Here is a 57,489-nt window from a genome sequence, read left to right on the forward strand (position 1 = left end):
GCCATGATTGACTATATTTTTGGCCCTTGGCTGATTCAGCCTCCAGCCCCTGCCTTGGGTGGGGGTCCACAAGTCTCTCATTAACATGACAAAACACCCATTTCACCTTTAGACTCTGCAGGGTTTTCAGAAACTGTAGATGAAGACCAAATACACCTGGGAAGTATATATTTAGTCATAGGAATGACTAAATATGTATTTCTTATGACTCATTATGCCACAGGTTTGCATCACAGTAGAGGAACCCTGAAAGGAGTCTCACAGGCTGTCCATTGAGATTCTCATGAATCAAATCTCCTTCTAGAAATAGAGGGAAGACATCACTAGGTTTATTCCCCTGGAATGTAAGAAATGTCTTCAGGATGGGGAAGGAAAGGGCTTTAACTCCCCAAATCTCTCTGGAGGTTTTTTCCTTTAGGGAAACACTATCTCCAGTTTCCTTTGCTAGTCAAGTATGCCCTTTGCACAGAAAACCTGGACCATGCAAAACTACAAAACAGTAATGGAGAATTGTCCACCAAACCTTAGGGGTGCAGCAGCCACCTTGCATGTGAGGAGAAAAGCCACAAACGCAGGAGGAGCAGAAACATAGAAGGGGCTGGGGACCTTGGTGGCTTGCTTGAGCAGCTGAACCAGCCCTGGACTCATTTGTTTAAACCTTGGTTTCTCAGGGTTTCTCTTGCTAGGAGTCAGACAATATTCAAACCCCTCCTGTCTTCCATCAGAAACTAACAGACAGAATAAAAGAGAAGCAAAAAAGGGATGGAGGATGGGCAAGGGAGACAAAAAACCACCAAGGTGCAGTACGGAACATTTCATCTTCAATGCAACATGGCCCACACACGCTCTTCATCCTCCTCAACTCTTCCTCCCTAAGTAAATGGCACCACTGTCGGCTCAGTTGTTCATGCTCCTTGGTAGGCATTCTTAATTTTTCCTTTCTCCTCATCCCCCAAACCCAATCCATCAGTGACCCCAGGGGTTGTACCCATAAAATGTATCTCCCTGGTCTGCTTCCCATCATCTCTGCCTCCTACCCACTACCTCCCTGTGGCCTCTACCCTTCCACCCCACCATGCATTCTCCCAGCAGCAGAACTGGTCCCAGCACACCCATCATTAAATCCTTACTAGTACTTGTCACCACTGGAATTCAGTTCTGAGCCTGTGTGACCCTGAGAGATTTCTCCAACCTCACCTTGATAAACTCTTACCCTCCCCCACTGTCATGATCGAGCAGCACTTGACTTTCTTCCTTTCTAGAACAAGCCAAGCCTTTTCATATCTCTGGGCCTTGCTGTTCCTTCTGACAAAATGCTGTTCCCCCCCCTCTTCCATGGCTGGCCTTTTCTCACAACTGAGGTTTCAGTACTAACGTCGCCTTCTCAGAGAACCCTCCCAGACCATTCCCCTTTCCCTGTTTCTATCAAATTACCTTTCTTATTTTCTTTATGACACTTACCAGATTCTCAGATTCTCTTGCTTATTTTGTTGTTGTTGTTCCGTTGTCCACCCACCCCTTAGAACATCAGCCGCTTGAGAGCAGGACCTTGTCCCCTCACCACTGTGCCTACAGCCCCTGGGCACAGGACCACCCATTTAAGCTCCAACTAAGTGTTGGTTTGGGTAGGTGTGGCAGCCACTTCTTCTTGGGAGAGACAGTAGATATCATTTGTCACTCCAGAACGGACTTTGAGCCCACTAAGAATGCACCCTTCCCAGTCACTATCCTCACGCCTTGTTTTATTGTATTGATGGCAGCATTGCTGTCAGGCATGGGCTTGCTGGCTTGTTGGCTGCTTCTCTCCCTGTCTGTTCAAATGAAAACTCTAGGAGAATACAAACCTCATGTGTTATATCCACCACTCTTTCCCCAGCACCTAGAATACAATGCTTATTAAATGAATGAATAAAATGCATAGGATATAATATCAACCAGCTTAAATTGTCACCCCCTGACTGTCATTGGTAACTTGTGAAGCAAAAGCCAGCCTTCAAAATATGAAATTCCTCAACTGGTGGCCACAATAAACATCCCTGGAACATGATGGTCAGCAAGGAAGCTTCAAGCTGCAGGATGAGAACACGCTTTTCCAGTTGAACACATTGAGGACTAGAAAATGTGCATAGACTGAAGGGGTCTCAAATGCAGAAAAGGAACCTTCAGGCTATGGAACTTTCTTTTCCTCTGGGTAAGCCAAGCAACCATTGCCCATGGCCCAGATCCCAGTGCAGACCCAATTCTCGTAAACGTACTCTCACCTTTGGATGGTGTTCAATTAGTGGCTCTCACACTCCAGGTGTACAAAACTTTTCTGGGCGTATGCATCTCAAACTTTAATGTGCAAAAGCTGCCCTTCATAATTTTGTTAGACATGGATTCTAATTCAGTAGATCTGGGGTAGGACCTGCTATTCTGCATTTTTAACAGCTTCCCAGCTAAGACCAATGGTGCTGGTCTGAGGGCCACAATTTGAGTAGCAAGTACCTGGTCTAAAATAACAGACTCCTGGGTTCAATCTCCAAGACTGATTCAGAAAGTCAATGGGAAGGGCCCCTGGTGGTTCTGATTCAAGTAGTCTGTTGATATAGTTAGAGAAATTGTGCTTTTGACCATTATAATGGTCAAATCAAGAACAGTACGCTAACAAGCTGCCTTGAATCAAGGAAGCATATGACAGCAGAGAAATGCAAAAGGGCTCGTGGTGTTAGGGTCCAGGAACACAGGGTTTTCCCAAGAGAACAAAGCACACAGGCATGGAGATGTAAGTACAGGCAAAGTCTTTATTCAGCCAGCAAGCTGGGGTCGACAGCACCTCCCCTGACAAGCAGGCCGAGTCCAAGCTGCCGACCCCCAGGCAACTTTAGGTATTGCTTATATAGGATTTTCACAGCCGTTACACCGAAGCCTGCGCATTTCTACAACCAATAATTTTAAAACACATTCTATATTGTAACCTTTTAGGGAACACTCCAGTTGCCTGACCGCTTCAATTGTTATCTCTTGCTTACCCAAGCATGTATATGTGACTTACCAGGGATCACGCCCCCAGGCTGTTGCCCACTTCTAGTTATCTAACTTAAAGCAGGCGCATTTCTAAGCTTAGCCTCGGGTTGTTTATTCAAAACTGGGTGGCCCATGCTTTAGGCAGTTAGGTTAAATGTTATTAGTCCTTTTTCCTGACTCTTGATGCCCTCTGCCCTCCTTTACATTTCCCCCCTTTTCTTGATCAGACTAAGGAATCTTCCGCAGCGGTGTCTAGGGCCTGATACTTTTGGCGAAGGACCAGGAGTTGGACGGTGTCAAACTTCTCTTGCACAAACTTAAGCAGCCTGTTTATTATACACGGGCCGATGGTAAGCAAAAGCAGCAGGATGACCAGTGGCCCTGCAACAGCCGAGAGGAGGGTAGCAAACCATGGCTTGTGCTTAAACCAAGATTCAAACCAGCCTTCGTTGCTGCTGTTTTCATATTCTTTACACTACCTGTCAAGATCTTTTTTTAGTTTGGCTAAGGAATCTCTAACTGCACCTGTCTTATCTACATAGAAACAGCATTCTTTTTTTAGGGCTGCGCATAGCCCACCTTCTTTTAAGAACAAGAGGTCCAGGCCTCTTCAGTTCTGTAGGACCACCTCTGCCAAGGAGGTGAGGGATTGCTCCAGGTTTGATACTGACTGTCAGAGCTGTTCTAGGTCCCTGTCGACTGCCAGCCTCAGGGTTGTGAGCCCTTTTTCCCGTGTCACGAGGGCTGCGACCCCAGTGCCTGCCCCTGCTATCCCTAGGGAGACAAGGATCCCAATGGTCAGGGCAGTAACAGCCTCCCTCTTGCTCCGGTGGGGATTCGGCCTTTCTTCCCAATAAGAAAGGAGAGAGTCATGAGAACAATATATTAGGCGAGGAAGAATGGCCACCAGCACACAAAACTCATTATTAGTATTGAACACAGAGGTGGATAGGGCCAGGGTGAGGCCTATCTTTGAACAGAGCCACCAACCCGAGGAGGGTATAATCCACTTTCCTTGCTCCCACGGGGTGCTATTATAGGAGGAGCATAACTGGCTCTGGGCCTTCGGGACTGTGCCTACACATGTACCAGCGATAAAGACTTGAGCGATTGTAAGTCTCCACGGTCTCCCGTCCCAGTAAGTGGGATGGGAGTTGTTGATAGTGTAGGAGCCATTTATCCCGATTGCCTCATAGAAGGGGGGTGAACCTGGGTAGCATAGCCAACAGGGATCAGTGAGGGAGGAAGTGGTGTGGTTAAGAGTCTCTACTACTGCCTGCACCATTTCCCACATGGGATTATCTAACCCGGAGGGAGTGTGCTGGGCCCATAACCCAGAGGTCGATGGACCCGGTCCTCTCGTGGGTTCTGGAGCAAGCGTCCTGGTCGGCATTTTCTCATCCTTTTTGCTCAGGCCCTTATCTTGGCTTGAAGGTTTCTGGGGATTTATAACTGGGTTGGGACCTACGGCGGTGGTGGGAGCTAACACGGTTAATTTAGTGGTGAGGGTTGAGCCTTCTTCCTCATGTCCCCAAGATTTATAGTACTTTATCCCCCATGTTAGCCCTCTTATCCAACGTGATACCTCAGTCTTTTTGCCCATCTCAGTGAATTGAATTCGTACCCAATCCCGGTCCCGGTCACAAGCCCTGTCCCTTTGCACGTGACGTGGGAGGCCCTGGTTGACATAAGAAAATTTGACAGCATCCCCTTTTGTAACCGGCCATTTCTGACCCCCATCGTTCGAGGTTACACAGGTCAATTTGGCACACCAGAAGGGCCCCCACCCACATGACTCTCCTTTACCTGCTTTTGGGCAGGCATAAAATCCCTGGGCCTGGGTGCCAGCCGAAGGGGCAATCTCCCAAAGGGTCCAGTAACCTTGGTTGATCCGTCGAAGGCAGAAAAACAGGTCAGGCCACCAGGTTCGGAGTGGCGCACTGTGTTCTGTGGTACTGATGACTTCCCCAGTTGCGCCGTTGACCAGCATCCAGGTCAGGCCCCATGGCTGGGGGGGAGGGGCTGGTCACAGATGTGGTTCCCTTTAAGGTCCATACTAAGGCACTTATCAGCAGGATCCCCTTCATCTTCGGCTTAGGTGTAGTTTCAGGGGATTCGCAGGATGCTGCTGCACCTTCCGCTCCTCCTTGCGGGCCCCTGGATCCTGATGAGGCAGGATCTTCCGAACGTGGGTGTGGTGCACCCAAGGAGCGATACCGTCAACCTTGAGAGCAGTGGGGGTGGTAAACAATACAACGTAAGGTCCTTTCCACCTGGGCTAGAGAGTCTTCACTTGGTGTCTTTTGACCCACACCATATCCCCTGGGACTATGCCATGTTCCGGGCTCGGAATTTTCCCGCCCTTGTAATACGCTCTGATCAGGGGCCAGATTTCCTGCTGCACTTTAGCAAGAGCTTGCAACACCTTCAGATAGTCAGGGGATGGGTCCTCTACACCGGGAAGTTGCACTCGCTGGATTATAGGTGGACGAGCCCCGTACATTATCTCAAATGGAGTTAAACTATGTACATAGGGGGAGTTCTGAGCACGGAAGATAGCTAAGGGAAGGAGGGTCACCCAGTCCCCGCCAGTCTCCAATACCAATTTAGAAAGGGTCTCCTTCAGGGTCCGATTCATTCTTTCTACCTGCCCAGAGCTTTGTGGGTTATAAGCACAGTGTAACTTCCAATCTACTCCCAAAGCTAGGGCTAGTCCTTGCAGGACTTTGCTAACGAAAGCCGGGCTGTTATCGGGACCTATTGCTTCAGGGACCCCATATCTGGGGATGATTTCCTCAATTAATCTTTTTGCTACTACCTGGCTAGTCTCATGCTTGGTTGGAAAGGCCTCCACCCACCCAGAGAAAGTATCTACCATAACCAGCAAATACTTGTATCCATACTTCCCTGGTTTTATTTCGGTGAAGTCTATTTCCCAATTCCTCCCTGGAGCCCTCCCCCTTTCCCGGGTACCTGCCGGGTGAAACCCTCTTGGGGCTGGTCTTAGCCTTGCACAGCTACTGCATTCATTCGTGATCTGACAAGCTGCCTCATTCTGGTGGGGAAACACCAACTGCACAGACTGGAAAAGGCTGAGCAGCTTTTTCCAGCCTAGATGGGTAGACTTGTGCAGATTAGCAAGCATGTACTGCCCCAATGCTTCAGGCAGGATCAACCTACCTTCTTGGTCCCTACTCCAATTTCCCTCCCTAAACACTTTCCCCAAGACTTGTTTCTTAATCCACTCAAGATCCTGGGGGGAATACTCAGGTTTGGGTGGCAAGGCGGGCAGTTCAGGTATGGGTATTTCGAGGGCTGCAAGTACAAGGGAGTCCGAGAGGGCTGCCCTTTTAGCTTCCGCATCAGCATGGCTGTTGCCGACGGCCTCAGGTGTCTTCTTTGATTGGTGGCCTGGTACATGTATAACTGCTACTGCTTTGGGTTTTTCGACAGCAGCTAGTAGTCTTTGGACTTCTTGCAGATTCCTCAGTCCCTTCCCTTCTGCGGAACGGAATCCTCTTTCTCGGTAGATGGCACCGTGGACATGGACAGTGCCAAAGGCATATCTGCTATCTGTGTATATGTTGGCCCTCTTGCCTTCTGCTCTTTCCAGGGCCTCAGCAAGAGCAATAAGTTCCGCCTTCTGTGCTGAGGTGCCAGGGGGCAGAGCTGCGCTCCAGACAACTTCCCCTTCGTGGGTTACTACAGCTGCCCCTGCTCTCCTGACCCCCTCCTGCACAAAACTGCTCCCATCCATATACCAATTCAGCTCACAGCTTGGTAACGGTGTGTCTTTCAGGTCTGCTCGCACCTGGATAATTTCGGAAAGGATGTCTCCACAGTCATGGATGGGGGTCGTCGGATCTGGGTCCGGCAGAAGGGTGGCAGGATTTAGGGTTACCGGGTCAGAGAAGGCGATTCGTGGAGAGTCTAGTAGGAGCCCTTGGTAGTGGGTGAGTCTTGCGTTCGTCATCCATTTTCCTGGAGGATGCCTGAGGATCCCCTCTACGGTATGTGGGGCTGTTATTCTTAGGTTCTGGCCAAAAGTCAGCTTGTCTGCCTCCTTTACCAGTAGAGCGATGGCTGCTAGGATACGCAGACAAGGTGGCCACCCGGAGGCCACTGGGTCTAGCCGCTTGGACAAATAGGCCACAGGTCTCTTCCATGGGCCCAGCTGCTGAGCCAGGACTCCTTTGGCCACTCCCTTCTTTTCATCTATAAACAGGATAAAGGGTTTTTCTGGGTCTGGCAGAGATAGGGCGGGGGCCCGGAGGAGAGCTTCTTTTAGTCTGTCAAAAGCCTCTTGTCGTTCCTGAGTCCATTGCCAGCCCGGCCCTTCTTTGGTCGCTTCATATAGCGGTCAGGCTATTTCTGCGTACCCTGGAATCCAAAGCCTGCAAAACCCCAATGAGCCAAGAAATTCTCTCACTCCCCGGGGTGAGGAGGGGACGGGGATAGGCAGGATAGTTTGTTTCATAGCCTGCGTTAGCCACCTAGCCCCATTAGATGTTTCGTACCCCAAGTAGACTACTGACCTCTGACAGATGTGGGCTTTCTTGGCGCTGGCTCGATATCCCAGTTCGCCTAGTTCAGCCAGCAAGTTCCCTGTGGCTTCTTCACACTCCTCACGGGTTTCTGCAGCCAGCAACAAGTCATCCACATACGGCAGCAGTGTCACGCGGGGGTGGCTCCTGTGAAAGGGCTCTAGGTCCTGGCTTAGGGCTTCATTGAATAAGGTGGGAGAGTTCTTGAAGCCCTGTGGCAGTCTAGTCCAGGTAAGCTGCCCTTTTCTTCCTCCCCCTGGTTCTTGCCACTCAAAGGCAAACAAAGGCTGACTAACTTCAGAGAGTGGGATACTGAAGAAGGCGTCTTTCAGGTCCAGAGTAGTATACCACACATGTGCGGGTGGCAGGTAACTGAGTAGGGTGTAAGGGTTGGGCACTGTAGGATGGATGTCTTCTACCCTCTCATTGACCTTTCACAAGTCCTGCACCGGTCTGTAATCTCCACTGCCAGGCTTCCTTACTGGAAGCAGGGGCGTATTCCATGCAGATTGGCAGGTTTTAAGGATTCCTGTCTCCAATAGTCTATGGATATGGGGTGCTATTCCTTTCCTAGCCTCTTCCGGCATTGGATATTGCCGGACCCGGATGGGTAGAGCCGCGGCTTTGAGTTGAACAACGACTGGGGATAGGTGTTTAGCGAGACCAATTCCTCCGGTCTCGGCCCATGTGGAAGGGAACCTCTGTAACCAAGAGTCCATTTCTCCCCAGCCCCCCTTTTCTTGATCCGCCTGAAACAGACGATGTTCGTCGGCCAAGGACAGAGTTAACACATGCGCCGGTTGTAGGGGCTGCCCTTCTTTGTCCATGATTTTTATCCCTTCTGGTTCAAAATGAATGCGCGCCCCAACCTTGGTTAGTAAGTCTCTACCTAACAGTGGTGCGGAGTTCTCAGGTACAACCAGAAATGAGTGAGAGACCTGATGCCTTCCTAGGTCCACTTTTCTGCTAGTGGTCCAGGCACATTTCTTGGACCCTGTCGCTCCCTGGACTATACTTGTGCGTCCTGGGTTCAGGGGACCGTGGGCCTGGTTGAGAACTGAATATTGTGCCCCAGTGTCTACCATGAACCCAATGGGAGTCCCCTCCACGCACAGGGTTACCCAGGACTCGGGGAGGGGTGCCGAGCCCCGTCCCCATCAATCCTCCTCTCCTAGGTGCAGGGTTTTAACAGGGTTCCCTCCTCCTTGTTCCCTCCTTTGGGGCCACTCCCTCTTCCAATGTCCATATCTCTTGCACAGGGCACATTGATCTTGTCCTAGTCGGGATTGGCGGGGTACTGTTCCTCGAGGTGGCCTAGGGCCCTCCTTCACCCCGGCCAGGAATATCCTGGCCATCTCCTCCCTCTGCTTCTTGTTTTCCCTCTTCTGAAATTCTCTGTCTTCCTTCCTATTTTTCTCCTGTATTACCCATTTCTCTTTCCTCAGCCTTTCTTCTCTATCTTCCGGAGTTTCCCTAGCATTGAAGACCTTCTCCACCTGCTGCAACATTTCCCTAATAGAGATCTCCCCCAGGTCCTCCCGCTTGTGGAGTTTTCTCCAGATATCGGGGGCTGCCTGGTTGATGAATGAGAGGACTACAGCTGATCTGTGTTCCTCTGCTTCTGGGTTTATGGGGGTGTACTGCCTGTAAGCGTCAAACAGCCTTTCCAGATACGCGGCTGGGCTTTCTATTTCCCCCTGAACAATAGTTTTTACCTTAGCCAGGTTAGTGGGCCGTCTGGTGGCCGCCTGGAGACCGGTCATCAGAGTCTGGCGGTAGACCCGGAGACGCTCCCTACCTTCTGCAGTCCCGAAGTCCCAATCCGGGCGCGTAAGTGGGAATGCCTCGTCGATGATGGGCTGGAGGATAGTGGGTCTTCCATTCTCTCCGAGGACATTTTTCCTGGCCTCATTGAGGATACACTCTTGCTCTTCCGTCGTGAAGAGAGTGCGGAGCAATTGCTGGCAGTCGTCCCATGTGGGACAATGGGTAAATATAATGGACTCCACTAAACCTATAAGACACTTGGGGTCCTCTGAGAAAGGAGGGTTCTGAGTCCTCCAATTATAGAGGTCACTAGATGAAAAGGGCCAGTATTGATATTGTTGAGCGATGCCTGTACCGATGGCGCGCACAGGCAGAACCGGCACTGCTCCTTCTGAGGTGGAGGAGGGAGCCTCCCCTTCTTATTCCCTGGTCCCCCGAGGCCTTAATTGCATTCCTCCTGTTCTCCCTGGCGCCCAGCGTGGGGCCAGAGCTGGGGAGTGTGGGGAAGCTCTTTCCGGCCTCCTGCCTCCCTCTGCTGAAGAGTCTGGGGAAGCTGTGGCCGCCTGGTTCCCACTGGGTTCCCCAGCCTCGTTTTCTATCCTCCCAGCAGCTTCACCCCCCCTCCTCCACATATGGGGGTGGCTGCTCAATCAGCAGAAGGGGGTAGAGAGGAGAGCTGTCGGGGAGGACAGGCGGCGCACTCGGGCGCACAGGATTTCTGGCCCTGCAATCAGAGGGCTCTAATTTTTCCTGAGCAACTAGGACGGAGGTCTTTAGGGGGTCAGTATGAGGTTTCCCCACCAAAAAGGGCCTCAGCCAGGATGGAGGATTCTTGGCTAGATTTTCCCAGACCAAGATATAGGGGAGTTGGTCAGGGTGGCTCTCAGGGCCTGGTCGGGAGATAATGGTTTTGACTTTGCCGATAAGGTCCAGGGAAAGAGATCCCTGGGTCGGCCAGCTTACTCCAAAGGAAGGCCACTCGACTGAGCAAAAGGTGTCAAGCTTACCCTTCTTGATGCCAAGGCTCATATTTAAGGCCTGTTTCTTGACCTCCGGGAAATGGGAAAGGATCAGACTCTTAGGAGTAGCCTGAGCCTGACCCATAGTGAAAAAGAAGAAGAAAAAGGATATGAGGGAGACAAAGGCGAAGGATGAAGATGCCACTTCAAACAAGATGACTGTTATATGTGCTTGTGAACCGGTGCCTGTCGTTGCACAGTTTTTCTTCTGCAGGGGACGTGAATTTATCTGGGATTCGCAGCTGTGACCCCCTTATCCTGTCACGGGAGTCTTCTAGCGGTGGGCGCCCTAATGGCTCTTAATTGCCCGACCCGTGCCCGTGGGGAATGATGTAGTGGCAGAAAGGAGGAACGGAGAGAGCAGGAGAGCCTTAGAACAAGGAAACTTAAAATAAGAAGCGCATAAAAAAATATAAACCGAAACCAAAACACAGTAAAATAAACACCAAGCACACACACCACATCTGATCACACTCGTTCGGACCGGTCCTTCTCTCACTCTGGTGCGCACCACACTCACCACTTTCAGGATCCTCAAAAACTCTCGTTATTCTCCCAAAAGGCGTCCACTCGGACTGCCGCAGGGTGACGAGCTCGATCTTTTCCTCCTCGGGGGCCAGTTTTCTGCCGATCGGACTTGCCTTCCTAAGGCCGAGTCACTCGGACCTTAGGGCCAGGATTGGTTACCTGGGCTTCACCCAGGGTCGCTAACCTGGGGGCCGGGACTACCAACCCTGACTCTCTCACTCGGGGTCACTAACCTGAGACCATACACGGGATGGCGACTCCTGCTTTATAATGGATTTATGCAGACACGAGGGGGCGACCCTCGAATTGCACTGCCCCGTCCGGACAATTAGACCTTGCCTCCAGCCGTCCTTTGTTCTAAGGGCAGCCGCACGGATCCCGGACGAGCCCCCAAATGTTAGGGTCCAGGAACTCAGGGTTTTCCCGAGAGAACAAAGCACACAGGCATGGAGATGTAAGTACAGGCAAAGTCTTTATTCAGCCAGCAAGCTGGGGTCGACAGCACCTCCCCTGACACGCAGGCTGAGTCCAAGCTGCCGACCCCCAGGCAACTTTAGGTATTGCTTATATAGGATTTTCACAGCTGTTACACCGAAGCCCGCGCATTTCTACAACCAATAATTTTAAAACACATTCTATATTGTAACCTTTTAGGGAACACTCCAGTTGCCTGACCACTTCAATTGTTATCTCTTGCTTACCCAAGCATGTATATGTGACTTACCACGGATCACGCCCCCAGGTTGTTGCCCACTTTTAGTTATCTAACTTAAAGCAGGCGCATTTCTAAGCTTAGCCTCGGGTTGTTTATTCAAAACTGGGTGGCCCATGCTTTAGGCAGTTAGGTTAAATGTTATTAGTCCTTTTTCCTGACTCTTGATGCCCTCTGCCCTCCTTTACAGTGGAATGGCAGAGAGGGAGCTCTTTTTGGAGACTCTCGCATGAGTGGTGCTGAAGATTGACACAATAAGAGGTTCCAGTACCATATTTACAAATAGCCTTTGCTCAGACGCCTAAAAACGTCCAACACAGGAGCTCACGAATAGGCCAGTGAAATCACAAGTTCTTCAAATGGAGCATGGCATCTTTCCTGACAATGGGCCTGTATTCATATTGTAGGAAGTAGTAGGAACAACAGCTCCTTTTCACAGGCAGTTAGAAATCAGGTGGTGCAGATGGAACTCCCTCCAGGACATGTCCGCCTGGGCTCCCTCTGAGCCTAAGGGCTTCCCCACAGAGCAAGCGGCATCCCTCTGCCTGCGATACTCTTCCCAGAGAAGTCTTCCCTCCTGATGCAGTCAGGTTTCTGCTCCAAATCTGCTCATAATTCAAAAGGGCTTCCCAACCATTGGGTCTAAGACAATGGTGATTATCCCTCTACCCCACTTTATTTTTCTGTATGAACTTCTCACCACCAGACGTTGTGAAGGGTTATTGATTTCTCCCCACCATAATGGAAGCTCCCAGGAGAGCAGGGAATAGTTGTGTCCCATCCTCTGATTTACCCCCAGAGCTTGAATAGGGCGTGGCAAATAACAGAGGGTCGATAAAATATTTGCTTAAGGAGGAAGGAAGACAGGACCGCAGTTGAAAATGCTGGCCCTTCTCCGTACCTGATGCCTTTCCTCCTCCTGGTGCCTCCTGGCCCCAGGGTCCACCACCCTGACCAGGGGTAAGAACAATCACTTAACTCCCTTTAATGACAGCAAAGTACAGGCTTTTATTTAGAGATAAAGTGAGAGGACAGAGCTCCTGGCTCACGCCAGGAGGGAACAAGAGAGTCCGTGGTTGGCTCATTGTCTAGGGGTTTTATGCACAGTTGAGGATTTTCAGGAATGAGGGTAAAGGGTTAGAGGTGCAGACTTGTTGAGTGGTCCCAGAATGCTCATTCTTGATGAGTAACAGAAGAAATTTTCTGCTCTGATTCTTTCTCAAGATAGCGTTTCCCTCTGGGAGCATGTCAGTTAAGACTGCCTACCCTGCCCCCAAGGTGGGCTGGGTTGTTGCCTGTTTGCTGAAGTAAGTTAAGAATCTTACTTCTTAACTTCTTGGGCTGTTTATAGTTGGGCTTGCTTACTAAATTAGTCTTTTTCCTAGGTTGCAGATTACTTGGTTAGGATCAGAGAAGAAAATATAGCACATAGGTATGGTTAAAATAAGCTGGGCCTTCCAGAAGATGACTGGTTAGCCAGAGACGGGTAAGATTCCTCAAGGGAGGAACAACCTAAGACAGGCACAGTCGCAGGGAGGCCATCAGGTGAGAATTTGGGGATCAACAGAGGTGAGGCTCAGAACCTCACCCCGCCCTGCTTTGAGAGAAATCTTCTGCATCCGTGGATGTCTTGCTGCCCTTGTCTAGCCTGGATTAATGCTTAGTCCATAGGCACACACCTGATCATCTGATCATCTACATTTGCCCTCTTACAGCACTAAACTATGTTTTCTACCTTTATCTTGCATCTACCTACCACTTCAGCATTTTATTAAAAATAAAAAAAATAATAATAATAGGAGAAATGTGGGATCAACATATAAATCAAGTACAAAAATCAAACGAATATTCATATTTGACCTGATTGTTTATAGGTCATAATGCATGATCAAAACCGAAAGTTTCTGTGATGAATGCCCTTGTACTGTTCACCATGTAAGAATTTATACACTATGTAAGAATTCGTTCACCATGTAAGAACTTGTTCGTTATGCTTCAGAAGATTGGAGACTGATGAGAATTAGGCTTGAGATGGATTAATGATTGTACATTGAGCGTTGACCCCCCTATACTGAATTTTATTGTTGTTAACAACCATTTGATCAATAAATATGAGAGATGCCCTCTCAAAAAAAAAAAAAATAAGCTGGGCCTTTTAGCAGGCTAAGGTAAATTTTACAGTGTCATGATTTAAATTGATATAGTGAAGTCACGGGTTATGCTGAGACACTTTTCTTTAACTGAAGAACACTCAAACATTCCAGGCCAAGTTGCTGCTGGCCTTTTGAGTTTTAACTGATCTCACTGAGATGTCTGTATTCCTAGTCTGGTATCTTTACCCTAGAGAATTACTGTGACTCTGACTTTGCGTAATGCCAAGAGTCTCAACAGGAACTTCTTTGCACATTGCTACTGAAAGGGCAAGCTCCCAGATTCTATTTTAGCCAATTGGGAACCGGATCCTACCTCAGCCAATCAGGACCTGGATCCTATTTCACCCAATCGGAGCTTGGTCTCTCCTCTCCAGTCAGCAAAGAGCTCACCCACCACTCTTAGACCCTGCCAATTGACCAGAGCCACTACCTATCACCCCACCAACTACCCCTAGATCCAGCCAATCAGCCAGAGCCACGACCATCACCTCACTAACTGCCCTAGAACCCCATAAAACATTTGTGGTATTGAAACTTGCTCTTTCTCTGGCATCTTGCCACTGCGTTGGTGTAGATGAGAGATTGAGCTCCAGCTAGCTCGAATAAAGGCTCTTTGCTTTTGCATCGGTGTTGGCTCCTTGGTGGTCTTCTGGGATTCGCGACTTTGGGCACAACAGCTACATTGTTCTGACTGTAATTATCTTGCTCTGCTTTTTCTCCAGAGGCCCTCACCTTACTCTGCCTAATCCCACGGTCCCTGTCTCATTTGTATGTGATCTTCGACAAATTTGAGAGACATAAAAGAGAGTAAGGTCAGCATAGAATTTATTACTTCAGATGACTATAAACTATAGGTGAGCTCCAAGCTGACACAGATATTGTACTGACCATAAGGATGACACGGGTCTGGGTCACAGAGGACAACCTGAGACAATATGGGACCAGGAATCACGGGAGCTGGGAGCTGATTCTGACAGTCTAAAACAGGGGTCAGAAAACTATGGCCCATGGGCCAAATCTGGCCCGCTGCCTGTTTTTGTGGAAAAAGCCTTACTAGAACCCAACTGGGCCCATTCATCTGACTACTGCCTATGGCTGCTCAGGCACTACAATAGCTGAATGAAGTGGTTGCAACACAGGCCATCTTAGCTGCAAAGCAAAAAATGTTTACTATCTGACTCTTTACAGAAAGTTTGCCCACCCTAGTCTAGAAGTTTCTTCATAAGAAGAATTATGATTAGGGAGGTGGAGGTAGGCAGTATTTGTCTGAACATTTCTAGGGGAGACTCAGAACTTTGAGTATCACTCACAATGGGACTTCATAAGCAGAGTCAGGAAAACACCTGCCAGAGGAGAGGGAGATGCCCCAGGACTTGGAGACAATGCAAGTCCAATGGGACGCAGAGGCAAGGGAAATAGTTAAAAATGCAGGCTGTATTTAAATAAGTCATGCTTCTCAGCTGAGCTTGCCTGAAGGCGTAGGAGAAGGAGCAAGGGCACTCAGGTGTATCTGGAGCTGAGCAGGGGAGGGTGGGACGGGAGAGAGGCATGTTTTCCCTAGCACAGAAATGAAGCAAGTTACCCAGGGCCCTGGGAGGGAGACAGAGGAAGACACACCAAGCCCCTGGGAGCAGACCCAGAATCTTCAGAAACTGGGTGTGATTCTGTAAATGTGGGCCTTTAACTCCCAGGTTGGTCAGTCATCGCTGTGCCTGCCCTGGAAGTAGGCGTGACCTTGGACCAGCCTGATACAATCCCCAAAGAAGGCTATGAGTGAAAGGCCTCCCAGCAGTTGCCAGGAGCTGGAAAAAAAGCTCTTTCCTCCAGAGGAGAGTGTGGGCAGAGTACCATAGCGCTCACTGCATTTAGAAAATGATTTAAGAGAAGCAGGCATCACATTCTTGTAGAACTGACATTACTAATGTGATGGACATTTACTCTGCCATTCACTCATTTTTATTCCATAAATTATATGCAATTATATATATATATGTATAATATATATATGATGCATATATAGTTAAATGTATTCCATATATACTGCACACCTAAAAAGTACCAGGGCTAGCCCAGGCTCTGGATATGAAACAAGACCTCTGCACCTCAAGATCCTATAATCTGCGGAGCAGAGGGAGAGGGACAGACAGAAAGACATACCCGGCCCACCTGAGACATGCTCTAAGGAAGTATGCACAGGCCTGGCTCAGCACAAGAGCTGGGGCTCAGAACACACAACCAAGGCTTCAGGGAGGAGGTGGCTCAGGTCCAACCTGGATGACTCAAGTTTGCAGCTATAGATGGTACAGAAGAGGGCTTCTGCTTTCCCACTCAAGGCAGGTAGAAAGTTAATTGATTCAGGGTGTTTGGCTCTCTTCTCTCCTACATGGTACTGCCACCCTGAATCCATCTCTCTGGTTCCTGGTTCTGACATAAACGAAGGTGTTTGCACTTACTGCCACTAGATGGCACTATTCTGTCAAAAGTGCGTCCAACAGAGGCTTTATTGCAAAGTCAGCCCCAGTTCCGGTTTTGGTTTGGGAAGGGGAGCAGGGAGGGAGTAGCAATAGGATTTCCAATTTTTTTTCTTACTTTAATTCATCAAACTGCATATGGCATATATATATTCATGTGCCCAAAAGGATTTTAAAAATCAGGCAAATACTACAGTATTACTCTCCATAGTAGACTGAAAATCACTAATCAGTGTTTTCCTAGAAAATTGGTGGAACTGGAATTTTGCCATGGGAATTGTCTTTTCATACTGTGTCCCTCTACCTCCTGGCCAGGTACCAGGGGTATATATTGGTGATGTTATAGATTGGTGCCAATTATACTTCATTGGCACCCTCTTCCCTCACTTTTGCTTGGGAAGTGATTGACTCCTTAACAGTTTCCCAGCAACTGTGTTAAGTAGATGATGACTGGAAAGCAATAACTGTCTAAATGTTTATGTTAGAATTAAAATATAGGCTGGACAATCCACCTAATTTACAGATACAAAAAACAGCTGGTGTCACTTGGCTCCTCTGCCAGTAATCTTTTGATGTTAAAATCTTCATTTCCTATTAATCAAGTCAGTACTATCTCTCTTTTTCATAACTTCAGGGAAGCTATACTTTAAAGAATACCTGTGGATCTTTTGTAAGGTAAAGTTATTCATTCAACAAACATGTGTCAAACATTGGCTAGGTGCAAAGCACTGTATCAGTGTGGAGAGTCCAAGCTGGATATGGTGGTCTCAGCCTTGTGGACACAGGCAAGTGGGGGACACAGAGGATATTACACACAAAGTGCTATAATAGAGGAATAAGATTTTTAAAAATTGAACACAAATGAAAGAACAACAAATGAAAAATTATGTTGATACAGAGTGAAAAAGAAAAGGCAAAGGACTGAAGAAAACATGGGTGCAGGAAAGGAGTAGCAGAGAGGCAGCAGGTTGGCATTACAAGTCAAGAAAATGCAAAAATCCCCTCTCTTACCCACACGTTCCTGTTCAGGTCTATGAGGGATTCTTAGGTTTCTTGTAGGCTCAGAGCAGCTGTGGAAAGCAGTTGGTAACATGGTCAATGGACCAGCTCTCCAGTGCCCTCTAAGTAAGGAGAGGTTAGATTTTCTGTGGCAGGTGAAATGGGGTACATCAGTTGTGCCTGGGGACAGAGATATCAGAGGTGTGCCCCCCTGGGCACCTTAAAACCACCAAAAAATCTTATGATCCTAATCCTCCATAATAATAAATCAGTTGATAATATATAAAGCTAAAAAAGAAATGAAAGGAAGAAAAAAGAAGGAAAGATCATAAAGTGGTGCTATTTAGAAATGTGAAGAAAAATCGGAAAAGAACAGCTATAAGAGTTTAATGCGGTTGTGACCATCTCATTACTTACCCCACCTTTTATGTAGTTTTATATGCATTTTTTAATTCTAGGGATGGTCCCAGCTTCTCAAACAGTAGTGTGCCCACCTAGGGAAGCTTGCTGAACGTCCAGCCCCAAGCTCAGAGCCTGACTGGCAGGTCAGCAGTAGGCCTAGATATCTGCGTGTTCAACCTGACACAGGAGCTTAGAGGACCACTTTGGGGACTTCTCTACATTCCAATCAGCTCCAAAAGTGGGATGGAGCTGACCCCCAAGTTCTGTTCCAGCCCCATTCCTTCCTAGCTGTGGAACTCTGAGCCAATCACTTCCCTTGTCTGTCTCCTCATATTAACAAGGATCACATTAGGTCAAAGCTTCTTGAACTTTTTGAAAGATGAAGTTTCAAATCTAATGAAAAGCTTATAAGTGTAAGAAAAATGCAATATGACACTGCATACATTTTAGGGTGTTCCCAGCTCCTCAGGGGCCAGTAAATCCTTGGTTACAATCTCTTGGAATGAAGGTTCTCAAAGAATACATCCCTTTCAGCTCTGATGTTCACAGGCTGATCTGGATTCTGGATGCCATGGACAGGCTGGCTGGAGAGAGAGGGCAGAACTGGATGGGGATGGCAGCTTCAGAATCCCAGCCCGTGGGGGGTCTCCTGGCGTACATTGAATGGGTACCTCACACTGCCTTTTAGGGATTCAAGAGCTGGTCTCTAACTTGGTAGATACAAGCAGGATACAAATCTCCCCCCACTTTGACCAAGATACTAGCACTGGCTCCCTGAGAGTGATCAGTACCCAAGGACATCCAGGGCTATTAAAAAGCAGAACGTCTCAAAAGATGTTCTTAATCAAATGTCTCAAAAGATGTACATCAGCAACTGACAATAAGGATAAACATATATATCAGCTTGAGGAAGTGGCCCCAGTTCTGCCTTCTCTTTCAGATCCTAGAAAGAATGGCCTTTCTATATAAGTAATAATTTTGTTAATGGCTGTGGTGCTCATCCTGCATCTGGTCCATGGGCTCATATTCACTGGGAAAGGGCAGGGCAGTCGTGCAGTTGTGAGGCACAAAGGCCTTTCGCCATCTTTATCAAGCCGGAGAAGACCTTTCATCCAGAAGGGAGCCACAGTGCAGAGGCTTATTGATTGAGTGCTGGGTTCAGACAAATTGAGGCCTTATCAAAGGAGCCATTGGCTCCTGCTGTCTCCCTAATCTCAATGAGATTAATTGAATCTGTAGTTCATGTCCATCTGTTCAATGGTCAAAGGGCCAGGTTCTTAGATAGGAAGTAGAAACTCAAGGAAGCAGTGAGTTACCCTGGGGGACATGAGTGCTGGCACAGGGCTGCCAAGCACAGTCCAACATTCCTCCCAGCCTAGGGGGAGAGGCCATAGGTAGAAGGACAGTGAGACCATGGGAGACATATCAGACAACTCTCCTGCCCAAGATATTAATTTCCCACATCAGCCTGCTGTCCTCTTCTCATTCCCAGGCTGAAAATCCACTATTATGTCAGGACTAGGTTATACAACACACCAGCATAAGATTCCCAACCGTTCTGAGAGATTATGTCCTTCCTGGTTGTCTGTCTTTTTGTTTTTCTGTTATTTACCATATGACATAGTCTATAGTACTCAGTGTTATATTTTAACATATTTTCATCCCAAATTATTTTGAAAATGTTACTGGTTTATGAAATAAAAAACTGGGGCCACTGGGCTATAAAGCAAGATCACTAAACCTCCCCTCTTCCCTGCCCCCAACCCAAGTCCTCTGATTCTACCAGACTTCTTTTATCACTTCATTATTGACACTGAAACCCACAAAACAATGAGAACAGACGACCTGCTCCCAGATCAAAAGCCCTAGATCTATAGATTTGATTCATGGAACCACCTCTACTCAACTAAGTAGGTACCCTACAGAACAAAATTTAAAGCATACCCAGCAGCCATCATGTCTGACCAAGTCTACTTTTCCAATCTCACTTCTCATCATATCTATCCTTTCCTCAAACGCTTGTTATCACAGCTACATCGACTATTTTGCTTTCAGGTCTCTCTGCTTTGCATATGTTTTTCCTTCTGCCTTTGGTCAGACTATTGAACTTCTACTTATCCTTCAGGATTAAAGTATTAGCACATCTGTAAAATCTTCCCTAACTTCTTCCCAAACTCTTATCTTTCAGCAATCACATGCCCTTTATTTCTGTGTCCATAGCTCTTGTTCAACATGTAACACAACACATCTGGAACAGCTGATTTGCTTTTCTGCTTTCCCTAGTAAGCCAAGAACTTTTCCCCAACCACTTGCATCTTTCTACACCCAGTACCTAAAATAAAATAGTTGGCATATATGTATGCTAAGGAGATTCACTGAACTCCAGTTAAAATGACTGAAGCAAGTGAAGTGCATTGGCTAAAACCTACATCAACCATCAAATTCTGCTAAAAACTAAAAAATCAGAAATAAGGCAAGGAAACCTACTATTCCTGCCAATATTGTTATCACATTTCTGGAAGGACCTGGCCAAGACTATAAGGCAAGAAAAAGAAATGATAGGTACAAGGATTGGAAGGGAAGAGATTAAATTGTCATTATCTGAAGATTATATGGTCATCAACAATTAATAAAAGAGAGAGGACTTCTGTTTCTGGCCAAGATTAACCTTCTTGCTCAAAACAACCAAAAAACTAACAAAATATATGAAACAACAGTTTTCAAGACACTGGACAATATTCAGTGAAGGAAACTGACCTCTGAGCGACTGGAAATAAATGAGAGGAGACTATATTCCTGCAAAAGACTATTATTTGACATTAAAAAAGAATGAAATTCTAATGCATGCTACAGAATGATGAACCTTGTAAACATTACGTTCAGTGAAAGAAGCAGGTCACAAGGGACCAAATACTGTGTGACCATTCATATGACATGGCCATGCTAGAGAAATCTACAGAGACAGAAAGTAGCTAGTTTTTGCCTAGAGCTGGGCGTGGGGGATGGGAGGGATAGGGAGTGACTGATGAACACAGGGTTTCTTTGTGGGGGGACTAATGTTCTAATATTAGATGTGGTAATGGTTGCACAACCCTATGAGTACACTAAAAAGAATTAATTATGCATTTTTAATGGGCAAATTGCATAGTATGTTAATTACAGCGTGGTAAAGCTGTTTTTAAAAATGTTAATGGTCTAAATGCTACAATTAAAAGACAAGTATTTTCAGATTGGATAAAAAGTAAGACCCAGCTACTTGGTGCACTTCCAATATAAAGTCACAAATCATTTGTAAGTAAAGAGATGGAAAATCATATGTCATCTTAACACTAATGAAAAAAAAGCTAAAATGGCTCTATCAGACAAAGTGGATTTCAGAGTAAAGACTGTTACCAGGGATAAAGGTCATCTCATTATGATAAAGGAGTCAATTAATCAAAGGACATTACAAACCTAATGTATATGTACCCAATAATAGAGCTCCAGAATGCATAATGTAAAAAATAATAGAACTGCAAGGAAATTTAGGCAAATTGCAAACTATAGTAAGGAATTTCAATACCCTTCTCTCAACAATGATCAAACAGACAAAACAGACAGAAAATCAATACAGATATGGCAGAATTTAAAAAAACACTTTCAACCAATTTGCCATGATTGGGATACTAGGCCCCACCAAAACTGAAAACAAATTATTGAAACGCACATAGAATATTTACCAAGATAGGCCATATTCTGGGCCTTAAAACAATTCTGGTAAGTTTAAAAGCATTCAAGTCATGCAAGGTATATTTCCTGTCCACAACAGAATTACATTAGAAATCAGTAACAGTAAAACATCTGGAAAATTCCCCAGATACTTGGAAAATAAATAATCTCCCCTCCCCCCACTCCTGGGCCAAAGAAGAAATGAAGAGGGAAATTAGAAAGTATCTTGAACTGAATGAAAATGAGAACACATTAAAATTTGTGAGATGCCCTAAGGCAGTACTTAGGGATACTATTTAGTATTTAGTATTTATAGCACTAAAAAATGGGGGGGCCTCAAATCAAAGACCTCAATACCCACCTAAAGAAACTAGAAAAAGAAAATCAATTTAAGCCCAAAATAAGCAGAAGTTAGTACATAATAAAGATCACAGTAGAAATAAATAGAAAAAAAACAGGGAAAACCCATAAAACCAAAGGCTGATTATTTGAAGAGACCAATAAAATTGATATACCTCTACTCAGACTCATAAAGGTGAAGAAAATTCAAGATATAAATGAACAATATCAGGTGTAAGGCAGGTGATATCACTACAGTTCCCACAGGTAGTAAAAGTATGATAAAGGAATATCATAAGCAAATTAATGCCAATAAATTTGACAATTCAGATGAAATGGAAAAACCCCTTGAAAGATACAAACTTTCAAAGCTCACTTTTTTAAAAAAACTAATCTAAACTGATATCTATTAAAGAAACTGAATTTGTAGTAAAAATTCTTCACCCTGGAGAAACTCCAGGCCCAGATGGCTTCTCTGGTGAATTTTACCAAACATTTAAGTAAGAAATAACAACAATTCTATGCAAACTCTTCTGGAAAATTGAAAAGGAGAGAACTCACTCTGAGACCATCTGAGACCCTTCCCAGCTCATTCTGAGACCATCACTACCTTGATAGCAAATCTAGACAAAGACATTACTAGAAAATAAAACTATAGACCAATATCCCTCATGAACATAGATACAAAAATCCTAAACACAATTTTAGAAGCTTGAGATCAACAATATATCAAAAGAAATATCATGACCAAATAATGTTTATCCTGGTAATGCAAAGTTGGTTTATCATTTGAAAATTAATAAATGTAATCACCCAATTAACAAAATAAAAAATATCCCAATAGACGTAAATTTTTTTTACAAAATCCAACATTTATTTCTAATAAAAACTCTTAGAAACCTAGGAATAGAAGGAAACTTCTTCTACCTAATAAAGAGAATCTGTGAAAATCTTACAGTGAATCTATGAAAAACATCATAGCTCACAGTATTATTAGTAGTGAGAGACTGAATGTTTTCCCTCTAAGACCTGAAAGGAGACAAGTTGTTCCTACCACTTCTATTCAACATTGTACTGGAGAGTCTAGTCAGTGCAATAAGGCAAGAAAGGAAATAAAAGGCAGACAAGTTGGAAAGGAAACAGTACAAATACATTTGCAGATGATGAAATCCACAGGAAAGCTGCTAGAACTAAGGGTTTGCAGGATACAAGACCAGTATAAAAAAAAAATTAATTGTACTTCTATATACTAACAGCAAACAACTGGAAATTGAAATTTTAAAAATTTCATTTACATTAGTATCTAAGGTATATGAAACTCTTGGGCGAAAATCTGACAAATTATCTGAAAGACTTGTACAATGAAACCTACAAAACATTGCTGAAATAAATTAAATTTGATCTAAATAAATGACAAGATATATTGTGTTCATGAGTAGGAAGATTCAACACTGCTAATTCTCCCCACTTTTATGTATAGATTCAATGTACTCCCAATCAGCACCCCACCACATTTTCTTTTAGAAATGGACACACTGACTCTAAAATTCATATGGTGATGCAAAGGGCCTGGAATAGTCTGAAGTTTGAGAAAAAAGATCAAACTTAGAGGACTGACACTACTTGATTTCAAAGTTTATTATAAAACTACAGTAAACAAAGGAATGTAATACCAACATAAAGATGCATTAAAAAAAATCTATCGGATACAATAGAGAGTTCACAAACAGATCACACATATATGGTCAACTGATTTTCAAGGTAAGTGCAGATATTCAATGCAGAAATGATAATTTTTCTACAAAGCAGGCTGGCACAATTGGATATCCATATGAATTTTGATCCTTACTTCACCCCATATTTTAAAAATTTAACTCAAAATGGATCATAGATTGACATATAAAATCTAAAATTAAAACACTTCATATAAATATCTAAAATAAAAACATAGAAAGGCTTTGTGACCTTGGGTTAGGCAAAGACTTAGATATGACACAAAAAGCACAATCCTTAAAATAACAAATTGGCAAACTGGATTTTCTGTTAAGGCATCTGGCCCCAATTCTAATGTGTGTGTTGCAGGGGGTGGCAGGAGAGTGGGGGTTCTCACACATAACACCAAGCAGTTCTCCAACACCAACAGGGTTGTCCAAGAACTCAGCTCAATTCTTAAACTATCTGCCCGGATACAGCAGCAGATCCCCGAAGTTAAGGATTCCATCCCACAAGACTGCCCTCTACCCCGTTCCGGACGTCAGTCACAAGACCCAGGTGGTTCCCTGTGCTTCTGACCAACAGGCTACAGATTGGAGGTTCCCATGACTTCCCACCGTAGGTTTGATTAATGTGCTAGAGTGGTTCACAGAACTCAGGAAAAGACTTAAATTTACCTAATTAATAACTGATACTGTAAAGGATAGAAGTTAATAGCCAGATGAGAAGATACACAGGACAAGGTCCCAAATAAAGGAGCTTCTATCCTCATGGAGCTTGGGGTCTGTCTCAGCGGCACGTGGAAGCATTCTGGTTCCCCAATCAAGGAAGGTCTCTCTCCCGTGGAGAAGCAGGATGCAAAACAGGGAGAGAACAAAACCCTCTTCTCAAGGGTTTTTGTGAGGACTTCACTACATAGTTATGAAAGAGAAAGTCATTAGCCATTGGCTCATTCAACCTCCAGCCCCTCTGCCCTCTGCCCTTCCAGGGATTGAGGGCCGGGGGTGAGAGTTCCCACCCTCTAATCACATGTTTAGTCCCCCTAGCAACCAGCCCCTATTCTGGGGTGGTGTCCAAAAGTCTCTCCATTAACACAGCAAGACACCCATTTGAACTTTATGGCTCTGAAGTGTTTATAGTAACTGTGGTTGATGACCAAATATACCTAAGAAATATATATTCGGTCTGAGTGATGAAATATGTATTTTTTATAACTCATTATTTCTTATATCTCAGACTTCATCAAAATTAGAAACACTTTTTGACAGAGACTGTTAAGAAAATAAAAAGACAAGTCAGACTGGGACAAGAATCTTTGCAAAACATATATCTAATAAAGGACTTGTATCCAGAATATATAAAGAGCTTTCAAAACTCAATAATAATAAAATAAACCACCCAATTTTTTAAATAGGCAAAAGATTGGAAGAGAGACTTCACCAGAGAAGATATACAGATAGTGTATTAATTTCCTATTGCTGTTGTAACAAATTATCACAAACCCAGTGGCCTAAAACAATATAAACTTATTATCTTGCAATTGTGAGGGTCAGAAATCTGAAATGGGCCTCTGTGAGTTAAAAATCAAGGTAAGAGAAGTGGTGTTTCTTTCATGTGCCTCTAGAGAATAATCCATTTTCTTGTCTTTTCCAGATTCTAGAGGCTTCTCACATTACTTGGCTCATGGGCCCCTAATATCTTCAAAGCCAGACATGGCTGATTGAGTCTTTCTCACATTGCACCTCTCTGACACTAACTCTTCTGCCTCCCTCTTTCACTTATGAGGTCATTGCACCCAACCAGATAGTCCAAGATATTTCTCCCCATAAAATCAACTCATTAGTAGCCTTAATACTCCCTTGCCATGTAACATTACACATAAACAGTTTCTGGGGTTAAGACAAGGATGTTTTCAAGGCAGGGTACATTATATTGCCTGCCATTAATGGCAAATAAGCACCTAAAAAGTTGTTCAACACCACTAGGCATTAGCAAACTATAAACGAAAGCCACAATGAGATACCACTGCACGCCAATAACAGACTATTATAAGAATAGCTAAAATAAAAACTTATCGACCATTCCAAGAATTAATGATGGTGGAGCAGAATTAGAACCCCACACACCACTGATGGCAATGCAGCATGGCACCACCACTGTATTCATTAGGGTTCTTCCTAAACAGAGCCAATAGCAGTGTGGATGGATAGATGATAGAAGGATAGTTACATAGACAGATAGATAAATTATTTTAAGGAATTGGCTCATGCACTTCTTAGGCTGCCAAGTCCAAAATCTGCAGAGCAGACTGGTAGGCTGGAGACCTAGCAAAGAGCTGATGTTGCAGCTCAAGTCAGTCCAAAGACAGTCAGGAGGCAGATGTTATTCTTTCTTCGGGGGCCTCAGTCTTTTTTCTTTTAATGATGACACTTCTCTCTAGATTGATGTAGATACAGACATAGATTTAGAAAGTACTTGATTTATCAGAAATGCACAGAGCTGCAAGTAAGAGAAAATGCAACACCACCTGAGTAAGTTTGGGGTTTTATTAGCAAGGAAGATGTTAGGAAACAACCAGCAGCGTCTGCTGCATCCACCAGCAAGTGTAGGGAAATATCCCTTATTGGAGTCAGGAGTATAGGGTTCGAACACCAGCTCCAGTATAAGAGCAGTGGGACTTTGAGCCAAGCTCTTAACATCTTTGGCCCCTTATCATCATTTATAAAATAATTCTGGACCATTGGCTCTCCACAGCATGTTTAGCTCCACATCTTATGTTTGAAGTAAGGCTTCAGGAAGGCTGAGTTGAGTTGCTCACTCCCCAGTCTCCCTGTTCCTCACCTTTAAGTTCTGCACAGTAACCCAGGGAGTGAGGAGGTACCTCTGAGCCCCGGAATCCTCAGCCTTTGTCCCATAGGCAGATTTCCACATGACTGAGCTCCATGAATCCTCCCTGCAGAACCAAGGGACAGCCAGCATTTGCTCCTGGGAGGATAAAAGCTCTGCAAATTCCTCAAGAACAGTAGTGGCAACTTGTTAATATTTTGGATGAGCAAAGTCCTGGCAGGAGGTAAATGTTTAATAAATATTTGTTGGATTAGTGAATAAATAAATTGCTTCTTTATTTTACAAATGAGAAAACTGTGATCATTACTCCCCCGGGATTGTGTAGCCAGGAATCCATATCTGACTACAAATTCCCCATTCTTTTCAGTTAATGGCAATGCCAGTTTCTCCTGCCCATTGAAGAGATTGGAAGTAGAGGTGGGAGTAAGAAGCAGGCACCCTCCCTGAGAGTTCCTGAGGATGACTGGCAGCAATGAGCTGGAAACCTAGCAGTTTGAGTCTGTGAATGGTTCGAGGTCCAATGTGAGGCAGTCTTATTTTATTCCCTGGAGTGCCAGACAGTCTCCTGAAGTCAGGGCGCAGTGACCTCTGATGGAGATTTGAATGGAGAGGATGGTAGCCAACCTGCAGGACAAGTGGGGGCTTCCCAAAAGGGGATGGAGATGGTGGAAAAGAGCACCTGGCCTGATCCCAGGAGGCTTCCAGCAAGCTTTCAACCTCATCAGCTGAGCCTTGTCCATGAGCATCGTGGTACAGAAATGCACTGATCATTTCCTTGTTGTTTTTTTTTCTTTTCTTCTATAATGGATTCAGGCTTCTTTCTTTGATTATGTGACGCCCATCACTTGGTCCTGCTATGCACTCCTGAGGATGAGAGGAAGGATGGCTTATGCTAGAAACAGCACAGAACGGGTGTGCCACTTGTGTGTGGAGGCAGAAAGCAAAATAGAAAACCACTTGCTGCCTTAGAGGTCTGGTGCTGGGGAGCAGGCAGGGGCCTGGCACTTGGCGCAGCCCTGAGAACACCAGCCCAGTGAGCTGCAGTGGTTGAGAAGCAAGAGTGACTGGGGAGCCCAGAGCTCCCACCTGCGCTCAGCCTGGGCCTGAGGTGGGCCAACAGGAAAGGCCAGCGCACACTGCTCCTGCAGCAGGGGAGCTTCGAGACAGTAGAAAACCCTTACTCGTTCACTTGTTCATTCAGTAAGTACAATGTGCCAGGCACTGATTTTTCTGGTCTAGTAGTCAAACTTGAGGTGATGAACTAAAAAAGGAAATCTCCAAATTCAAAGTATATACACTGAAAATGTGAAGGGAGGCATCTCTGCCACAGAAGAGACAGTTCTAGGATTGCCTTCAGAAGGCCTGCTTCTCTGCTCTTCCCCAGCTATGTGGCCTCAGACAAGATGCTTTTCCTCCGACTTTTCTCTCTGGTGAGATGGGAGTTGTACTACGCATCACGGCGGCCAACAGGTGGTGGGGAGTGAGTACATCTTGGAAAGCTGGGCTGAGCAGGACAAGGCTTGGCATTTCACTCGAGCCTTGGGAATTTGGAGTCTCTGAATCAGTGTCCCCAAACACAGTGAAAAATTTCAATCAAACCTAGGGTTAAGAGTTTATCTACTTGGATGAGGAATCCAGTAAGTGGCTTGAGATGTAAATGGCCCATTCCCATTTACATCTTTGTAAATAAAGGTTTGTGTCTCTTTTATCATGGCTAATCCTGCCCTTTCTCAAAACACCAGAGTTTTGTTGGAAAAATTTGCAATGACCTTGGAAAACAACTCCTATCATAGCTTTTTTCAGCAAAAGATGCCAAAGAAGGCTGATTGATTCTGGGGCCCTGAGTTACAAGGGGATAGTTTAGTCAAATGATATTTAGTTGAAATTAAACTGAATTATCCAAAGCTTGGATCAAAGGATAAATTAGGGCCAGAGCTGGACATGTGATTAAAAATGTACCCCCATATACTCCATAAGCAGATGGGTGATCACTCCTACCCTCAGTGGGCAAAGTGCATTTCACGAGCTCTGCCTACATTATAGAATCCTGTTGCTTGCCCAGACTATTTTCCAAGGGCAGTGGGCATTAGAGTTTCTATGAAATTCCTCTAACATATGGCTTAAACAGACTTCAGACCCTTTCTCACAGCTCTCTAAGTTCATCTTCATTCTGTGCAAGGCATTTGTTCACCTGTGCAATCAAAGATCTGCAGAAAGGCAAATGTTAGAAGAGTTGTCACTTGTAGGCACAACTTGTGGCATTGGTTTATTCTTATCTGTTCTCCCTGCCATTCGACAGGCATGTCCTGAGTGTCTTCAGTCTCAGCAACTTTGCCACGCTCTACAGCTCACATGAAAACATAGTCCTGGCCCTCAAGAAGGTTATAAGTACTAAACAAAAGAAAATAGAATTGTCCTTAAATGTCCTTAAAAAAAGCCTGAATGTCTGATTTTTGTCATTGTATCCCTGAGTTAATATAATTATTATTTCCTAAAAGTTGAAATTCTTCCAATCATAGGTCAGTAGAATGAAACTAAGCAGTAGAAGTTTTGCATTAATGTTTTGTGAGATCTTTGCTTCTTCATCCAATTTCCTCCATATTTAGAAATTTGATAATTCAACTGGAGTTTGAAGCACAAGGAGAGAGATAATAATCCAGGCACCCCCAAGATTTTCCCTTGAGTCTCAGACCCAGTGGAGCTTGGGCATCTCTGTGCCATTGACAGTGCTATAGAACAGCTCAGGACTATGGGAACTTACTCTTTTGGAGACCTTGGCAGCCTTAGCAACTCTACAGAGCATTTAGTGAGGTACCACTTACTGTGAGGCAGTACCAAATGTTTGGAGAGTCTGCACATTTGTGGGAAACATCCTAATGCAGGATTTACCACTATTCCTCTTAAGTAAAGTCTTTCCTAGGTCCAGTATTAACAAAAGGAGAAGAACAGAATGATTTTGACATTAATGGATCCATCTGCCCTGCTTTCCATTCACACTTCCTGTGAATTTGGGGAGTGTAGGTAGATTCCTGCCTTGATGTCACTGGAGAGATGGGTCCAGGCTCTGGAGCTTGACTCCATGGGTTTGAACCCCAGCTCCTTCCTCAGTTTCTCAACTGGAAGAGCCAGGGTTCCTCTACGTCTCTGTGCCTCAAGGTGCTCATCTCTAAAATGGGTTTGAATGTGTTGTGCAAATGGAATAATTCATATAAATGTGCTAGTGATAGTGAGCTAAACGCTCACTGAATGTAAGTATTCACTGTGTGTAACTGTAACAGCCAAGGACATGCTGGTAGAATGTGGTGGTTCTGAGCAAAGCAATGGTGAGTCCCAGTGGGACAACTGACTGTGTCTAGATGGGAAGCCCCTAGGCACCAGCTGTGCATATTTCCACGGATGGGAGCCAGGACCTGTCATTCTCTAGCTGAGAGAGAGACTGGGCTTAGTCTTTCTCACATGGCCATGACTGTCTCATCATAAAAAATGTCATCATACAAGAAATACATTGTGAAAAATGTCAAATAAAAACAAATAAAACACACCTTTCCACTGCTTCTCCCCTTCCCGCTGCTCTCTTCAGAGGGAAGCACTGTGAGCTGTCTGGGATATGTCCTCTAGAATTTCTCGACACTCATGGGTGTGTGTGTGTGTATGTAATCATGGTTATTGGGTTTTAAAAATTCAGATGAAATCATTTTGTATTTTTTCTGTAACTACTTTTTATTCCCTTAACAGTGTATCTTTGGAAATATTTCTTAGTACAAACAGAAGTCATTCTTCTTAATGGCTATATGGTAATTTAAGTCACAGATGGACCATAATCTATGCAGTCAATCCTCAATGGTGGATATTTTGCTTCTCCCCCCACTCCTTTGTGGGGGATTTATATTAAGCAACACTATAAAGACAATGTCAGTGGCAGCTATTCCTTCATGAACCCAAGTAAGCTCAAACTTCTGAGTTAAGAATATTCCAGGTCACAGACCTTAAAACAAGAAGATGCCACATTTTAAAATTTCATAATTATTTACTGAGCCCATACTACATGTATGAATCCAGGGAGTCCCATTAGGTGAAGAAAGCCAGGCCCAAGGCAGCCTGAATGGATTCTGCTGAACGACTTTCAGCTGACTTTGCTTCTGTTGGGCAGTTGACATAAACACTGGGTTTTGTCCTCAGGACTTAGGGACACCACAGACGGGTGACAGTGTACAGACAATCTGTTGGGCAGTGCAAAGGGGTGGAAAGGAGAGGACGAGGCCTGGCATGCAAGTACACATACAGCCGTCGTTACATCATTGGGCCCATGCTTGGTTCATCAGACATTTATCAGTCTTGTCTGTGCAAGGCAGCGTGCAAGTCCAGTGGTGAAGACGGGGATGACTGCTTGTAGCCCACCACCAGGCACCTTACCATCCAGAGGGAGAGGAAGATGTGACACCAGGTGAGGCTGTGAGATAGAATGGTTCAGGGAGAGGCACAGAGACTACATCAGGAGAGTTCAGAGAAGAGGAAATACTTCCAGCTAGGAGAAGGAGGAAGGGAAGGGGCGAGTAGGACCCTCTCTCCCTCCATCTCCCACCCGCATGGATGATGTTAACATGCCCGTGGTCACCCACACCGGGGCTCCCAGGGGTGTCATCAACCCCTCCCATTCCCTCCTGCCCACCTACAATGGATCCCCAAACACTCTCAGTTGCAATTACAGAACAGCTTTCCAACCCCACCTTCTCCCAAGGCAGGTCCTCAACTCCTACCAGAGTGTTTGCAGGAGTTTCCTGATCCATTTCTCCCCCTTCAGCTCCTTCCCCATCCAGCCCATCATTCCTGCCACTCCCAGATCACAAATCTCCCCAAATCACAAATCTGATCATATCTCTCCTCTGCTTAAGAACTTGTGTTGACTTTCTATCACCTAGCACAGCAATATCCAAAATTCTATCACTAGGATATCAGGTTCTTTATTTTTGTTATACCTTTATATGTCCTGGTGCCTACCAGCTTTCTTACTGTGTCCCTCAGGCTCTCACCTTCACTTCACCACTCTGCTCTGTGTTTTGGGGTCTTGGAGTCTACAAACTACATTTTCTGAACTCCTTTGCCAGCTGACTTTCTGTTGGGACGAGGCTTATGCCAATCACCCAACCACTAGGAAATTGGGAGTCAGAAGAGACAATCTTCCTTCTGCATCAGGAATGCAGTGGGTCTAGATTCCAGAAGTCTGGCTGAAGGTGACACCTTTTCAGTAGTTCAACCCTAGTCAAGGTGGCACCACTTTACTGGACCCAGAACCGAAGGGACCAGCAACTTCCAATACTATAGCAGCAAGTATAGACCTCTGGGTTCCAGCCCAGGGGCATTAGTGGCTTCAAATCCCCTTCTTCATTTTACTTTTCCAGCTCTTCTGAAACCTTAGTAACCAATCCCCTGTATTCAATTCCCTCATTTGAAATGCCTAGGGTAATATCTGTTTTCTGTACTGGACTCTTGTGCTATTAGTTATGTACTATTTTTCTCTTAAGTTACTCCTTAAAACAACAACTTGATCTTATCCTAAGCAGTAATATCCCTGAGATCATATGTTGGTATACATTTTTCTAATACATATTAGACTAAATGCATAACTATTAATATTAACAGTATTCATTCATGTACCGCCTAAGATTATCTGTTGTGCTGATAAATACCCCATTCTGGTAATATACAGACTGTAGTCTGGGGAATACAATTCAGCCTCCCCTTCACCATCTGGTTGTGACTTCCCTCTCCAGATCCTATTTCTGGTTCTCCCACTCCATTCTCTTCTCTGTCTTTCCTCCCTGAATCGCATACATTTCTCCAGCAACAGCAAATTTTTTCATGCCTTTGCATGCTTTGTTCTCCATTCATGAAAGTAACTTGACTCCTTCAAGCAGGCAGACCTTCTCTGACTAGAAAATACCTCCTTACTCTTAATTCCATCATACCCTACATTTTGAAGTTTTATTCAAGCTTCATTCTATTCAAAAGGCAGAATTAACTCCCTTCATGCTACTTACTAGACAGTGAGCTTCTTTGTAAATTCGAAATGTAACCCCCACGTGAATCTCACATAGTAGGTCAGGGAATGTATAAATCTTCTGAAACCTGTGACTTCGATGGGCTCTGAGGCTGGGGAAAGGCAGACATGGAGACTTTATGGAACAGAATGATGTGCAGGATCACAGAGGATCACAAGTGTGTGCTTACAGAGCAAGCCAAGTGGGACATTCCAGTAAATCCAACACAGGAAGAACTTCAGATCCTAGTTTTAAAAAAATTGAAATTCAGTAAAATACACTTTGCACTGCACCTCTACTGAACACGAGGACCCAGCAGCCACCTCAGGGTCTTTTGTTGCTTCAAGATCTCCCTTCATGCATTTGGACTGTCAGGTTGTTTGGTCTAGAGTAATAGCGCATTTCTGAACCAACAGTAGTCCAACCATGAATGGCTCAAGAGGTCAATAGCACCTGGACTATTGTCCTACTGGCATGTTCTAGACACGTGCTCCATGGAAGGTTCAATACTAAGCTTGGGTTTAGAAGAATTTTCAGGAGAGTAACTAAGATATACCTTAAAAGATTATAATACAGAAACAATAAAAGTCAAAAACTCAAGCTCTGAAGTTCAATAGACTGGGTTCATGTTCTTATTTGGCAACTTCTTCTTTGGATAACCAGGAACAGTTATTGAACTCTTCTTACCTTTGTCTTTTTACCTGAAAAATGGGACCAATAATGCTTACTTTATAGTATTGCTTGAAGAATTCAATGGGATAGTCCACAGAAAGCAAAACTAGTATTCAGTTACAGAAGCTGCTGTTTTATCATTATTAATATAATAGAAGTAACGGAATAGAATGGAAATTGCTTTGGGGGACGCAGGTCTAGGGGAGCAGAGAAGGCAGAGACATCAGCAGGGCTATATGGAGGAGACTAGAACTGAGCCTTGAGGAATGTCAGGGGAGAAGCCACCTGGTTCTGAAGGGCTGATGACTCGTGGCTCTAGAGCAGAGAGAACACGGGGCTGCAGAGTGACCATGACAAGGTGGCTCGGGACTGCTTGGGAGAGATTTCTCTTTGAAGTGTCAAGCTGACTTTGAAGTCAACCGGACTAGCTTTAAACCCTCAGAGGGCAAGGGACACAAGGACACAGGGACATAGGACAAGCAAACACTATTAACTTTTACAGCCAAAATAGGGGCCTTATAAACCAGCCTCACAGATAAGTTTGAGTCCTTTCTTGATAACATCAGCTCTCAAATTATCTCCATTGCCTGCCACGTAATCGATAAGAGTTTCTGCTCTACTGTGCCACAGTAAAGAACTCACTGGGGGAAATTCTAGGAAGGTCTCTCTTTATAGAACAAGGATATTCCCAAAAGTCAAGGTGCAAAGGAAAATGTTGCACATTCTTTTTAGTGTAGTCTGTGCAGTGTGATTCCATTTAAAGTGCAAACCACCAATCACAATTTTTCTTTGCTGTATTTGTGCTTTGTCCCCCCAGTGGATCTTCCAAGAAGGCAGACCTCTAAAAATGCCAAGGATTTGGGGTGGTTTTAAGGCTGATCCCATGCCAAGTACTGGGCAGTTGTTTACAGGGGCATCTTCAAGTAGATGACAATGAGTAAAGAGATAGAAGAGATATATGAAAAACAAGGCTTAAATGTCTTAAAAAAATTTTTTTGTTCAAAGATGTACATCCTGAAATCTGACCAAAAGGATTTAAAACAGTATGTAATGAAAACACAAGGCTTCTGGGACCCATGAGTTGGTTAACTGAGCTACTGTAAACTCATTCCTTGGCACGGCTTCTATGTGCAATTTGAACCATGACAGACTTTTTGGATATAGGTGAGGCCACAAGAAAGAAAGAAAGAAAAATCCCCAGGTGCCAGGAGCACAGAGGGAACTGGAAGTCAGAGCAGTGAGCAGGGATAGGAGGCTTGGCACCTGGCAGGGTTGCCAGACCTGAAAATAGGCTGGGATGGCCCGGTGCACTGGCTGTCACGTCCCCAGGAGCAGGAGGTGAGGCCGCAGGCCAGCAAAAGACGCAGAGTAGGAACTGAGATTCCTGGCAGGACAACCACCATAGCAAGCTGGGAACTGGAGATGCCACCCACAGGCCCAAGGAGGTGGGAAGAAGCTTGTCCCCAAGCCAGGAGATAAGAAATTTTGGTCCTGGACTCCCTGACACCTCTGGGCTACCTGGAAAAACAAATGTGTTGTGTACTGATCCCCTCTGGTAAGAGCTTCACATTCCTGAAGGCTTGACAGTGTACACGTGACCTTTCCAAGGCAGAGACTGTCCCAGCCGCAGAACAGGTAAGGAAGTGGAGGCTCAGGAAGGCTGAGCGATGTGTCCAGCATCCCACAACAGGTCTAGAGAAGAGCCAGGCTCAGACCCAAGGCCTTCCCTTCTGCAGCCCTGCCTCTAGTGGAAGTTTGGGCTGCTCAGGGCACCTCTTGAAGCCCCCAGGAAATGGGCAAGCTGACATTGCAGACACCCTGGGGTCAGATATGAATGCAGAGCTGCCCGACCTAAAGGGTTGCCAGTCATAGCCTGGCCACCAAGAAGCCCATCACCTCCCCACCCACCCCGCATCTGAGTAGGGAATGGAAGGAAAGGAGACATCTAGGTTGTACTGGAGAGGGGTCGGCAAAAATCAGATGCTATTCCCGTGGAGTAAGAGTCCTTTTTTTTTCTTGAAAGCCACTTGAACTTTGTCATTGCAATTAAGCTTATCTCCTCTTATGTTTGCTTAGCTTGTGGGCGGGAGATGTCATTACCCTCTCCTAATTTTATGGAAAACTACTTACAAGTGTCAAATTTTGAATTGGCCACTAACCTTCTTGGCCTCAAGACTTACACACACACAGAAATCTGGCCAAAAGGAGGCCATTGGAGGGTTGTCTGAGAACTGTCCTGTCTAGGCTCTGGGGGGCAGAGGGGATCCTTGCTTCGCATCTGCAGCTTGGCTTCCCTGACCCTCTGTCTGTTGGGCTGTCCACTCGCTGCGGGAGCTCTCAGGTCCTCATTGGCTGTGCCAGCCCCTTGACTAGCCCCTGAGTGAGTCATGTCAGGCACCACCCAGATGGGGTAGGCAGGAAGTACAGGGCCAGACAGAAGTGTCTGCGCGGAGTTGGCCCACAGGCCCTCCTCGGCTTCAGCAGCTGATCCAGACAGAGTTCAGGCCTCTGGGATGGGTGCTGACTTGTCCAAAGGGAAAGTTTCATGACCCTTTTTCCTATTTTCCACCCTAGGGCCCAGAGAGCAGCTCTGTGGTCAAGGGGAGAAGGTCTGGAGGTAGAATTGACGTGCCCAGTATCCCTTTATCGGAGGAAGGATGTCAGGCAGGCAGTGGCTGTGTGACAGAGCCTGGGGAGTCCAGGGCACTGCCAGCAGGTCCTCCCAAGCAGAGCACTTGATGGCTGAGGGGGAGGAGGGGTTAAATTACTGCCATTTCCTTAGAGATTATTTCATTATGCCAAGCTCCTATACTCCCCAACTAAAGCAAATTTTTTCAGATTTTCTCCCTTACAAGTGTTTGAAGAGTTCTTTAGGTAGGCGGTGGGTAAGTAAGGTAGGGTGGGTGGGGTCTCAGATATGACTTGAGTTTAGCTGGGACCTCACACAGACACATGCCAGATGTTAGCCTGTGGGTATCAGCCTATGTAATCCAGATGCCATCTGGGATTTGCATAAAATTAGCTTAAATTCCTCCAAAGCCCTCACTAAAATTCCTGGACTTTACAGTGGTTCAAAAGCTATACACATTCAGTAGAAACTGTACTTAAAATTCTGAATACGGATCTTTTCCCGGGCTAGCAATAGCCATCCGATCTCTCATGATGCTGGGCAGCAGCAGTGAGCTACATCTCCCAGTCAGCCACGCCATCATGAGTGTGACAGCCCACACACTCACAACCATCTGTACCCATACACCCTTTCTGCTCCCACACAGCTATTCTGCTTTTCCCTTTCAGTACAGTATTCAATAAATTACATGAGATAGTCCATGCTTTATTACCAAATAGGCTTTATGTTAAATGAGTTTGCCCAACAGCAGGCTAATGTAAACATTCTGAACACGTTTAGGGTAGGCTGCGCTAAGCAGGAATGGGCAGTAGGTTACGTGTATTAAATGCATTTCGACTTCCCATAGTTTCAACTCCTTATGGGTTGATGAGGACATAGCACGTCCTAGGTTGAGGAAAGTCAGTGCTGTTTCAGGCACGCTGTCTCAGCTCCATCACGCCAATCCAGGAAAGAAACTCAGCCCTTCATCATTTCTACTTGTACACATATTGGTCCACAGATTATATTTTACTGAAGCACTTGAGGCAGTTGGCTGGGGGGATTTAAAGAAAGATGGATGGGGATTCACTTGACAGCAAAATGAGCAGCTTCAACTTTAGCACCAGCCCTCCTGGAAGCCAGTCCTGCTTCACTGCTGCCAGGAGTGCCTTAGTGACCACCCCCTGCACACCGCATGGTCCTCTCCTTTCTGCCTGCTGCGCTGCTCTCTTTCTTCTTCCCTGACACCCAGGAGGGAGGAAGAAGACACAGCAGACCCTCCTGCCTCCTGCCCAGCACAGCAGCCTTCGTGCCCCAGCCCTCACTGAACTCAGATCTAGGGTCTCAGTCACCCTTTCTCCCAAGCCGCGTATCCAGCCATTTACACACACACACGGAGTTTCCTCCCAAGAGGAATTCTAGTGCCAGTTCTTAAGATAATCAATTTTTCATTTCCTTATATGTAGAAAAGTAAAAAGTCATTGTCCCTCCTGGAGAATATTAGGGTTTAATATGGGCACTCAATACAAGACATGTTGAAAGGTACATAATCAAACTTCAGAGCAAGACCAGAGGAGACCAGGGATGTGCCGTCATCCTGTGAGCCACTGTTCTCACTCCCGTCCTGGTGTCAGGACATTTGTGGTGACTAACGGCTATGAGCACTCAGCATACACACCTGCTCAGTGCCCTCTGGGAACAGTCCTGCCCTGAGGCCTGGAAAGCATTCTGTGTCCCGGGCACCACAGAGGAGAGCTGAGCAGAGGGGCCAGAACAGAGCACCCTCTGCACTTGCAGGGAAGCCTTGTTGGTGCCAGAACCCATGTGGTGGCTCCCTTACCAGTGCCTCTGCCCACACTGCTCAGCGGGGGCGATGCCTGTCCAGCAGGGTATATGCTGTTGCCACCTGTCAGGGATGCCAGAGAAGGGCTCTGGCACTGAGCACATGGGTGGATGAGGGGACTTCTAAGATATTTTGCTGGATCAACAGACCCAAATTCTGGAACTTTTGGAGCGTGTGTGTGAGGGGCTGGAATTAAGAGAGCATACCTCTACCGCAGGCTGACACGCCCGTGTTAGTGCTGGGCTCCACATGCTGGCCTCCCTGCAGACCCATGTTCCCTGGCATGGATTCTCCTATGCTCACATGTCCCCTGCCTTGTGCACCACCAGACTCTGAGGGCAGCCAGACTTCCAGAGAAGACACCCCAGCAGCCCACTGAATTGTGGGGTGCAGAGTAAGGGGACTGCCGGTTTGGCAGATGAGGGAGTAAGCACATAGTACTCTTGGTAATTGTGCTGCACATAGCAATAGACAGGCCCCCCAGCAGGGGAGAGCTTTTGAGGAAATAGAAAGCTCAGCCTGGAACCATCCACCATTACTCAGGGACAGGCTGGAATGGCCAAGCAGGGCTGCAGAGGAAGGAGAAAGAATGGGGAGGGATGGGAAATGAATGGCTGGCTCTTGGCCTGGTGTCACACATTGCCAGCCCTGGTCACATCCTTTCATGCTGGACTTTCAGCCAAGCCACAGCCTGTTAGTTGCACGTGCATGCGCACACACACACACACACACACACACACACACACACACACACACACACATGCACACACACACAATCTCCTTGCTGTCCAGCCCCAGTGATCCAGTGTCTTGAGGGGCCATGCCAACCTGACCACTCCATGTTTCTTATTCTCCTTTAACAAGAAAAACCATGGCCTCATCCTCATTATTTTTGGACAGCATTTATTTGCTGATGCATCATTCATTGGATACGTACTGTGCCAGGTATTGGGAATACCAAGGAAGAAGTACAATGAAAAAGAATATGAAGAGAAATAATTCTAGGAATTAGAATATAGGTATTTGCAAAGTGCTCTATGAGCCCGGAGGTGAACCACTGGAGAGGTGAGGGCAGAGGGAGCAGCAAGAAAGCAGTTAGAGGCATGGGCTCCCAACATGCTCAGTTGGCCCCACGGGTACTACCTTTTCCTCCTTTCCCCCCTTATCTCTACCTGATAAAATGCGCCACAGTGTCCGCACACCTGGTTTGCGTGGTTCATATCTACCCTTTAGCATGTTTTAACTCTTCAAAAGGAAACTGGTCAGGAACCATAGAGGAGTCTATAATCAACAAGGAGGTATTCCCAGAATACAAAAGAGCTCTCAGGGTTGATGATGGCTTTGTAAAATTAAGTTTGTGTAATGAAAAAGATGGGGAGAGATCATAAGCTTATGTAAATAAGGTAAGATTTTGAGTTGAAAGAGATGCTTAGATGCCAAGATCTAGGCACACCGTATATGTGCACACATATGTATATACATACACGTGCATAGATGCACACATACACATATGCATACACATCTATACAAACACATGTCATGGGAGAGTAGCTCCTTAAAGGCTGCAGGGCCACAAGGCTTTGCACTTGATTGACACCCATGGATGTTTGCTGAATTAGAGCAAACCTCTACTGTGCCCATCCTGTTTTTTTTATCGTTGACCATTGCTCTCAGGAGTTAATGTTTGAACCTAGCCATAAAGAAGTTAGCAATGCTGACCTATGGCCAACATTCAGAGGGGAAGGACCCCCCCTATAAATCAGCTCACACTGGACAGCCCCGCCAGTAGAGCTGCAGATCAGCTGTGGAGGAAGCCTTGTTGCCAACATGAACTTCTCTGGCAAGTACCAACTGCAAAGTCAGGAAAACTTCGAGGCCTTCATGAAAGCAGTCGGTGAGTGCCAGTCTGGACGCCAAGGCTGGGGGCTGCAGCAATGAGGGCCTGGCCCTGCAGATGGTGACAGGTGGTGACTAGTCGGGGTCTCAGTGTTGGGATAGGAGGAGAGGTTTAGGCTTTGCACAGACCAGGGCCCATGTCATGCATGTAACTTCTGCAGTCTTGTGCAGCTTGTGCTGTTACTCAATGGACAAGTTACTCCATAGGCAAGTGCAAAGAGCACTGAACTCGGGTGTGGGCTCCCAACATGCTCAGTTGGCCCCACGGGTGTGAAACCACCTCTGCTGGTACCTCATTGGGTGACCCTATCATTCATTCATTCATTCTTATTAAGTCTTCTAACAAATATTGATTCAAGGCCAAATATCTGCTGAGCACTGTGCCCAATAGATACCAGTGAGACAGGTAACAATGAAGCACATTTTGAAGGTCACAGTTTAGAGGGAGCAAAGAAGAAGAAATGAATACAGTAAGTGTCCCCTAACATATGCTGAGTGCTGACTTGGTGCAGGGCATTGTGCTAAGCCCTTGATGTGCAATATCCCACACCAAAACTCTGAGTTTTCTCATTTTACAGTTGAGGCAGTTGAGGCTTAGAAAGGTGAAGTGATCCCCACCAAGGTCATGCAGGTCAGAGTGTTTGCACTGGGATTTGAAGAAGGTGCTGGTTCCCAAAGACCCCACTTTAACTCCCTTTACCCCCCAGAGTTATGAACAGAAGGATGTGGCACTCATGGGAGGGTATGGAAGGCAGGCTTGGTGGTGGCAAAGGTGACCCTTCGCTGATGGGCAGGTGTCCACTTGGGGACAGGGGCAGGAGGCTGTGCTTTGGGTAGAGGGAGTCCTGTGAGCAAGGGACAGCATGTCAAGGAAGGATGCCAATGGGTAAAGGATGGGGAAGACACAAAGGCCGAGTGGAAGCCGTGTGGGGCCCACCAGGAGCTGGGATCTTCTCCTGCAGCACAAGTCACCCCACCTCTCTGTGTCTCGCATCCCTTTCCCCTGCAGCAGGACCCTCCACCCCCGTAGCCAGGGCTAATGGATTTGTGAACCTCAGTTCGTATAACAGTGCAGACATGTCCTGAGAAAGCTCTGTCCCAGGGCAAGGACACCTGCTTCCTCTTCCTCAAGAGCCTTCGCTGTCAAGCCTGGGGTGGGGAGAGGTGGGCAGAAGTTCACAGGGCACAGTCCCAGTGTCCATGTTGTCCTGCCGTAATTATTAACAGCATCCCTTTCACTCTTAGCAGTGAGCTGGCTGGGAAGGTAAAGTGGATGGCCACCCTGGGTATGGAGAAGGAAATGCCTCCGAGCAAAGAGCGAAGTGTCTGGGTGCTAAAGCAGCAGAAAGGAAGGAGAAGGAGCAAGAACCTGGGTGCTCACTAGAGGACAGGTTCTTCGGGCCAAAGGAATGTCTTTTTTATAAACCAACTGGCAAGAGAGCTGGCTGGTCAGGTCAGGCCAAGTCAGGCCATCGACCTTGCCTTTCAGAGGTCGAAGCCCATGCTGCTCACAGGTGTCCAGTACGCGCCTGTGGTCTCCAGGGAGACGGCATGTTCCTCTCCCCATTCAGGCCACAGAGTTTTTCTTGCGACCCCCACCTCTGGCTCTCCCTGACCTCAGATGGTTTCCACCAGGGTTGTCCGACGACCTCATCCAGAAGGGGAAGGACATCAAGGGGGTGTCGGAAATCGTGCAAAATGGGAAGCACTTCAAGTTCACCATTACTACAGGGTCCAAAGTGATCCAAAATGAATTCACCTTGGGAGAGGAGTGTGAGCTGGAGAGCATGACAGGGGAGAAGGTCAAGGTAAGAGTGCCCCCTCGAGCCACCCTCTGCTTCCAGAACTTTCCCGGGAACCTGGCCCCGGGACTCCTCCCTCAAGGCTCCTCCCTTACAGTTCCCACCGCAGACACTCTACCCCTGAACCCACTTCTGGAGTCAGAGGCAAAGAGACAAAGATGCTTTTAGGGAAGAAGCTCTCAAGGAAGCTCCTCCCGCTTTCCAGCAACCTCTGGGGCTCTCTGGCCCAAGAGTCCGAGCTCTCTATGGAGGACATGGAGAACCAGGCACGAGCAGGAGTCTGTCTCAGGTTCTCTCAGGCTCAGCAGCGAGCGAGTGGGAAATCAGTGAAAAACGGTTAACAGAGCTCTGAAGTCACCCTTGAGCCCAAAGCAAACCAGCCTTGCTGAGCCTGGAGCTGGTGGTCCTGGGGAGAGACTTCCTAGAGGAATACCAAGGCCCCAGGCAGGCCCTCAGCCCAAGACTTCAGAGGGACCACTGAGCCCCTGGCCTCGGCTACCTCATCTGTGAAATGGGCTGAAGGCAGTGGGAAGGCAGCATTGCTTCTGCTGGGCTATGGTGAGGGCTGTGTGAGTGGTTGGCAGGCGGTGGCAGGAGATCCAGGCAACAGGGTGTGCCTCACGAGGGACCTCTCCTCCTCCTGCTCGGACACTGTGCACACCCAGCACAGCCAGTGCCACAGAGCATCCTCCTCCTCCTCCTCCTCCAGACGACTGTATGCACTAGGCTCAGCCTGTTGGTTTTTTTATGTCTCCTGATGGCTCCTCATTTCTCCTTCTCCAGATACCACATTAAAGGCCAGGAAATGTGTGATAAATTATAGGAGGGAAACTCTCCTGACTTGCCCGGCGTAAGGCACAGGCCTTTCCCAATTGTCCATTTTTGAGGCAAAATTTTGACCTTGGCCAGTGTCTTCTGCTCCCTGCTGGATGCATAAAGCTTGACAAAGAGACTACAATAGGAAAGGCAAACATGCTGGAAGGAGTAATACACACCCCAGTGACATATGTGTTCCCTGACTGGCCAGGATTTTGAATGTTCTTACTGTCTCCCTCCATCAGCTTGGAGAATTGAGATCCTGCTTGATTTTATTTTGGTACTTGTATCTGAGACCATTCAGGTGTCCTCTTCTCATTTGTAGTTCACAGAGCAAAAATAACAAATTTGACAAAAGAAGCCCTACCACCTTCTAGTTCTTCAAGGTACCTCCCTTCTGTTTAGAAGCACAGACCTGGGGGCTGGTGTTATACAAAGATGGGTGGTCTGCTTGTTGGAAGCGCAGATCCACACAGGAGAGCCAACCTCAGCCTCAAGGATCTTGCTTCCTCTCCAGACCCTTCCTCACAGACCATCTCTTTGCCCCCTGCAGGCAGTGGTTCAGTTGGAAGGTGAGAATAAACTGGTGACAAGCTTCAAAGGCATCAAGGCCGTGACCGAACTCAACGGCGACATAATCACCAGTGTAAGTTGGCTCTGAGCTTGTGGCCCCCTGTGCTGGAGGGCAGAGGAGGTAAAGGGTGTGGAGCAGCGCTCCCCGCCACCCTTCCTAGCATCTCTGCCACCCTTACTGAGGACGGTTCTGTACCAGGCAGTTCACATATTGTCTCTTATCTTCCCAACAGCCCTGAGCTGTCCAAGTGGGTAAACTGAGGCAAAAAACATCAGGGAATGACAGAACTTGCACTCTCCTGAATGGGGTCTACCTCACAGGCTGCCATCCACCTGTACACTGCGCAACCCTATGGGAAGCCACTCCCATTATAGACAGTGTGGATTTGTATACTTCCTACAGTCTTACAGTGGATGCCAACAGAGCCCCTTGTTTTAACAAAACCAGTACAGTATGTTTGGATAGTTTTTCAACAAGTAGAATTACAGCCTCTTGAGGAAATGGAGCCCTTTTCTGATTCACCAAAGGCCCCTGCGCACTGGGGGTGGCCCGGCCAGGGCTCCCCACCTCTCCGGAGTCCCTTCAGGCCATCCTGGTCAAGGCCAGCCACTCCAACCTCCCCACTTCCTTCTCTCCTCATTGCCACCCCCATCTCCTTGCATGCACCCAGACAGGATGAGGTAAGAGAGGTGCTCAGGAGGAGGGGAGAGAAGAGCCCCCGGCATGGCCCACCTTTCTGTCTCTGTTGCAACGTAGCCATAGACTCGCTCCCAGTCATTTATAAGAAAAATCATATTCATGGCAACCTTATGGCAGCTTATGAGTCTGGCCCACTCCAGTCGCACACTCATCATTGGTGCTGGCCTTCAGCCAGGTCCCTGCCCCGATGTGAGGGCCAGTAGCACAGTGTTTCTCCTGCTGTTATGTCCCTCTGGTTCTTCTTTGTCCCCAGGATGTCCTTTGGGGAGTAACAGAAGGCAGAATACTGACCAAGGGGTCTGTCACAACCCTGTTCAAGTAGAAAAATCCCTCAACCAGGGCCAAGTGCAGGGCTCAACCTGGAACACGCAGTCCCCACCCCGACCCTGGCCTGCTGGTACCCACAGGGCAGAGGGAGATAAGCCTGCCCTGAACGACTGGACTCAGTCTTGGCCAGCGTCGTTTGATTTACTTTCTCTCCCCTAATCACCCCATCTCCTGGGAAGGAGGCAGGATGAAAGACTTAATAGACAGGTTGGCCTGTCCGGCTAGTGAGCTGTAGAACTGAGTTCAAACCGAGATCTTTCCATTCCATTCCATTGCTGCTGAAGCTATGGAGCTCCTTTTTAACTGTGATGATAATACCCCACATCACTGCCACAGTCTGATTCAAGAGAAACAGTGATGGGTATGGGGCCTGGGGGAACATCCTTCAGTAAGTCAAACACTGATGAATCCGACGAATCCAGTGGTTTTATATGCTTCACAGTCCTTTGGGAAGAAAATTTTGCATTACCTACTGTTTTCCAAGCTTGGTGCCTGGATGCCTCCATGTACATGTGTCCTTGGTCCTTAACACAGATTTGGTACATAGTAGGCCCTCAGGTAGACTTTAAGAAACTGGTCTGGTTTGGATGGTCTTGCTCCAACAGTGTCGATGTAGAAAGGAATTTGGTAAAAGGTAGGACAACTCTCCACACGAAGAAGTAAAGTGACAAAGACTTGGCATGGGGTTTTAGAAGAGATTGACCAAGCCTTCCTCTGGGCTTACAGAAACAGAGGGCTCTTGGGGTTGCTGCATATGTTAACATATTTGGGGCTATTTTGTGGGCTTGATTATCTTTTACAATTTGACCTCAGATGAACATCCCATGATTTCTTTTCTGACTTTCAGACTATGACATTGGGCGACATTGTCTTCAAGAGACTCAGCAAGAGAATTTAGACAAGTCTGCATTTCCTATCCTTTTACTGTGTAAAATTAATGTAATAAAGTGGACTTTGTTTAAAAAAAATGTCTTTTCTTCTCGATGACTTTTCATTGATGGGGCTTTTGGCATCATTCAGCACCCAGTCATGTATATTTTTCTAAATGATCACCTGTGTGTTCCATCCTGCCGGTTCAGGTGTGAAGGGCAGGTCTGAAGGATGAGTCTCACCTTGAATGCAGAGCTCAGGCTGCCCACTCAGGGGACCCTGCAAGGACCACCAGATGTGCCTGGATGTGTAGGGCAGCTCTGGAATAATCCCTCACAGTCAGCCCCACTGGCAAGGAGGCATGCGGGAGCGAGAGGCTGTGCGGCAGGCTGGCCCTGAAGGTGGCTCTCTGTGGGGACAAAGAGGAGCCATACCCACAAATGTGGTCACAGCAGCTCCACCCATCAGGTGGAGCTAGATTCCGATTTGCCAAATGAACTATTTGCCTTTCCAGAGGAGGGCTGAGTGAGGAGCTTACCACGAGGTGCCAGAAGGGCAGAGGACACTCTGGTGGAAATTCCCTCCGTTCTATGGACAGAGGCAGAAGGTGAGAGATTTCTCTGGATGGCAGTTTGTACCAGGCTTTGGCAGTGTTATGACTTGGGTTGCCTCCCCACAATTCACACACTGAAGTCCTAATCCTCAGTATCTCCGATGATAGCCTTATTTCAAAATACAGTCATTGTAGATGTAAGTAGTTAAGTTAAAACGAGGCCACACTCTACTAGGGTGGGCCTCTAATCTAGTGTGACTATGTCCTTTAAAAAGAAAGAAATTCATGGACACAAAGACACACACACAGGGAGTATGCCATGTGAACTTTGGAGCTACGTGGCCACAAGCCAGGGACCTACCAGAAGCTGGGGTAGAGGCGGGCAACGGGTCCTTCCCGCCTCCTTCAGATGGAGCATGGCCTTGTCATCACCTTGATCTCAGACTTTGGGCCTCCAGAACCGTGAGATAATACCTTTCTGTTGTTTAAGCCCCACAGTTTGTGGGACACTGTTATGGCAGCCCCAGCAAACGATCACAGGTCTCGTTCCGTGTATCCAGAGAACTGCCAAGCTTGAGCATTTCTACATCATCTTTCTCTGCAGCTTTCAGAACTGTGCCCAGCCCACAGAAAGTGTTCAATGAAGATTCCTTAGTAAATGAATGAACCTGTCACGTTTCCCATCTCCTCCCTTCCCATTTCTGGAGTTGAAAACCCGTTACTTGTTACTTGGACTGTTTCACAGCCACTGGGGTATCTCCCTGCTTCCCCGGGGAGAGCATCCGCGAACTGCCACTCCACTAAAAGTCGTCTTCCTTAAAAATAGCACTGGTCATGTTTCCTGGTTCACGGCCTCTCACCTAAGAGTCAAACTCCTTAACCAGCACTGCAGTCTCTATAGTAGGCATCAATAAACTTTTCCTGTTAAAGGTCAGAGAGTAAATATTTTGAGCCCTGTGGGCCACCCAGTCACTGTCACAGCTCCCAGTTCTGCCATTGTAGCACAGAAGCAGCCACAGCAAAACATGGTCATTAAATATTATTCTTTTGATTTTTTAAAATCATTTGAACATGGAAAACCATATAAAAATAGGTGGCAGCTGGATCTGGCCCATGGACTATAGGTGGCTGCCATTTGCTTCATCATAGCCTGTCCTGCCTTATCTAGCATCACACCCTTTCCTATAATATACATTCCAATCAAGGTAAACAACCTCTTATTCTTCTCATGACTTAAGTGCCACCTCCTTCAAGAAGCCTTTCTAAGTTACACAGATGTAAATACTCTTTCCCTCTCTGGAAAATTTTATTTGCACCCATCTATTGCATGAACTTCTTCTGGCTTTGCACCATAGTTTTCTCCTTGTTTTTGCCCTCCTTCTCCTCCATGGAGAGAGGTCTTGGAAAAAAAGGAGACCTTAATTTGGGGAATTAAAGAAAATTTAAGAAAGGAGCTTCAGAGCTTCAAAAAGAATTCAGGGTTGATAGAAAAAAAACCTAATAGCGTACTACAATATACCATTCACAAAAATTAATTCCAGATGAACTAAAGAGCTAAGTGGGTAAACATGAAGTATTAGAAATAGATATGCTGGTGGATAAGTAACTTGAAGTATAGAAGACATTTTCAGACAAGGTACAAAAACCATGAAGCAAAAGAGCAATTCATTTTACTACCTCAGAAATTTAAAGTTTTATATGAAAAAAGACAGTAAATACATTTTCAAAAAAGCAATGTTCTGGGAGAAAATATTTGAGACTTACATAACAGAGGCTAAAAGAATATAAAAACCTCCCCCAAATCAATAAGAAGACCAACAAGTCGATGGCAAGGTGGATTGAGCACATTAGTAGCTAATTAACAGTATGAAATATGCTTAGTCTTACAGTAATCAGGGAAGAGGGAGGTAAGATGAGATATTATTTTACAAAACAAGCTGACAAAGAGTAAAAAGATTAACATCAGTGTTTGCAAGAATGTGAGGAATGGTTCTCCCATCAGTGGTGGAAATATAATTCATTACAGCCCATATGGTGCACCATTTAACAGTATCTGTTAATATTTTCCATGTGAATTTGCTAACACCTAGCAATGCCACTGTTGTATAGCTCCTTAGAGAAGTGTTTAAACACATGCACAAAGACACGTATAAAGGATGTAATGGCCAAAAACTGGAAACACCCACTGGTTAAAAAAGTGGATTAGATAAACTGGTATGGCCATACTCTGAAATAACCTAGAGTAGAATAAATGAACAAGGTAGATCTACACATACAATCATAGAAATATCTCTAAGACAAAACTTTTAAAAAAAAAGCAAGTTTCAAAACATATCAATGGTATAATATGATTCATGTAAATTTTGTGAGCATGTGAAACAAAATCATCTATTTATATAGATATACATGTATGTATGTGAGCATAGAATGTTGGAACATCATGTAATGGTCATTATATCTGGGGTGAGAGGGAGGATTTTTTGCATTATTATGTTATTTTAATTTCTTGCAAGGAACTAATTTTGTGGAACTTTTTAATCTGAGCAATTAATTTTTAAAAAGCAGATGACAAAGTAAAACGTTGGTCTTAAGGGCAGAGCCAAAATGGCAGCGTGAGTAGAGCAGCAGAAATCTCCTCCCAAAACCACATATATCTATGAAAATATAACAAAGACAACTCTTTCTAAAATAGAGACCAGAGGACACAGGACAACATCCAGACCACATCCACACCTGCAAGAACCCAGTGCCTCACAAAGGGGGTAAGATACAAGCCCCAGCCTGGCAGGACCCAAGCACCCCTCCCCCCAGCTCCTGGCGGGAGGAGAGGAGTCAGCAGGGAGGGAGAGGGAGTCCAGGACTGCTGAAAACCCAGCTCCAGCCATGCAGACCAGAGAGCAGACACAGTGCATGCGTGGGGTCCTGGATACTAGGGTAACAGGGTGACAGGACTGGTGAGTGGGTGCCTGAGGCCGACGCCGGAGAACAAAGAAATGTTCTTTATTTCCTCTTTTTTTTTTTGGCGAGTGCTTTTTGGAAGTCTTAAAGGGACAGGGACCCCAATACTAGGGAAACAGGGCAGCAAGACCGGTGAGTGGGTGCCTGAGACCGGTGCCTGAGGACAAAGAAAATTGTGCATTTTTCTTTTTTTTTTAAATTATTTATTTAATTGTGTTGTTGTTGTTGTTGTTGTTGTTGTTGCTGTTGTTGTTTTGGTTTGCAGAGTGCTTTTTGGAAGTCTTAAAGGGGCAGGGCAGGACACCTAGTCCAGAGGCAGGGAATCTGGGGATCTCTGGGCACTCTAACCCCCTGGGCAGCAGGGAGCACAGAGGCCCCTTATGGAGATAAATAACCTCCCGGCCGCTCCCCCTCCAATGGGGCTCCACCATTTTGGAGCAGCAGCCTGAGCCAGACCATGCCCACAGCAAGAGCAGAGATAAACTCCATCGCAACCAGGCAGGAAGCAGAAACCCTGTCTGCGCATAGCTGACCAGCACAAGCCACTAGAGGTCGCTATTCTCCCAGGAGAGGGAGGCCACAAACCAACAAGAAGGAAAGCTCTTCCAGCTGTCACTCGTACCAGCTCTGCAAACTATCTCTATCACCATGAAAAGGCAAAACTACAGGCAGACAAAGATCACAGAGTCAACACCTGAGAAGGAGACAGACCTGATCAGTCTTCCTGAAAAAGAATTCAAAATAAAAATCATGAACATGCTGACAGAGATGCAGAGAAAAATGCAAGAGCAATGGGATGAAGTCCGGAGGGAGATCACAGATGTCAGGAAGGAGATCACAGAAGTGAAACAAACCCTGGAAGGATTTATAAGCAGAATGGATAAGATGCAAGAGGCCACTGAAGGAACAGAAACCAGAGAACAGGAACGTATAGAAGCTGACATAGAGAGAGATAAAAGGATCTCCAGGAATGAAAGAAGTTTAAGAGAACTGTGTGACCAATCAAAACGGAACAATATCTGCATTATAGGGGTACCAGAAGAAGAAGAGAGAGAAAAAGGGATAGAAAGTGTCTTTGAAGAAATAATTGCTGAAAACTTCCCCAAACTGGGGGAGGAAATATTCGAAAAGACCACGGAAATACACAGAACTCCCAACAGAAAGGATCCAAGGAGGACAACACCAAGACACATAATAATTAAAATGGCAAGGATCAAGGAGAAGGAAAGAGTTTTAAAGGCAGCTAGAGAGAAAAAGGTCACCCATAAAGGAAAACCCATCAGGCTATCATCAGACTTCTTGACAGAAACCCTACAGGCCAGAAGAGAATGGCATGATATATTTAATGCAATGAAACAGAAGGGCCTTGGACCAAGGATACTGTATCCAGCACGACTATCATTTAAATATGATGGTGGGATTAAACAATTCCCAGACAAGCAAAAGCTGAGGGAATTTGCTTCCCAAAACCACCTCTACACGGTATCTTACAGGGACTGTTCTAGCTGGGAGCACTCCTAAAAAGAGCACAGAACAAAATACCCAACATATGAAGAATGGAGGAGGATTAAGAAGGGAGAGAAGAAAAGAATCTCCAGACAGTGTATATAACAGCTCAATAAGTGAGCTAAGTTAGGCAGTAAGATACTAAAGAGGCTAACCTTGAACCTTTGGTAACCACAAATTTAAAGCCTGCAATGGCAATAAGTACATATCTCTCAATAGTCACCCTAAATGTAAATGGACTGAATGCACCAATCAAAAGACACAGAGTAATAGAATGGATAAAAAAGCAAGACCCAGCTATATGCTGCTTACAAGAAACTCACCTCAAACCCAAAGACATGCACAGACTAAAAGTCAAGGGATGGAAAAACATATTTCAGGCAAACAACAGTGAGAACAAAGCAGGGGTTGCAGTACTAATATCAGACAAAATAGACTTCAAAACAAAGAAAGTAACAAGAGATAAAGAAGGACACTACATAATGATAAAGGGCTCAGTCCAACAAGAGGGTATAACCATTCTAAATATATATGCACGCAACACAGGAGCACCAGCATATGTGAAACAAATACTAACAGAACTAAAGGGGGAAATAGACTGCAATGCATTCATTTTAGGAGACTTCAACATGCCACTCACCCCAAAGGATAGATCCACCGGGCAGAAAATAAGTAAGGACACACAGGCACTGAACAACACACTAGAACAGATGGACCTAATAGACATCTATAGAACTCTACATCCAAAAGGAACAGAATATACATTCTTCTCAAGTGCACATGGAACATTCTCCAGAATAGATCACATACTAGCCCACAAAAAGAGCCTCAGTAAATTCCAAAATATTGAAATTCTACCAACCAATTTTTCAGACCACAAAGGTATAAAACTAGAAATAAATTCTACAAAGAAAACAAAAAGGCTCACAAACACATGGAGTCTTAACAACATGCTTCTAAATAATCAGTGGATCAACAAACAAATCAAAATAGAGATCAAGGAATATATAGAAACAAATGGCAACAACAACACAAAGCCCCAACTTCTGTGGGACGCAGCAAAAGCAGTCTTAAGAGGAAAGTATATAGCGATCCAGGCACACTTGAAGAAGGAAGAACAATCCCAAATGAATAGTCTAACATCACAATTATCGAAACTGGAAAATGAAGAACAAATGAGGCCTAAAGTCAGCAGAAGGAGGGACATAATAAAGATCAGAGAAGAAATAAATAAAATTGAGAAGAATAAAACAATAGCAAAAATCAACAAAACCAAGAGCTGGTTCTTTGAGAAAATAAACAAAATAGATAAGCCTCTAGCCAAACTTATTAAGAGAAAAAGAGAATCAACATAAATCGACAGAATCAGAAATGACAATGGAAAAATCACGACAGACTCCACAGAAATACAAAGAATTATTAAAGACTACTATGAAAACCTATATGCCAACAAGCTGGAAAACCTAGAAGAAATGGACAACTTCCTAGAAAAATACAGCCTTCCAAGACTGACCAAGGAAGGAACACAAAAGTTAAACAAACCAATTACGAGCAAAGAAATTGAAATGGTAATCAAAAAACTACCCAAGAACAAAACCCAGGGGCTGGACAGATTTACCTCAGAATTTTATCAGACACACAGAGAAGACATAATACCCATTCTCCTTAAAGTTTTCCAAAAAATAGGAGAGGAGGGAATACTCCCAAACTCATTCTATGAAGTCAACATCACCCTAGTACCAAAACCAGGCAAAGACCCGACCAAAAAAGAAAATTACAGACCAAGATCCCTGATGAATGTAGATGCAAAAATACTCAATAAAATATTAGCAACAGAATTCAACAGCATATCAAAAGGATCATATACCATGACCAAGTGGGATTCATCCCAGGGACGCAAGGATGGTATAAAATTCGAAAATCCATCAACATCATCCACCACATCAACAAAAAGAAAGAAAGAAACCACATGATAATCTCCATAGACGCTGAAAAAGCATTTGACAAAATTCAACATCCATTCATGATAAAAACTCTCAGCAAAATGGCAATAGAGGGCAAGTACCTCAACATAATAAAGGCCATATATGATAAACCCACAGCCAACATTATACTGAACAGTGAGAAGCTGAAAGCGTTTCCTCTGAGATCGGGAACAAGACAGGGATGCCCACTCTCCCCACTGTTATTTAACATAGTACTAGAGGTCCTAGCCACAGCAATCAGACAAAACAAAGAAATACAAGGAGTCCAGATTGGTAAAGAAAAAGTTAAACTGTCACTATTTGCAGATGATATGATATTGTACATACAAAACCCTAAAGACTCCACTCCAAAACTACTAGAACTGATATCGGAATACAGCAAAGTTGCAGGATACAAAATTAACACACAGAAATCTGTGGCTTTCCTATACACTAACAATGAACCAATAGAAAGAGAAATCAGGAAAACAATTCCATTCACAATTGCATCAAAAAGAATAAAATACCTAGGAATAAACCTAACCAAAGAAGTGAAAGACCTATACCCTGAAAACTAAAAGTTACTCTTAAGAGAAATTAAAGGAGACACTAACAAATGGAAACTCATCCCATGCTCATGACTAGGAAGAATTAATATCATCAAAATGGCCATCCTGCCCAAAACAATATACAGATTTGATGCAATCCCTATCAAATTACCAGCAACATTCTTCAATGAACTGGAACAAATAATTCAAAAATTCATATGGAAACACCAAAGACCCCGAATAGCCTAAGCAATCCTGAGAAGGAAGGATAAAGTAGGGGGGATCTCACTCCCCAACTTCAAGCTCTACTACAAAGCCATAGTAATCAAGACAATTTGGTACTGGCACAAGAACAGAGCCACAGACCAGTGGAACAGATTAGAGACTCCAGACATTAACCCAAACATATATGGTCAATTAATATTTGATAAAGGAGCCATGGACATACAATGGAAAAATGACAATCTCTTCAACAGATGGTGCTGGCCAAACTGGACAGCTACATGTAGGAGAATGAAACTGGACCATTGTCTAACCCCATACACAAAAGTAAATTCAAAATGGATCAAAGACCTGAATGTAAGTCATGAAACCATAAAACTCTTAGAAAAAAACATAGGCAAAAACCTTTTAGACATAAACATGAGTGACCTCTTCTTGAAGATATCTCCCTGGGCAAGGAAAACAACAGCAAAAATGAACAAGTGGGACTATATTAACATGAAAAGCTTCCATACAGCAAAAGACACCATCAATAGAACAAAAAGGAACCCTACAGTATGGGAGAATATATTTGCAAATGACAGATCTGATAAAGGCTTGACGTCCAGAATATATAAAGAGCTCACACACCTCAACAAACAAAAAACAAATAATCCAGTTAAAAAATGGGCAGAGGAACTGAACAGACAGTTCTCCAAAAAAGAAATACAGATGGCCAACATACACATGAAAAGATGCTCCACATCGCTAATTATCAGAGAAATGCAAATTAAAACTACAATGAGATATCACCTCACACCAGTAAGAATGGCTGCCATCCAAAAGACAAACAACAACAAATGTTGGCGAGGCTGTGGAGAAAGGGGAACCCTCTACACTGCTGGTGGGAATGTAAATTAGTTCAACCATTGTGGAAAGTAGTATGGAGGTTCATCAAAATGCTCAAAACAGACCTACCATTTGACCCAGGAATTCCACTCCTAGGAATTTACCCTAAGAACGCAGCAATCAAGTTTGTGAAAGACAGATGCACTCCTATGTTTATTGCAGTACTATTTACAATAGCCAAGAATTGGAAGCAACCTAAATGTCCATCAGTAGATGAATGGATAAAGAAGATGTGGTACATATACACAATGGAATACTACTCAGCCATAAGAAGAGGGCAAATCCTACCATTTGCAGCAACATGGATGGAGCTGGAGGGCATTATGCTCAGTGAAATAAGTCAAGCGGAGAAAGAAAAATACCAAATGATTTCACTCATCTGAGGAGTATAAGAACAAAGGAAAAACTGAAGGAACAAAACAGCAGCAGAATTAAAGAACCCAAACATGGACTAAGAGGTACCAAAGGGAAAGGGACTGGAGAGGATGGGTGGGTAGGGAGGGATAAGGCGGGGGAAGAAAAAAAGGGGGGTATTAAGATTAGCATGCATGGGGGGAGGGAGAAAGGGGAGGGAGGGCTGTACAACACAGAGAAGACAAGTAGTGATTCTACAACATTTTGCTATGCTGATGGACAGTGACTGTAAAGTGGTTTATAGGGGGACCTGGTATAGGGGAGAGCCTAGTAAACATAATATTCTTCATGTAAGTGTAGATTAAAAATAAAAAAAAAGGAAAGAAAGAAAAGGGGGATTACTCCTTGATAGGATAAAACTAACTGTAAATCAATGATTAATGCATGCTTTAAATATCCTTAATTTTGATCACTTAAAGGGTGTCAGATGATCAACTATGGAGGTACACTTTTCTGATAATATTCCTTTCTCTTAAAAAAAAAAAGCAGTTCCTGTGTGGTGACCTCCAATGAGTTCTACACAATGGTATGAAGGGCATATCAAAGTGTGGGCAAAGGGTCTGTTTGTGTTTACACAGAGGATCAAAGCCTAATTTGGCTACCCAGAAAAAGAACTAAGATACCATATGAAGAAGAACTTCCAACATCAACTCTGGAAGAGTCATACCAGAAGATGATCATCAAAAAACCTCAACAAAGATCCAGGCGATGCTGCAGTTGTAGCTGCATCCATCCCACCAGTTCTTGGACTTGCCATTGGAATGAAGAAGGAGATATCTAAGCTGGCCTCTGCTTTCAGTAAAACAACAAATTTGACTGGATCTATACTGTTGGAACTCAACCAAGAATTAGGAGAAGTGCAAGTTGTAGCGCTCCAAAATCTTACTACAGACTATCTACTGTTAAAAGAACATATGGGATGTGAACAGTCCCCAGGAATGGGTTGTTTTAATTTGTCTGATTTCTCTCAGACTGTTCAAGTACAGTTGGACAATATCCATCATATCATAGACAAATTTTCACAAATTCCTAGGGTGCCTAACTGGTTTTCTTGGCTTCACTGGAGATGGCTCGTAATTATAGATCTGCTTTGGTTATGTAACTGTATTCCTATTATGTTAATGTGTGTGCACAATTTAATTAGTAATTTAAAACCTATACATGCTTAAGTTACTCTACAAGAAGGTATGTCAAAGAAATAATGAATCCCCCCATGTTTTCTTCCGTCTGCTACCTCTGTAGCTTTTCTTCTTCCTTCCTAATTACAACCCTTAAATAGAATTCGTGCCTCATATCGAATTTACCGAGTATCATAATTCCTCCAAGTGGTAAAGACATCTCAAGACAAATGCTGGGCATAGAAGCCACAGGGCATAAATCTGCAAAGAAGTAAAAAGCTTTTTTTCAAACAATATGGCTTCTCTTTCACTTACCAACTTTACATCTCCCTGTATGGCCCCAGAAGATGACTGGTTAGCCAGAGACGGGTAAGATTCCTCAAGGGAGGAACAACCTAAGACAGGCACAGTCGCAGGGGGGTCATCAGGTGAGAAATTGGGGATCAACAACGGTGAGGCTTAGAACCTCACCCCACCCCCTGTTTTGAGAGAAATCTTCTGCATCTGTGGATGTTTTAATGCCTTTGTCTAGCTTGGATTAACACATAGTCTACAAGCACACACCTGATCATCTACATTTGCTCTCTTACAACACTAAACTATGTTTTCTACCTTTATCTTGCATCTACCTACCACTTCAGCATTTTGTTAAAAATAATAATAATAATAATAATAATAATAATAATAATAATAATAATAATAAAACGTTGGTCTTGAAGACATGATTCTAGTAAATTAATCCATGATTTTGGACCTCAGTTTTCCCAAAAGCCCATGAAATGACACAAGTGCATCCAAGTGAAGCATGTCATCACTGTCACTCGGATTCCTCAAGGAACTGCAACTGTGCCTGACATTCAGACATTAGCAGAAGCTCTGTTATGCCCAGAGAAGCGCCCATGAGCAGATGAAGAGGCTCCGGGCGAAAGCCGTTTGCTTAGGGCCACCCGGCTAACAGGTGGTGAGACTGAGGTGCTTTTAATGGAGGGCAGAGACAGGAGACAAACATCATGATTAGTTTTCCAAACAAGCTGAGATATAAACAGTGTAACAGGAGGGATTCCATCTTAAGGCTAAAATTCCATTTTAAAAGCCAGGAAATTAGGAGGTAAGATTCCTAACATATTCTTTGGGAAACAGACAGTAACTCACCCCAGCTTAAAACAAGGCAAACAGTTTTAACTGATATATTTCCAGAGAGAAGCCACTATCCCGGGGAGGAACAGGATCAATAAATGACTTGTGTTAAGTTTATTTTGCAGAATTGGCCAGAGGACTGATAATAGAGGAGAGGAGACAAGGTGTCTCTCACTGGAGATAAGCCACTTGCCAAGTCTACACCCCTGACCCTTTTAAACATTCCTGAAAAACTCCTTAAAAGATGAACTTGCCTTGTCTCTGAGGATGTCCACACTTTTTCTCTAAGTGTTTAACTTTAATGCTTTCTCACTGTTCAACTTAATTGCATTTTGTCTCTCTGCTTTTTCTTGGTAAATGTCTTTGTTTCTTAGCTATTTCAATTCTATTTCTAAGTCTTCATTCAGTCTGTGCTTTACTTCTGATGGGGGAGGGGGAGGGCTGTTGAGAGCTCAGATTTGGGCCTTCAAGTTCCCAGTCACCTGGGTGACCTGGAAGGAACTGCAGCTGCAGGAGCCTGCCTGAAAATCTCCCTTCTTTGGGAAGTTCTCAGAACATAATTTCACCCCATCCCGGGGCCCGCAGCTCCTCCATATCCTAGGGTGGTAGGGGCTAGCCTCCTTGCAATGCAGATCCAAGTGGACGCAAGATGCCAGGTGATGCTGGCTTCAGGAGCTGGCAAGGGAGACTTCCCTATGCCGAGAAGTTCAGCAAGCTCCCTCCCGCTCCCTCCCTCTCCACTTTCTTGCCCTCAGCTGCCTGCAAGGCCACTGCCATTGCTTACTCATCTCACTGTGATGAATTCCTTCCTTACCTACACTCTTCCAACCTGCTCGAAAATTCTTTCTCATTCAGAGTCAAGAACCCTCCCCTGTCCAGGTCGAAGTTTCACCTGGTGCACAGGGAGAGACCTCCCAGACCAGCTGCCTGGCTACATTTTGACTCTCACAAGAGGAAGAAAGAAATAGAATCAAGGTCTTCTCCTCAGCGAAGTTTCTAGGATCTGACATAATTCCCAAAATCTCCTACCTGGGCTCTTTCCCTGGGAACAGCTGTTAGTTTGGGAGGAGACTGTATGTTTATGCTTAAACAGGAGAAATAATTTTAGATGCTGAATCTGGATTTTGTACAGGTGCCCAGAGAACTTGGGGCCTGAAGCCTGCTCTACATAAATTGAATTAAGAGCTGTTGATGCTATCAGTTATTTTTATCTTAATCCCTCTGCCCTGCTGGCCCTTCCTCCCTCTGCCTGTCCTGGGGACAATCCCATCAATCCAGTCTTCTCCTTCCTGGAGACAGCCAGGGAGCTGCTCAGGATATGTGAAGAGTCAGTTTGGTGTCTATTCCTGCAAAAGCAGACATTTCCATTTTTCTTTTTTTTTTTTTAACAAACTTCCATTGGGATAAAGAAAGTCATTTTTTTTTTTGGAGGGGGACTAACTTAGTTGATACTCAGTCTTCAGAGCATGTTTTCTATATATACTAGAGGCATGTTGACTATCCTGTGATTGCCTAGGGTTTCTTATGAGAAAAATCTGAAGACATGGAATTAAAGGTATCTTCTCAGCACAACCTAGGCTCCTTCAGCCAAACCAGGGCTGATAAGAGCTAAGCTCTGAGGAGACAGTGCTCCCTGGGAGATTTGCTGTCTGGGGACCAATCCCATAATCCATAAGGCAACAGAACGAAGCATGGTGTGATGCTGGCATATATGAGCTCCAGACTCTGCCTGGAAATACCTTAGAGGGAAGTGACAGTTCAGCCAACCCTCAAATTTTCTGAGGGTATTTGCTTGGCGGGCAGGTGTGGTATAAAGGAGAGGTTGGCA

The 57,489-nt window shown here is 45.2% G+C and overlaps 1 protein-coding gene across 1 annotated transcript; it reads left to right on the top strand.

The window, feature by feature from the left end:
• The first annotated feature begins 39,104 nt into the window (after positions 1–39,104).
• On the top strand, positions 39,105–44,451 carry FABP1 (fatty acid binding protein 1). Its single transcript, XM_017672217.3, has 4 exons — positions 39,105–39,263; positions 40,901–41,073; positions 42,437–42,529; positions 44,331–44,451. Exons 1-4 carry the CDS (start codon positions 39,197–39,199, stop codon positions 44,379–44,381), a joined length of 384 nt encoding a protein of 127 aa, XP_017527706.1. The 5' UTR covers positions 39,105–39,196; the 3' UTR covers positions 44,382–44,451.
• Positions 44,452–57,489: the final 13,038 nt, after the last annotated feature.

This window comes from Manis javanica, chromosome 1, assembly GCF_040802235.1.
Source record: "Manis javanica isolate MJ-LG chromosome 1, MJ_LKY, whole genome shotgun sequence".
In the NCBI taxonomy this organism is placed as follows: domain Eukaryota; kingdom Metazoa; phylum Chordata; class Mammalia; order Pholidota; family Manidae; genus Manis; species Manis javanica.

Coding starts and splice junctions, on each gene's coding strand:
- FABP1 (XM_017672217.3), top strand. CDS start 39,197: ATGAACTTCTCTGGCAAGTACCAACTGCAAAGTCAGGAAAACTTCGAG. Junction 39,264..40,900: donor GGCCTTCATGAAAGCAGTCG/GTGAGTGCCAGT, acceptor GGTTTCCACCAG/GGTTGTCCGACGACCTCATC. Junction 41,074..42,436: donor TGACAGGGGAGAAGGTCAAG/GTAAGAGTGCCC, acceptor TGCCCCCTGCAG/GCAGTGGTTCAGTTGGAAGG.